Source organism: Tubulanus polymorphus, chromosome 7, assembly GCF_964204645.1.
Source record: "Tubulanus polymorphus chromosome 7, tnTubPoly1.2, whole genome shotgun sequence".
NCBI lineage: Eukaryota > Metazoa > Nemertea > Palaeonemertea > Tubulaniformes > Tubulanidae > Tubulanus > Tubulanus polymorphus.
The window spans coordinates 14,378,288-14,450,376 of record NC_134031.1 but is presented as its reverse complement, the minus strand read 5'-3'; the positions used below and the strand labels follow the sequence as shown (position 1 = coordinate 14,450,376).

General features: G+C 39.9%; 2 protein-coding genes across 2 annotated transcripts; one reads left to right on the top strand and one right to left on the bottom strand.

Annotated features, from left to right (window-relative positions):
* Positions 1 to 11,951: 11,951 nt before the first annotated feature.
* On the top strand, positions 11,952 to 22,045 carry LOC141909180 (uncharacterized). The gene is made up of 10 exons (XM_074799565.1): positions 11,952 to 12,175; positions 14,403 to 14,501; positions 14,613 to 14,683; positions 14,879 to 14,942; positions 15,369 to 15,499; positions 15,980 to 16,065; positions 17,690 to 17,927; positions 18,144 to 19,692; positions 20,476 to 20,567; positions 21,308 to 22,045. The coding sequence occupies exons 1-10, from the start codon at positions 11,952 to 11,954 to the stop codon at positions 21,448 to 21,450; spliced, it is 2,697 nt and encodes an 898-aa protein (XP_074655666.1). The 3' UTR covers positions 21,451 to 22,045.
* Positions 22,046 to 31,123: 9,078 nt separating this feature from the next.
* LOC141909179 (G-protein coupled receptor dmsr-1-like) lies at positions 31,124 to 32,362 on the bottom strand. Its single transcript, XM_074799564.1, has one exon. The coding sequence runs from the start codon at positions 32,360 to 32,362 to the stop codon at positions 31,124 to 31,126; it is 1,239 nt and encodes a 412-aa protein (XP_074655665.1).
* Positions 32,363 to 72,089: the final 39,727 nt, after the last annotated feature.

Below are 72,089 nucleotides of genomic sequence, written 5' to 3'. Positions count from 1 at the left end.
GAGAGGGAGAGGGAGAGGGAGAGGGAGAGGGAGAGGGAGAGGGAGAGGGAGAGGGAGAGGGAGAGGGAGAGGGAGAGGGAGAGGGAGAGGGAGAGGGAGAGGGAGAGGGAGAGGGAGAGGGAGAGGGAGAGGGAGAGGGAGAGGGAGAGGGAGAGGGAGAGGGAGAGGGAGAGGGAGAGGGAGAGGGAGAGGGAGAGGGAGAGGGAGAGGGAGAGGGAGAGGGAGAGGGAGAGGGAGAGGGAGAGGGAGAGGGAGAGGGAGAGGGAGAGGGAGAGGGAGAGGGAGAGGGAGAGGGAGAGGGAGAGGGAGAGGGAGAGGGAGAGGGAGAGGGAGAGGGAGAGGGAGAGGGAGAGGGAGAGGGAGAGGGAGAGGGAGAGGGAGAGGGAGAGGGAGAGGGAGAGGGAGAGGGAGAGGGAGAGGGAGAGGCCGATGACCCAGAGTATACCATTATCGCTAGCCAGGTTTTCAAAAGAAATGCTAAAAATACTCTAGAAATTGCCAAAGACCTCGTAAAATCGTTATACGCGGAACATGAAGACGTGCCAGTAGTAACTGAGGCAATAAGATTAACCTCCCGCGTACGAAATAGACCTGGTCTTGTCAAAATTGCGTTCGCATCGATCGCAGGAAAAGTAGATGTGTTAAGGCGTAAAAGAAAACTATCGGAAACAGAAAAATATAAATATGTGATGCTCCGATCAAGTAAATCACACACAGAGAGAATCGTCGAATTAAATGCGAAAATCTATTTGCGAAATATTCCGAAAGGACAGAACTATCGCGTCGCGGCTAATGGACGAATCATCCCAAAAGATGATGTAGCTAGACAACACGAACTACAGACAAATGAACACACTGCTGCCCGTGAGCCGAACGACAATGTCAACGAGACACAGGGACAAACGGCCCAAGTCGGATATAGCATAGTATAGTGCCTTGGCGTAGAGTTAATACGTTGTGCGGTAAATGTATCAGCGCATTAATACATTGGCGCATGAATACATTGATAATTGGGTATTAATGCGCGGCAAAGGAACAGTTCATGTACAGGTTGACCGACGACTAGTGACAGTTGACTACTGTTGGTTGTTTGTTGGTTGGCCCATTGGAGAAATGATAGAGTGCATATCTCACCCGCTGGTTGACGGTCGACGGATGACACGATGCAATGTTGTCGCCAATTTATGTACAAGGATCGTGGTGACAAAAATGAGAGACGATAGAGTGCATAGACCTATATCATCCGCTGGTTGACGGTCGACAGACGACACGTCGCAATGTTGTCGCCAATGTATGTACAAGGATCGTGGGTTGACTGGTTGACGGGTGACCACAAAACACAAACAAACAAGAGAAGTAAATAAACAACGTATTGATGTATTAGGTTTTATTTACGAAATGATTACACAATAAAATTTAGTTATCATCGTCATCGTTGTTATCAGTTTCGGCCTCAGTTTGCGCTGCCTGAGTCAGTATGTCTCTCAGAAGCTCTATGTGAGGATGTTCAGCTATGCATAAGTCCATTAGTTGGTCAGACACCCCGGTGGTATCCCAGAATTTCGCGTTATAAGTGTCCTTATTTATTCCGGCACTTTTAATCTGCGCCGCATCAGGTGCCGATGTCTCCGGTGCCGGTTTATAGAAAATGTGTCGAGTAGCGTTGCGTATTTTGCGGTTGGTATACTCTCCGAATCCCGCACTCTCTTGTGCTTGTAGTTCAACTGAAATTGAAATAACGCCGAAATAACGATACTGTGGTCAACAATAATGTGGATAGCTTAGATTAATTGCGATTGTTGTAAAATGTAAAAAAAAACATGTAATTAATTTGAAGTGAGCATAGCGTACCTATAATTTGTTGAGCTAGACTTAGAGAGCCTTTTGTATGTCGCTGTATTTGGCGGCTGTCGACTAAAGGGCCTGGTAAGTGGCATATTGTCCTTAGAATGCGATCTTTAAAAGACTTAATGTTATATTTGTGTGTGGGTAGACACGTCGAGACGTTGACACATTGAATGTTGGCCGGATTCTTAATGGCTGGCGGTGTCACAAGGTTTATCATGTGTTCGGTCACGTGGTGTGTTTGGTGTATGAGGTTAATAGATCGTTAATAGTTAATTTGTTCGTTGGTAGATACGTCGACACGTTGATACATGGAATGTTAATGGCTGGCGATGTGAATGTGTCGACATGACAACTTTCTTTGGGATACACATAAACCGAACAACGCAGTAAGCATACGCGAAGGAACTATACTATGCCATACCCAACTTGAGCCGGACAAACATCTCGAAAATCAACTGCCCCGACAGACGAAGACTTACCCACAACCACGCGGCAAGCTGAGACGACTCGCGTAATAAGCCCTGCTAAACCGATTAGTGAAACCAATGAAAGTGCCGATTATAACTTGAACTAACTGCATAGGATCCCGAGGAGCCAAAAACTTTAAGTGACAAGTCGTTCTCAATTCTGAACTTAAATGTCTGCGGTTTGCAGTCGAGGGTTAGTGTACCAGAATTCAGTGGGTTTTTAAAACAGCATGAATTGATTACACTAAATGAAACTAAAATTGATGATACTGATGAAATATGGGTCAACAGTTAATGACTTAGGTTATGATGTTTATTGTAATAATAGACACAAGCTAGCGATAAGTAAATCAGGAGGCATAATCATTGCTGTTAAAAAGAATTAGCACATTTTGTGATAAGATCTTTCCACTTGAGTAACCTCGTATTATGGGTAGAGTTTGACAAGGTTTAATGGGGCACCGATAAGAACTTTGCCAAACTTTTCGATGACTTAAATAATGAATTGTCTATGGTGGCTGATAAGGGCCAAATGCATTAATTTTTACAAGACCTCGATTATAGAAAAACGCAAAACAAAACCTATAGAGCAAAAACGAAAACTTCGTTTTTGCTACCGCGCAAAAACGAACGGGGTAGCAAAAACGAACTTTCGTTTTTGCTACCCCGCACGAACGAATTTCATGGCGCAAGAACGAAAAATCATAGACCAAAAACGAATATTTTCGTTTTTGCGCTATAATATTTCGTTTTTGCGCGGTAGCAAAAACGAAAACTTCGTTTTTGCTCTATAGGTTTCGTTTTGCATTTTTCTATAATCGAGGTCGTGTAAAAATTAATGCATTTGGCCCTTATCAGCCACCATAATTGTCACAGGTCCTAAATGCTGATAATTTATTTCTCATAACTGGGGACTTAAATCTGTATACAAAACCTTACCTGATTTTATAAACCACGACGAATTTTTAATTGAGGAACTAGGCATGGGTGCTATTTTTGATGATGAAACCGCCGCTTTAGTGGAGCTTGATAGACTAGGAATCTGGAATAGAAGCAATACGGATCTCGGAATAAATGACTACGGGTATAGATTGATCGAGTTATGTAAACTATGCAATTTGTTTATCTTAAATGGCCGAGTCGGTAGCGATAAAAACATTGGAAGGTGTACCTGTTTTAAAGGGGAATCAAAGCACCTTAGTTGATTATTTCATTGGATCAGCCAATATTTTTAGAACTGTTCTCGGCTCTAAAGTAGAAGATTTTGACAAATTCTTTTCCGATGTTCATGCGCCAACTAGTTGCCGGTTCAAAAAGGGTGAATTAATAGGTACTATACCTAAGCAGTCTAGCTTGTTAAACCCGCAAAAAATTGAAAAGATTAATCGGAAAAATGAAAAAGTTTATATTTTTAAAAACGAACTTATACAAAACAATAGTCTCCGGTTAAACGAACTTAATACGAGCCTCAAAAAAACAACAATTGGTGCTAGCGACGCAAGTAATATTTTATCTGACATCATTGTCGGCACTGCAGCCTCCGTCATGGATGTGAAAAAGAAAAAAAGCCACACCAACTTGAAACGAAATAGTAAAAAAAACCTTTAGCCCAGAGTTTATAAAATGTAGGATAAATTACCGTACCATGAAATGTAGGTATAAAAGTGCGAGAACCTGCCATAATAAGGTAGAAATAAATAGGGCCCGTAGATGATATAAGAATCAGAACTGACAATAAGAAGAAAGTACGAAATACTAACAACATACTCCGACAAATAAAGCGTCAAGAACCAAAAAACTATTGGAACTTTTTTAAAAATGATAAACCATCCGCATGTAGTGCCTTATTTGAATATCTCTTTAGTTTCTATGTTGATCTTAACAAAAATCCTGTAGACGGGGAAAATTTGCTTGATGCTTTGTTTAACGTTAGTGATAATACTGAAGACGGTGACGACTTACTTAATAGCCACTTTACAGAAGACGAAGTCATTAATGGCATAAAAAGGTTGAAAAATAACAAAGCGCCAGGAATAGACCAAATTGCAAATGAAATTCTTAAGGCATCTCATGCTTTCATATCGCCTACATTGGTCCTATTATTTAACAACATTCTAGATACTGTGGATATACCAGACGCTTGGAGTATTGGCACTATCACCCCCATTTATAAACAGAAAGGTGACGTTACAAACCCTGACAACTATAGATGGATTACCCTTCTTAGCTGCCTATGAAGGTTATTTACTAGCCTAATTAATGACCGCCTTACGGCCTACTTAGAAATGAACTTAGAAATGAATCTTTTGCTGAAGAACCAAGCCGGTTTCAGAAAGGGGCACTCGGTGCTTGATCATATGTTTTCATTGAAGTCAATTTGATATATTCCTGGCTAGTAATAAAAGGCTCTACTGTGTCTTTATCGACTATTGTAAAGCTTTCGACACGATCTGGAGAAAAGCGTTATGGCACAAAATCATAGGCACTGGTGTAACAGGGAAGATCCTTCGGGTAATTACTAATATCTATCAAAATGCCAAGTCGTGTGTTCGTGTAGATGGAATACTGTCAGATTATTTTCTGAGTTTTAAAGGATTGCGGCAAGGTGAAAACCTTTCCCAATCCTTTTCTCAATCTATTTGAACGATATGGAATCATTCCTATATCGGAAAATCGATGTGATGGTATTAATTTCTTTCATGACCAAGAAAACTTAGATTTCTGGTTTAAACTTTTTGTGTTATTTTATGCCGATGATGCTGTGCTTCTAGCAGAAAGCCCGGAGAGTTTACAATATGAAATGGACGTGCCAATTGACTACTGCCAACTTTGGGGACTAGAAATCAATTTGGAAAAAACTTAAGTAATTATCTTTCAGAAAAGAAAGCGTCGTAACCCCCCAGAGTTTTACGATAACAAAATAGAACTGGTGGATTGTTTTAAATACTTAGGTATATTTTTCCGTTACAATGGAAGTTTATCTTCATGTATAGATTCAATAGAAACCCATACAAGAGCAGCCATGTTTTTCGTATTGAAAAAGGTTCAGGAATATTCACTAGGAATAGATCTTGCAAAGCAACTCTTTGACAGTATGGTGGTTCCCGTCTTAACTTTTGGCTGTGAAATCTGGGGTTTTCTAAATTTGAACCGGCTAGAGCAGGGCCGTCGGAACAGGGGTGGCAGGGGCGGCCAAAGCCACCCCACTTTTTTTTCAAAAGCACGCTGTACCGCGTAGCAGCTCGTCGCTCTCTGTACTAAGTAGTTGGCTCACGACTTCTCATCCTTCTGTGAATGAGACCGTGAAATGGCCCCAAAACGCATCTCCGGCGGTTGAATTTTCAAAATTTTTCTAGGGGAGGGCCCCCAGACCACCCTTCAGAAATAAGCCTCGCCACTGAAAAATTCCTTCCGACGGCTCTGTAGAGAGAGTCCAACTAACCTTTTTCAAGTACCTGTTAAAATTAAAAAGATCAACACCAAGTTTTTTTGTTTATAGTGAACTAGGACGATTCCCTCTTTCAATTACCATTAAGAGCAGAATGCTTTATTTCTGGAGAAACCTGTTGAATACTAACAAATTATCATCGTATGTGTATAAAACCCTGTACCGTCACTTTTTAACTGACAGAAACACTAGTAAATGGCTTGACTTCATAAGAAATGTTCTAGAAACCAATGGGTTGGGCGAAATATGGTATACACAGAATACCCCAAATTTAAATAATTTTGCCTCCACCATACAGCAACGCTTAACAGATCAGTTTATCCAACTTTGGCACGAATCCCTAAACAACTCTAACACAGCTATATATTATAAAAATTTCAAAAGTAAATGGGGCTTTGAAGAATACCTCACCACATTACCATCGGACCTAAGAATAATTTTCTGCCGCTTCCGTTGCTCAAACTACAAATTACCCATAGAAACCGGAAGATACAATCGAACCCCCAAGGAGGAAAGAATTTGTAGTCTCTGTGACACTGAAGATGCTGGGGACGAATTTCATCACGTCATTTAATGCCCTTTTTTCCGAAACATCCGCACTAAATGTTTAAAACCATTTTTCAGAACTAGACCAAGCGTTTACAAATTTACCCAACTAATGAAAACTAAAGGGAAACAGCTTAATCAACTCACCAAATTTATCAAAACTGCTTCTAAATTTCTCTAGACCATTTTTGTATATGTTGTTGTATGTTTTTGATTTTGAATCTGTATGTGTATGTGCGTCTTTTTAAGTTAATTACCTGTTAATTGTGAACCGCATTAATTATTGAAATTGTTATAGATTTTGATTTTGTTTTTGTGCTCTAAGCAATTGTATTTTTTCGAGCAATAAAACATATTCTATTCTGTTCTACAGTATACGACTTTATAGTGCGTGTGTTGAATTACACCACTGCGTTATTAGGGCAGTGTTCATATAGCAGTTGACCGATGACAGTCGACACCTTAAGTAATCCACTGAAGAACTGAAGTATGCCATTTGTGTTCATAGTTTTATTTTTTTTTCTCATAAATCCATTGCGTATTATGAAGTTGCGGACGATTCGGATGATATTGGCATTTCGAAACACAAAAAGGCACCCATGTCTATATACCATCGACTATCAGGTTTCTGATTGCCGATTGCCGATTGTCGACCCGAGAAATGGTCGAGTATCAGGTTTCTGATTGCCGATTGTCGACCCGAAAAATGGTCGACAATCAGGTTCCTGATTGCCGATTGTCGACCCGGAAAATGGTCGACAATCAGGTTTCTGATTGCCGATTGCCGATTGTCGACCCGAGAAATGGTCGAGTATCAGGTTTCTGATTGCCGAATGTCGATTGTCGACCCGAGAAATGGTCGACATTCAAGTTTCTGATTGCCGATTGCCGATTGTCGACTTCTGGAAATTACTTCACGTGCCTCCTACTATCGATCTGCGCGTATTAATTCTTTTCTCAGTGAAATTGTTGGACCCACAGATCTACTTTTACTTTTACCTGTTCTGGAGTTGAGCCGTTAGGGTTAGGATCACAGATAGTCCTTATTCATTCCGGCAATTTTATGTTGCGTCGCATCAGGCGCCAATGTCCCCGGTGCTGGTTCATAAGAAAATGCTTTTTCTTCAGTTTCAACTGCTTGTCACGGGGTTTATTTGTTTATTGTATGGGTTAATAGATCGTCGATAGTTAATTTGCGTGTGGGTAGACACGTCGACACGTTGACAGACACACGTAATACTGGCCGGAATGTTAATGGCTGGCGGTGTCACGGCAGTTTATCATGTGTTTGGTCAGGTGATGTGTTTAGTGTATGAGGACAATAGATCGTTAATAGTTAATTTGTGGGTGGGTAGACACGTCGACACGTTGACACATGGAATGTTATTGGCTGGCGATGTGAATGTGTCGACGTGTCAACTTTCTTTAGGATACTGTGCAATACCCTACTTGAGCCAATATTTCATTCCCGGGAAATATTTGTTTTTCACCGTATCAACTCCTGCGCTCCGTAATTTCTGTCTGTATATCAAGTGGGTTTTAGTAACCGTATATTCTATACACGTCCGAGTGGTTGGGCTATATTCTACGACTGTATCACGGTCGTGGTGCGTAGTGGTACAAACGGAAAGAAAAGAAAAAAGAAACAACGACCAGTTCGGCTCAAAACCGATAGCTGAACAAGTCGGTAAATCCAGGGACGTTAAAAGTTTCGTTAAATCAATGGAAATTTTTCCAGCCATAGCATATTTTTTCAATATAGAAATCAGTTTATTTTTTTTCTGCTGCGGATTAAGAAAAAGTAGTGTATGAAATAAAAACCGTCTTCGGTTTATAAAAGGATGAGGGAAATTGATGCTGGGATAATACACATCTCGTCGAAATTAAAAATCAAACCAGTTTATTCGAAATTTCTTGAAACGCACGTAGTTGTGGGGGAATATATACCATTTCAGTTTAAAAAGTGCCCTTCTCTCAATCCTTGATATGTCGTAGACGTTTGACATTTGACAAATATAAGAAAAAAAGAAGAATTCAGGAAATTTGCTTTTGCAAACGTTTTTTTTTCATTATTCCAACGTTGATTTCAATCCGTTTATCTTTTTCTATATTATTTTCCAGGCTACGTGAATACGTTTAGGGGTTGGTCCATTTTTCATCGACCATTTGGCCGACCATTGTAATTTCAAACCAGACGACGGTAACAGATCTGATTGTTAGTCGAGTCTGTAACGGATTCGATTGTTGGTCGTGTTCGTGACTCAGTCAATATCCTGTTTACCTTGATTTCTACTTAGACGAAACGTTTGAAAATCTCAAGCGCAATTCTCCATCGCAAAAACAATTCAAAAACATTAGCTTTTTTATATATTGTCGACCATGACGCGAACGCTGGACAAGAAATTCTTTTTTTGTTGACAGATCGAAAGTGTCATGTCAAAAAATCTTTTGCCGAAGCCTGAATACACACTTGACCGCCGTGGAAAGAACACACGGATATTGGATAACAACTCTGTTCTCGGAAATCGATAGATACCACTACGGTCCAAGATGTGACGTCAAGACAGAGACTCAGAGCTCAATAAAAATAACAAAGTCGACCGGATTATGTCTAGAGAAAAAGATGACATTTTTCAAAACCGACGAAGGATGATAATAGTTGACATATCAATTTCTATGGTTGATAGAATCCTGAGAAAAAGGGGCATCAACTTTAAAAGGGCCAGTATCCATCGGCAGCGAGTGACGCAGATAAAGCGTAGTCTGAGAGTCCTTCCCCAAATAATTTTGGAATTTCATGTTATTTCAAAGCATTTTCCAAGCACTTTGGCCACATAGAAGAGGTATGTCAACGAGGCATATTCCAAATAAAAACTGATCTCAACCTGCCTTTTTATTTGAATTTGTGTAACCCTTATTGGTATATCATGTCATCAGATTTGCGGTGAGACGTACGCATTTCCTTTACATTCAATTTGCTTGTGCTTAAAGATTTTTGGCAAAATATGCACTTTTTGATTAAACTTATAACGTAACAATAATGTATTTTTAGAATAGTGCCCTTTTGAGCAAAGGAGAGTGCCTCATTTTGCCTATTTTAATTAGAAGAATCTATTTTCATTCACATTTTGGTTTAGGCCTAGTACAGAAAGGCAATCATCTTTTATGGCTCACAAATTGTGTGCCATTTTATCTATTTTAAACAAGATTTTTCGAGGGTACTTGCACATGCTGCATGTGCGACAGTCTGGATCCGCGCCTTGCACCAGGTCGTTTTGTCACTGTTAATATTCAAACCAGATAGATATTAATAATGAGTATTTCATCCGTCGATGCTTCGTTCGCCATCTAGCGGTGGGCGTGACTGTGTAGTTTCCATATCATAATATTCTAAGTTTATTTTACCAGCCATCAAAATATAACTCATCAATAGCAGCTAACGGAATAATAAAAAGGTCATCACAAAATTATCAAAGAACTATCAAAACATCAATCAATGAAGTATCAAATTGTGAAATTCTCGAATTCTATGCACGAAAGCAATTTTTACCAAAATTGATATGTCGTGCAGCAGGTCGTGTCAGAAAGAAAAGACAAACGACATGACAATCGACTAGACAAATTAAGAAATCTACAATAATTCGTCCCCGGAGAATTTGGCACATGCGATTTCATATTAGTTTTGACATAAACTAATCCAACTAATGGTGTTTATGATAGAGTTGTTAGGCACTAGTGCACTAGCGAGCATGAATGACCCACTACGGGTTGCATTACTATATTTTTGTTTACTGGTAGTAATTCATTAGTAGGTTTGAGGCGACTTGATACAGCTGAATTGTGTAATCGGCCGACAGGTGTCGCTGGAGAGTGCCTTTTGATTTGAAATACTAGACAGTTTACGATATTATAGTTTATGGAAATAAGTTTGCCAATCACGTAAGCATAAGGTGTGGCCAATAGCCTGGTTATCTGTCAATAGGACAAATGCAGCAGCAATGACCAGAGACAGATATAATCTGAATTACTGAATTAACTGTAGTTGGACTTCGAGGTAAGTTATAAACAGCTTCTTGATATTTTGACATTTCTTTGTTTTGCGATCTGTTCATTCGTTTACCAAACAAGAGGTTTTAACACAGAAATATTCATACAGTTCCCATTGAAACACGCTTTACGAGGAACCAAAACTTAGTAAAAGTTGATTTACTAACTACTCAGACAGGATCAAACAAATTGATGGATAATTGACATAACGACCATATTATAGATATACATTTTGCTGCAGTATTACTCATCGGGTCATCTGTTAACTCAACCAAACGTAGAGTAACGTGATCCTGGGCCAGTTGCTCAAACACTGATGATCAATGAAATATCATATTTCATATATCTTGAGATTAAATTGTGAAGATAGTATTTTGCACACCAGTTGATTTAATCCTCGCGAATACCGGAGACCAGTTGCATGATTTGTGGGGAACTCTAAGCTTTAACATATGTTAATTTTTAACACAAATGCCCACGTGTATTACGCTTTTATACAAATGCTGCTGCTGCACTAGAACACAGTGTAACACAATGATACATCGACATAAATAGGAAGTAAATACACATTAAGCGATCCGGTGATTGTGTGTAGAGCGTAGAGAGCGGCTAATTGAGAGATGGCTAATTTCACGATTAATTGTGTTTTGTATGTGAATTTGATATTCGATATAAAAAGTTAATGGATTGTCAAAAAAACAAACGTGACTCACTCGACAATATAAACACTACACGCACCTAAAGGGAAAATACTTTTATTTCATTGGTATTTTGAATTTTTTATAACGTTTCATTTGAGGCGGGCATGATATTGCTTTGCTTTTAAGTAAATGATGGAATACCGACTAAAATTCTGCCTATGCTGGGATTCGAACCTAAAACACTGAATTGACGACATACCAACTCTTTTCCATATCCAAATAAAAACAGATAATTAGTCGGTTCGAATCCCAGAAACAACAAGATTTATGTTTGGTATTTAACCCGAGCAAGTATATACTTGGTAAATGATATTTTTCGGAGTAAAATGTATTTGCACTTAAAGATAACTTATATTCAAATATGAAAAATGGTCGTCTGATCGACTCATAAACCGGATATTACAGATCTCGTTAAATAAATTAAACGACCCATAAAACTGTACGTAATAATTTTCGATTAAATGCATGGATGATGTTATCGTAAATTGTTTAATAACTGAGTTACCGAAGTCATCTGGGGGCGATTGCATTTAAAAATGTGCTTCGTTTGTTTATTCGCAAAAAGTAACTTAACAGTTTTAACAGTAGCAATGAACAGTTTCATTCAGTCGTTTGTAGCGAGTACTGTGAATGTCGCCGTCTCATTTCATTCATTACAATAAGAGACATTTGTCTCAAAATATGAAATCAACAAGCACAGAGAATCAAAAATAATCCTTAGAAATGCAATCTAAACTGATTGCGATAGAAAAATGAAAGAACTTCGTGTATTTATTTTTAATTTTCTTTGGGAGGACTTTTTCAATAATGCACTTCAGCACGAGTTTTTAAATAGATTACATTTTCATAAAGAAGTCTATGTCGATCTCTGCGTTGACGATTGAAGAAACCATGATGGACATCTACAAAGCACCTAACCCGCAAATCGAGACCAAAGAATCGAATAACATCGATAGTGAACCCAAACCGCTGATGAACCCCCGAACGGAAAAAAATGAAGAACCCAGCCGTGAACATGAATTGCCCAGTGTATTGATGCTGATAAGAAATTATATGGAATCCACCACAATGCATGGAATCAGTTATATCGTTGATTCTACTCCTTTTCTGATCCGCCGGTAAGTCATTTGTCATCCATGTAGGTAATTAGTAATCAATCATAAGGCATTTTCTGACTACAATACATTATATCAAACCGAGACAAAATGCATCTATTTACAAGGTGAATAAATTACCTTAAATACATAGATCGTAGCCTAAAATGTTTGAGTGTTTCTTTAATATGAAGATTAGCTTTATTCCTTAGTGAAAAGGATTTTATTCTATATTAGATTTGTATGGTTGATTTTGTGTGTTGGGATTATAGGATCGTTCTGTTTCATAGTCATCATTCGATACAAGTGAGTTCATAGTTTATTCCTATTTTTTAAGATGTGTAAATGATAGCATTTGCAAAACTGCAACTATACTCGTAGCGAAAGCTGCTCATCTAACTTATGGGGCTTCCGTACTCGTAGTGAAAGCTACTTCACGAGGTTACTGTACGCTGAGGAGCTTTCGCTACTGAAGTCTATCTATTTTAGTAGCGAAAGCTCCACATTTAACTTATAATTCTACTGTACCCGTAGCGAAAGCTTCTCCTTATGAGGCTACTACACTCGTAGCGAAAGCTACTCCTTATGAGGCTACTATACTCGTAGCGAAAGCTACTCCTTATGCGGCTACTGTACTCGTAGCGAAAGCTATTTCTCATGAGGCTACTGAACTCGATGCGAAAGCTATTTCTCATGAGGCTACTGAACTCGATGCGAAAGCTACTCCTTATGAGGCTACTGTACTCGTAGCGACAGCTACTCATTGAACGTATAAGTCTACGGTACTCGATGCGAAAGCTACTCCTTGAAAGCTACTCATTTAACTAATGAGGCTACCGCGCTCGAAGCGAAAGCTACGTACTCATTGAACGTATGAGTCTACTGTACTCGCAGTGAAAGCTATTCCTCGCGAGGCTACCGTACTCGTAGTAAACGCTACTCATTTATGAGGCTGCTTTATTCGTAGCGAAAGCTACTCATTTAATTAAAGGCTACTATACTCGTGGCAAAAGCTACTCATTCAACGACTACTGTATTTAGGCCTGGTGAAAGTTCATATCTTTTATAAATCAAATTAACGTACGAAGTACTAATTGTGTTCATGTTTACTGATTCATATCACAAACTTATAAAACGAAACATGATTCTCTTCATAGTTGCATAGACGTTAGGATATATCTGAATGGATATATGTTATCAGTTAAATCAGTATATTCAAATATCCTCCGATAACATAACATTGTTTCATCAAATGAAATTGCAAGTATTTTTTGACGCCTTGTAAAACGTTACCATTATGAAACCTAAGCAACGTTAAGCATTCAGCATTTTACAAACGACAACCGTAAATCGATTGCGCAAAACGTCACAGGTCTATGTGTACACATAAACGCTATTTGGCAAAACATTATTGATAAATATGTAGAATGTCTTCCTGTGATTATATAATGAGCCCTATTTGAACGTCGAAATGTTATATTGCATTGAATACTCATGAATTTATTGTAATAGAAATGGATGTATGATTATATCAGAAGCGGCAAGCATAAATAGAAATGATGAGTAAATCGGATTATTCGGTTGAATGGCGGATGTATACACGGTACGGAAATCTGATATAAAAGTCAGACCCTGACATGGAATGCTGGTCGAATGACGAAAGCTATATACGATCTGTGTAGGGCCGGCGTGAATTTTATCGACAGTTACAAGCGGTCAATATAAAAACGTGTAAACATATAATTCCAATATTAAACTACAGTTTTAGAAAATATGTTCGATATCAGGGCCGGATATGCCGGTTTCATGAGAACGATCCCGATTTGCAATTTATAATAGCATAGCTGTCGTATACGGCTCCACGACTTCTGATGGCATGTGTTTCAGGTGACAATTCAGTTCAATTCGTTATTGATCCTTATTTTAAACATTACATATAAGATTCCGAAATTCAATAAAGTTACAAATTTCAAAATAAGAAAATAAAACATAAAAACACATGCGTAATTCATACAGAATAACATAAACAAGAAATGACGTCCACTTCTACCCAGACTCAAGAGGATCGAGTCAGAAGCCCCGGGACGACTTAATTAGCCCGGTCGACCTGCTACCCAATCACCAAATCTCACAATTCCCCAAATTTCTTAAAACTTCGATTTCAAATTTGCAATTCCACATTAGCTTATCCCAAAATTCTACAAAATTAAAGGCGTCAAATGATTTATCAAAATTGATTTTCTTGTTATAGCTATTTTGCATCTCACCCAATCGCGGTATCGGTTACTGTCAATAGAAACGACTCGGTACGATTTCCATTGGTTACAATCTGTAATCCAAACATGTGCCAGTGAGTATAAGCATTTTTGGGGATCCAGAAATTAATTCATTATAAGCAAAAAAATAAACAATTTTTGATTTATATAGTTTGTTTCATGGTGAGATATTCGACTATTTGCAGGATCACAAATTCTTATAAAGAAAAGTGGATCGATTTTTTTAGTAACGTTGACAGAGGTCCAGAAATTTCAGGTAATCAAAACAGCTGTCAATAAATTGTTATCGTTACTGGGTGAATTTAGGGTTCACCGCGATTCGAATTGTGTTGTACTAGTCCCATTTAACAGTGTTTTTGGTTCGAATCCTGGTGATTTTCAGAATCTTATGACAGGTCGCTTTTACTCCCTTATAAATCGAGCCTTTCATTTCATTTTTTTTTCACACAAGGCATGTCAAATTTGAGTAAGGTCTACGAAGGATGTCGGCAGGACATAAACGACCTCATATCAGGGTAAGTGACGAAGTTGGAAACATAGAGGACGTAGAGAAAATTCATAAACTTGAATTCTGTTGTACGAAATACTAGTTTGACTTTACATTCTTTCAATATTGAGTGACAAGTTCAGTTTTTCTTTCAATATTTCTAAATGCCTAGTTATAACATAATGGTTAAGGATTTGATATACCACATGACGAGGTTTAGTTTTCACAATATTCATAAAAGACCTTTGATATTATTTAATTATAACATTGTTAATAATTCCATTTCTAATATATCAAATGATGAAACCTAGTTTTCGCGATGGATTAAATTCCTTTGCAATGAGTTTCATCCTAAAATTCCCCCAAAAATAATTCACATTTGATATGCCAAATGGCGAGGTTTAGTATACGCGATGTTTTAAAGGTCTATGGTACTTTTCTTTCTAATACACAGTTGTAAATGGAAAGGCGAACTGTGCGATGTCGATGACTTTTACCCAATTGTAACTTCTGCTTATGGCGTCTGTTATACGTTTAAACCGTTTGTGAATTCGCATAACGGCAGCCTGGACATGACACAACCCGGTAATAATTTCACAGTCACTGAAATATATATATACGTACAATTTGAGACTTTTTTTTACGACGAGACCCCTGTAAGACATCAAATAGTGGGAATGCAAAACTATTGAAATCTTAATTTTGAATAGATTTCATTTAAGAAATTCTGACTCATCTCTTTATTATTATGAAAAAGGTACCTACTTTTACAAACATAAACATAGTACACGATTTACTAATGACTTACACAAGATTGAAATCTGATGGTGAAGTGTTAATGTGAAAAAAACTGCATGCTAAAATTGAATGTTTCTATTAACAGTTGTGGTCTTGCTATAATTTGAGATACCCGGTATTGGCATCAACCATAATGAGACTCTAATATTTATCATTTTCTGTCAGGATCCAGTTCCGCAAATGTTTCAGTTATAAGAACTGTAGAACTGTTTCGAGTTTATATGAACAGAAATGGGAAAACATGATTTCCTTTTTAATTCGTTTTAGGTTTATATTCCGGTTTGAGAATAGTGGCGAACGTCGAATCCTACGAATATATAAGCGGGAATTATGAAGGTGCAAGTGGACTCATTGTACGTAAATTTACCTGAGATTGTTTTTGTGAATAAATTTATTTGATACATTCTATTTGATTCTAAGTTGGATTGCTCCAGAACTTACATACGTTCAAAGGGTAAATTCAAAATGTCAGTCCTAGGTAAAAGTATTCATTTCAACCACTTGGCCCAATAGTCTATATCAACTTTGAGTACTTTGCCCAATCATGCAAAATATATCTATAACTGAGCTTCCAGAACTACGTTATATAATGATATTCTATTAGTTATGCCGTCACGTATCACTTCATAGCATCAGTTAATAGCTAATCAGTCTAGACCGTAATAGGTTTAACGATATGCCAGTTTCATTAAGTCCATAGGGAGAGTGAAAATGTGGTAAATCAAAAATCATATTTGTTGAATTGAACAAGCTCTCAGCTCCGGTTTCATAGCAAACACTATTATTTGATCTGAAGGGGTATGCTAGAAATCTAATCTAATCTAATAATTATGAATAATGCATTTTACTTGTGACCATTAGTATTGAGATTTAATTAGACCGCAGTGTTTGCAACCGTAATTATGATAACAAATTACGGCAAAAAGATGCATTTTCATTTTTTTGCCATCAGTATTTAGTTGATTAGACCACACCAAGTGCTTGTAACAGTAATTATAGTTACAAATATCGGCTAAAATATGCATTTTTATTGTTGCCATTAGTATTTAGTGAATTAGACCACACCCAGTGTTTGCAACGGTAATTATGATTGCAAGATATCGGCTAAAAGACGTATTTCCATTGTTACCATAAGTACCGGGGTATTTAGTTGATTAGACCACACCCAGTGTTAGTAACGGTAGTTACAATTTTAAATAACGACTATAAAGACGTATTTCCATGGTAACCATAAGTATTTAGTCGATTAAAATCACATAAAGTGTTTGTAACGGTAATTATAATATAAGATTACGGCTAAAAGACGTGTTTTCATTGATACCATAAGTATTTAGTTAATTAGACCACTCCCAGTGTTTGTAACGATAATTATGATTTCAGATAATGGCGCATGAGCAAGGTGAGCTCCCCCTACCGGAATATGGGACACATGTGACTCCAGGAACCGAGACTTCTCTTGCTGTAGAACTTATCGAGGTAGAATTACTGTCAAATAATCATTTTTTTTGCAGAGAAAATACAATTTGATTGACTAGCCTATATTCTAGCTTGTAACAAGCCCGAACTACTCGCAAAATAGATACTTTATTGATATGAACAGTGCGCTACTAGTATTCGAAGACTGTATTGAGGACGTATTCTTTGGTACATGACTAAAAACTTCTTGACGTTACCCCTAAAATCTGAATAGTCGTTCCTTCAAAATGCGGATAAGTTTTCATTCTTAATACTGCAAAAATCGATATACACATTAAATACTTACACATAGTGCTTTAGAATGAAGTGCTTTTGAATGGGATTCGAACCTACGAATTGGTGGTAGCTTAAATATGCAAATTATTGAAGACTTGACGTTCATGGGTTCGAATCCCGTTTGATAAACACATTTTCTAATGAACGAAGTTGTGTATTGACAGGATCGCGTATCCTTTGAATACGTTAATGAGGATTTCGCGTACGTATCAATTCTTCTTTCAGAATATAAACCTGCCTCCGCCGCATTGGAACTGCTCGGAGCGCCCTCTGGCGTTATTTAAACACTACACCCACGGGAAATGCATGGAAGAATGTTTTATCAATTACATCGTGAAGAGATTCAACTGCGTCCCGCGACCGTTGATAAATAACGAATACACAAGACCCGAATCCGAGTGGCCTGAATTTAACCGGCCAGACTGCGACGGATACAAAGTTCTCGCCATTAAAAAAGCCAAAGGTAAAAATCATGAAATTCGCTAACTCAAAAATATATCTGGCGTCTAGAATTAGTATTTTGAAAATTCCAGTTTTAAAGAGGTTTAACGTTTGACTCTTGAGTCGAAAATTAATTTCAAACTTTTCTCAGAATCAATTCTTACTCACAACTATTGAACCGGGCCCAGAATTAAATCTTAATACACAACTCGGGAACTGGATCCTGCTTTTTTTCCAGGTGAATTTTACAAAGTGGTCAGAAATTCTGCCTGCAAATGCCCGGATAGCTGCAAAAAACATACCTACGACATAACTACGTCACAATCCAGTATTGGAGACAGTGTGTTCGATTTATTTAATAAAAAAGGTACCGCAAAATTGGGCAGGCAATACCTACCCAAATACAAGGAGGCAACTTTAATGAAAACAATGCTCACTGACCAAAGGCTAGGTATCGAAGCTCGCAGGTTGCAAGATTTGCGTAGAAAAATGAACAGTCTATCCTACGACCTTGTCCGAATCAAACAAAACTTATTCGACAAGGAACTGAAGACGGCCATTCTCGGGTTGACCGGCGGTGATCAGGGTCGGGTTCAGTTCGGCCGGTGCGTCGATGAGGTTTTACGAATCACAGAAAACGAATTTGCCCAAAATTTGACTTTAATTTCACATCATGCCAAGGTCATAGCCGATATCATGTCGAGGCTGGTGGCCACTTACGAAAACTACACACCCGAACGAGGGGACGGCCATATTGAATATCTAACTTCCGGTTTGAACGATTTGTTTGACGAAATCTCCAAAGCGATTGAGGCAGGAGATTCGTATTACACGACTGAGATATTCGGTGACGTCATGTCTAATGCGGAACCGCAGAGAACGCAACGTCATCAATTTCGGCGCTCGCTTAACGAAACGGCATTGTTCGTTAACTCTTTGAACTTTACCGACAGTAGCAGGCGAATTTTGGACACAAGTAAACTCAGGCAGCTGGATTTTGAATTTCGCACAAAAGCGGTTCCGATGGCTAAATCGGGTTATGGGTACTTTATAGACCATTGGGAATACGTGAAATCAACGCACAGCAATCTAACGGCTAAATTGAGCGCATCTGAAACCATCTTCAGAAAGGGTCCGGTAAGCTGGAACGTGCCCGGCGTCCGTAATAACGAGCTCTCCCGACTAGACCCTTTCATTATTGAGTTGAAGGAAAAATGGATGCAATTACAAGACGAATTTTTCGACGATGTATCCATGACGACCGACGTACGCGTTAAAATATTCAAAGCAATCGGACAAGACGTGAGTCGCGTGAAGAGTTTCCTAGCAACCGTCAAAAACGATTATAAGCGTCTGGAGCAAATAACGGAGACGATCCTCAACGATGTAGCTGCCATCTATCGGCTGGCCATCGCAACAGTATTCCCACCGTTCAACGGGACAACAAAGAGCGCCACCTATCTTCAACATGACGTTGGCAAGTACGGTATCTACCAGAAATATAGATTGCTTTGGACGACGCCGATGAACTGGACTGGAATGACCTCGGACAGGGCGTACATGCGAGACTTATTCGACGATTATCTGGTCGTACAATTCAGCGAGAAATACCTGTCGTCCAGGGAGCAGAGGGTCGACTATGAGCAGAGCGTCTTCGATTTGATCTATCAACAATTAGAGGGTTATCGCAGTGACACGTTACTACATTTATACGATCTTCGAGATACGATTCAAAAATTCCTTCTTGAAATCGACTTAGATAGATATGACAGACATATGTTTATAAGGTAGAGAATAAGATTCAAGGCCCAATATTGGACACAGTGAAGGCCATCGCCTATTTCTATAGCCAAATACTTACGACTCAGTCTCATCTTGATGGTTACAATATAAGACAAGTCGAAGCTTATTTTGATTGTTTAACCAATCTAACAACTTAGGTCTAAGCTCCTTTAGGTTCTATAATCAATCTAACTACAGTGTTAAGCCGCGGACACACTGGGCGATTTCGTCGGCCGACGAGATCGGCCGACGAAATCGCCGCCGATTTTATGACCGATTTGATCGCCGACAGGCCCGGACACACTGGGCGATTTCGTCGGCGACGAAATCGGCGAACAGCGCCGCTTATTTTGAAACGACCAGCTGCTAGCGCCACCTTTAATAAATCAAAGAGCGGTGATTGGCTGGTTAATACGGCGCTCGAGGCGACTGATCGCCGTACCCGGACACACTGGGCGATTCTGTCGCCGGCGACGAAATCGCCGGCGACAGAATCCAACATGTTGGATTCGGGCGATTTCGTCGGCCGACTAAATCGCCGAAGGCGATTGCCCGGACACACTGGGCGATTTTACCGGCGATTTCGTCGGGCGACGAAATCGGGCGACCAAATCGCCCAGTGTGTCCGGGCCTATAGGCCTTGTTCATTCTGGAATAAGAAATCTGATGACACCATTATTAGGTCTATCAGGACATACACGGGTCATCAATATTCATGGATATCAAAAATCATAGTCCTATTTCGTTGGTTGTCAATTAATTTTCCATCGTTTGTTTCTTTTCCGTAGGAATAACATGATTTTATTGAACATGTATTTCAAAGAGTTGAGTTACAGGAAAATCGAACAATACCCAGATTATGGAATGTTTTCATTCCTCGGTAAGTAGAACTAAACGCAACCATTCAGTAAATGTGGCCACTAGTAAAACACCCTATGATATCATCGATTCGATTTTCAGTTTGTTATCCGATTTTTTAATGAATCAAAAAAGTTAAACGAATCAACCCGTCATTCAAATGATGTACTCGTCCGTAATGATCTGAAAACTAAATATTAGACGCTAACGATACCCCAGCACTAACTTTTAGATTAACAACTGTGTATCGTTAAACAGTGTAAAGGCCACGCAAAAAACCGTCGTTCGTTTCTCATCAGTTTCATTTTCCGCGCGCGTCAAAACACTACGTCAGTAAAAAATAAGAAATAGAAAAGCGCATCCAGCGTGCAGAAATCTTGTTTGTTTGTTTTTGTAAAACACTCCCGCACACACATCCGATGAACAACCTGATCACACTTTAATGTTTTTCTTCATGGTCGCTACCCAATTGTTACCGTAGCGGGTGTGTATTTCGGTAACGAAGCGCTTTCCATCCCGATTCAAGGTCGTTAACGCCTAAATTTCCCCATTTAAAAAATGGAAAAATCGTCACCCTCGTCACTTTTGGAATTTTGAATTAGGCTTTTATTTCTATTTCTTTTTTTAAATGGTGGTAAAAATAGAAAACCTGCCGCCCTAGTCACTTTTCCAAAAGGGCTGATGAAAACCTCGGTATTTCTTAGCGTGGCCTAAGATCGCCAAAGCAGTCCATCGCTTAATTTTACTGTAACTGTTTTACAGGTGAAGTCGGTGGTTACATGGGTTTATTACTCGGCGCTAGTATCTTCACGCTGTTTGAAATTGTTGACTTGATTCTGCATAACGTGGCTAAATCAATCTACTTCCGGCACTGTCGCCGGGAAAACAGGAACGACCGAAGATGAAAGTTTAAACATTTACGAAATTCATTTTTTTTTTCAACATTTGATTTTCTTCATATTTTATTCTAAGGAAGAAACGGGTGATGATCTTTAAAAAGCACTAGTTTTGTAAACGTTTTCACATTCTGTGATTTAAATAAAATTTGTTCATGCACTAAAACAACATGAAGGACATATATATTCTATAACTCTAAAAATATGATAAAATTGCTAACAATATTGAATGAGATTTTTTCCTATTTTTTCCTATTCCAACAGTAATCATATATCAATATGTATTTACCCAATAACAAATACGATATAAAAGCAATAAAGATATATCTGAAACAGATTATATTAATTCAACCAATTGTGCAGGTCGGAAATTAATGAATTAATGAATTGAGGAAAAACAAATATTTACCCAGGCATTCGTTCATTGAGATTCACGTCATTTAACGAATAAAAAATGGCGGATAAATGTTTTGAAAATATTAACAATATCTTATACTTTTGAATAAATAAATTGGTTATTAACATCTAACATGAAACGCTTGTTTTCGATTGGTCGATCCGATAGTTTAACTTGAGCCATTCAGATCGATCGATTGGCGTAGAATCAATCATACATGGACCAATCAGTGTATAGTTTACATAGAAATCAAATTATACACCAATCAGATGGGGTTTTACATATATGACTCGAATTTGTATGCAGATGTAATGCATACGTGAAAATTGTCCAACCAGAGGTGTGTTACATTCAAAGGCTCGGTAGATAGGCCGATCAGAGTGGGTTTCGAATGTAGGACTCGGTAAATAGGCCATTTTAAAGTGGGTTTTACATATGGGACTCGATAGATAGGCCAATCAGAGTGGGATTTACATATGGGTTTCGGTATATAGGCCAATGAGAGTGGGTTTTAATTATAGGACTCGATAAATAGGCCAATCAGAATGGGTTCTACATATGGGACCCGGTAAATAGGCCAATCAGAATGGGATTTATATATGGGACTCGGTATATAGGCCAATCAGAGTAGGTTTTACATGTGGATGTGATTCGGTAAATAGGCCAATCAGAGCGGGTTTTACATATGGGACTCGGTATATAGGCCAATCAGAGTGAGTTCTAAATATGGGACTCGGTAAATAGGCCAATCAGAGTAGGTTGATCAATTGATTAATCACAATGAATGTTGAGATTCTGCTCGCGCACCTGCACGACTAAAAACGACAACTTTGATTTTGTCTGCTTCCGGTTTCTCACACGAAACAGCAACTACAGCAGAAAGATGCTTGCACAATGGTCGTTACTAAAGCAGCGACGAATATGAATACGTAGATGACGGTCATCACGTATAAAGCGCCTCCACTGAGTATAGTCAGAACAACAGCGACCATGGCGGTTAAAGCCATCGCTATACAACTGGCCACAGCTGAAATTATAGCAAATACCATACATGGGGTCGTGAGGTTGTTGCGCTTGATGATCTGAGTACCTAAAATACCAGTAATAATCAGCAATATTCCGCACCATATACCAGAGTAGTACATGTTACTCTTATATTGAGTCAGATATACAATCTGCATTATCATAGCTACGATACCGAATGTGAAATTAATCAGTCCTAACACACGATGCGCTTTACCGCGTGGTAGTTTCATATGCGGTCGCGTCATGGCGGGCTGTACCATATAGACAGCTCCAGGATAGGGCTGTCCTGTAGTTCCTGGGCCTCCGGGATAGAGCTGCATCCCTGCTGCTCCTGGACCTCCGGGATAGGGCTGCATCCCTGCTGCTCCTGGGCCTCCGGGATTCGGCTGCATCCCTGCTGCTCCTGGGCCTCCGGGATATGGCTGCATCCCTGCTGCTCCTGGACCTCCAGGATAGGGCTGCATCCCTACTGCACCAGGGCCTTCATAATCTCCAGGATAACCAGGCGTTTGTTGTTGCCAGTGTTGAGGTTGTTGAGGATAAGGTACTTGTTGGTCTGTAGGAGTTTGCCACTGTTTGTCTGGGTGTGGCGCCGGTGTCGGTTGCAGCTCCATCGGAAATCTAGATATCAAACAGATAGATTTACAAGAGTTATAAATAATTGAATATATCAAATCGAAGCGAGTTTCAATATACCGGTACGGGAGACTCGCGATTGAGTATAGAATATAATCTAGAATATACGTAACTGAAACAGTTTGACATATTGTGGTCCTAGTTACTTATTAATCGAGTTTGACTTATAAGTGAAAATACGTCGATTTCCGATGTTTTATTATCTCAATTGGCTGTGATTTGAGTTGAGTTAAATCATGGTTTGAAATCTATACTAAAACCAGAAGTGGCCCCTATTAGTCTTTTAGTTTCTATTAGTCTCTGTTAGTAATTTTTGAGTTCATAGATTATCTACAAATTAGAGTAATATGATTTATTGATGATTTTGCTATAATTTACACATAGAAGACAGCATTAAAAATGTTAATGTTAAGTATTAATTACTTTGACGAATAAATATTATATAACTATCATTAAAAATGTTCCTTTTAAACATTTAACATTTCTATGATTTGAAATGTATTTTTGCTGCCCAATTTCAAACCACACTGAAACGCTGCGGTCTATACTATTATTGTTAGTATTATCATGAGAAATAAATTGAAATTAAAACGAGACAACATGAGACTTCATTACTACTTACATAGTCACTGAAATAATAAATTCATATATTTCACTACTATAGTCGTAAACGCTATACCTGTTACTGGTCAGTATTCAATTCCCTGTGCACAGTATGCGCGCACACAGCACAAACACACGTATAGTCAGCATAGAATAACCGCAATGTTTGTCAATCATAATCCGTTAATGACGACAGGGTGTTTTCCCGCACTTGACCATATGTGGACATTAGCATTGAGGCCACACAGGGCAAATTCGCCATTTCACTCGTCAGCTTAGTTCAATTGTTCACGCTTAGTTCTTACTTCTTGCGACGTTTAACATGTAGTGTTATAAGTTTCGTCACTCGGCAGGTGTGACTGTTGCCCGGCAGGTGTGACTGATGCCCGGCTGGTGTGACTGGTGCCCGGCAAGTGTGACTGGTGCCCGGCAGGCGTGACTGGTGTTTGTTCTTGGAGTAATCATTTGAATATATATTTGAATTGAATATATTTATTTTGCACTGTAGTTACAAATATATACCTACAGAATTAATTAACATATATAATATATTTTCAGTAATAAATTTCAGAAATTACAGTGCTGGGATGCACAAGAAGCCTTAAAGGGTGTACTCAAAAGAGGGGATGAACCCATGATATGAAAATGGGGAATTACAAATGGAATGTGGTGAAATGAGATGAGAAAAGGTTTGTTAGTGACATAACAAATGATAGTAAATGGGACCATCTCATATATCAACAGCTGTGACATTTTAAATTGTGTCTGATGGTAGTCGTAGTGGGCCGAATGTTTCTACACTATCCATATAAGGCCACTCAATGTTGATTCCTAGTTTCTGATAAGTTCCGAAAACCGAGCGCGTAAACGTAAAAAATAAATTGCGCTCTTCCGAGAAATAGCATCTTGTCTCTCTTTTTTTTCTGCACGCATCGCGCAACGACGTTTATCAGTCGTCTTTTGAAAATTTCTTGCTGATGTACTCGTTAAGTGTTATCACTGATGGAACTCAAGGTCGTACAGCCTCCGTGAATGGCCGTAATGGTTTGTCGAAAGCTTTCTTTGTAAAATTTGGATGAAAATAAAATTCGCTGGCCTCGTCATATTTTGAAAAAAATTAGGATTAGAAATTAGGAATCAACATCGAGTGGCCTTGAAATATAGTTGCAGTGAAGCTACTATACACTAGAGGGAGGAGGGGAGGGAGGGAGGGAGGGAGGGAGGGGAGGGAGGGAGGGAGGGAGGGGAGGGAGGGGAGGGAGGGAGGGAAGGAAGGGAGAGATTTATAACAGATGGGGGTTATCGCAGAGATGGAGAATCAAAATCTTACATACTCACAGACAAATAAGTGATTTGCTCCTAAGCATATACGAAATATCAAAGCTGTTATAAGCAATATTTGATTACAACGTACTAAAAGTGTTTCAAACTGTATCCCAGTATCACAGAGTTATGATTAGACTGCTACTCAATGGTGAATTCCGAATATATATTCCGCTAGATGGCGTGCGTATCAATAATACATCTTTATCAAAATTTAATTCATTTCCGCCACATACATGAAATAAAGCAACTCGTTTTTCCTGAAAAAAAAAACCAAACTAACATTCAAGGGCGGACATAGGGTCTGATACAGGGAGGGGTGCACTGTCAAAACAGGGCATATTTTTAAAAGTGCACCCGAAAAAGACAGAAAACATGACTCATTTTTGGAAATACAGAGAACAAGCTTATGAATTTCAACTTTTTAGGTATCAATTCATCGTTTTTCATTTTTCGTTAAATTTCAGGACAACTTGACATTTTAGAAGCGGGTGTGCACCCCTGGACCCTCCCATGGATCCGCACCTGACACTGATCCTTAGGTAGCAGCCTCTATGAGCCTTCCACCTCATCTGATGCCAGTCCTCTATATCAACCACTCTCTTACCTCTGAAGCAACCAGCCCTCTCGCTTTCTACCGACCAGTCCTCTCCCTTTCTACAGACCAGTCCTCTCTATCCACCGTAACTGCAAACAGTTATCTCACTTATACAGAAAGATGTGTTTTGAAGTCAATTTTTGAAAGCTTTAGTCTGAAGCAGGCGCGGAGAGGAGAATCCGGAGGGAAGAATCGACGTCTGGAAAACTAATCAATTTCAACAACTGTTTCGAAGAAACTCGATCGACGTCTTTTAAGTTCAACATTGAAATCTCTTTAAAGATCAAGTGTAGCCCAAAATAGATTTTTTTTCAACGATGGATTATGTTACATGAATACATAATTATCATTGTTGAGAAAGTTTAAGTGTAATGAGTGATGGATTACTGAAATATAAGTGATTGAAAAGTGTCGATTTGAAGTTTTTTTTCACATCGCGTAGTTCGTCTGACACCCATGTACATGGCGCCGATGATGACATAATAGGGGCTACATGATGAATTCAAGCAAGCGCAAATTTCTAGTTTTATGTTGATATACAAACAAATAGTCAGTGCGCGTCCAGAAATTTCGCTCACCCGATATTCATTTTTCAAACGCACATATTCATTTAAGTTCAGTGTTACTTATTACTGGTATATGGGTTAGTTCTCTATTGAATGAGATCATAATTATAATGTTGATGAATAGGCTTCACTTGATCCTTAAGCAAAAATATTAAACCGTACGCGACTGAGATGATATACAACTATATTTACAAATACACGTCGTCTAGAATTTTTGCACTATCGAAAACAGATTTTTCGATGTTATGACTTTAATCTTCTTCTCTTATGGAGTCTGGGTGGGCACGTGTGTATCCGCATCAAATTCAAAAAGATCACTGACAGATGATTTTGTCCTGTCTTCGTGAATTGTGTTTGACTCGCATGCAACCGAAAGTATCAGTATCAGTATCAACTTCAAATCAGCAAAACATGTAACGACAATTTTTTTGATAAAAATATCATGCGAATTTTATTATATTGAATTTTTTTTGTAGAATAATCATGACGTCATCATAATCAAACTCGTATAGAAATCTTAATAAAATTAATTCGTTAATCAATGGATTAATTGATTTAATGTATTTACAAACTATAATACGATAACAGGTTGATTGGTAATTATGGATTAATAATAATAATAATAATAATGATAATAATGATAATAATAATAATAATGATAATAACAATAATAATAATAATAATAATAATAATAATGATAATAATAATAATAATAATAATAATAATAATAATAATAACAATAACTATGACACATGTACTACCCGAACCTGTTCCGAACAACTTTTTATACAACCGATACTTCCGGTTCCGGTTGCACTAAGTATCGACAAACATCTATCTCGACCTATGGTTTAGAATGGCGACAATAGATGCGTGTGTTGATTAAATCGATGCTTTATTTTGGCCACCGTAATGTTAATGATTTCATCTATTTCTAACGATTACAAATAGTATTAGAAATCAACAAATTATTATATTAGATATATTCTTGGCTAGATACACCCCCCGTAATCCTTATCTATCCTTTGAAGAATTTTGAAAACAGAAATAGTTTCAATAACATGTATATACTTCATCTATTGAATAACTTAACGATCCAACAAGAACAATTGAACACCAGAGCCGAGGTTTTAGTTGAACAGTCGTAACTAAAGACCTAACGTTGTCTCAAATCCTAGGCCTGGTCTTAATCTGATAGATCGGCTACGGATTGGCAACGGCTTTAGACTGGTCTGAAATCTAGCCATGACTGTGGAACTGGCGCCGGTACACGAACAAGACCGTGTCAGTTCTGTAGCTACAAAAACCACGACTGTAAGACTGTCGCCCGATCGTACCGCTGAAACCTGGAGCCAGTTGTACAGTCGTGCCCGTATAAAACCATTTGAGTTCTAAAGACTCAAGTCTTGTGATTTTAGTTTCGCTATACTCTCTAAACAAATGAAAGCAATTATTCTGATATAAATCGCGCCTGTTGCGGACAGTGAACAGCTTCACGAAGTTAATAGCATCGTTTATCGATATGTTTACAGAATATTCAGTTTAACGAACAAAACACTGACCAAGTGTATCGCACCAGATACATATAATATAATATACGCGGGAACAATGTCTCGAAGATTCCGTCGATCAGTTCATGTTTCATTTCCTTTGGGACAAAAAACATCGTTTCAATAATGTTATTTTGATTTTATAAAACAATTCATCGATAGGAAAGACGACGTTAATCGCCTTTTCATTCATTCTGACTCCAACAAGTTATTTCATATTAGACGAACCATTATTTAAATTCAGTTGATCGCGGAGAGAGAAAGTTGACCAGTCCAATGTATTGGAGACGTTCAGTTAATCACTCCAGTGAAAGGGTCAGTTGACCAGTCTAATATGCGGGTCTGTTGACTAGTCTAGTGTAAGGGTCAGTTGACTGGTATGGTGAAAGGGTCAGTTGACCAGTCTAGTGTAAGGGTCAGTTGACTGGTCTGGTGTAAGGGTCAGTTGACTGGTCTGGTGTAAGGGTCAGTTGACCAGTCTAGTGTTTAAGGGTCAGTTGACCAGTCTAGTGTTTAAGGGTCAGTTGACTAGTATATTATAAGGATCAGTTGACTGGTCTAGTGTAGCGGTCAGTTGACCAGTCTAGTGTAAGGGTCTGTTGACTGGTCTGGTGTAAGGGTCAGTTGACCAGTCTAGTGTTTAAGGGTCAGTTGACCAGTCTAGTGTTTAAGGGTCAGTTGACTAGTATACTATAAGGATTAGTTGACTGGTCTAGTGTAGCGGTCAGTTGACCAGTCTAGTGTAAGGGTCTGTTGACTAGTCTAGTGTAAGGATTAGTTGACCGGTCTAGGGGTCAGTTAACCGGTCTGGAGCAAGGGTCAGTTAACCGGTCTGGTGTAAGGGTCAGATGACTGGTCTAGTGTAATGGTCAATTGATCCTTTCTTTCATTCAAAACCAAGCGCTTACAAAAATCAACCGCAATCATTCAAATCAATCCAATCCAATCACTCGAAAAAACCGCGTACACCAATCAGCGCTATCTATCGATCAAAACATGAACTAAACACTCGACAAACATCGATCAATCAATTCAATTCAATTTATTCACCCAATCTATAAAAAATCAATAATTCAATCAATAATCAATCTAAGTATCAATCTCATTAAATGAAATCAATTTCTATTGGACACATTTTCCATAAACTGCGCGCATTCTCACGACAGATACTCAATCATTTTAACACAAACTCTCACTCTCTCTCAACACTACAACTTTCCACACCCTCACATTCCACATTACACACTTAAGCCAATATTCCACACTTTCCACACTAAACAGCTAACAAAACCACAAATAGCAATTTTAACCCCATCGGCAACCCGCCAGATGGCCTGACGAGCACACGGTCATAGTCATCTAAATTGATTTGTCTATCAGCTTTTAAACTGAAATTTCAGGCTTCCGAATACATAAATTATCAAAGTATATTTCAGTTTTGTACTTAATGATTGGAAAAGTTCTCGTTAATCATTGATTTACGTATGAGAAACGTCCATTCGATTTTAACTGAAATTTAGAATTTAAACCTGAAGACACGGGAACTCAGGGTGAACCCGGAGAAATCCTCGATTACCACAGTAGCGTTTGCGATTCCTGTCAGCGAAAACTAACAGAATAAATGTTCATAGACCTAGCAGTATTTCAGTTGACGAATCAGTGAAAACGTCGACAGCAAGATAGGACTTAATACTCATGGTAATCGAAGATCCGTTAGGGGCGCTGGGCTCTCTCATCATCTATCCATTCTAAATCCTACAAAACATCATTTTCTTACAAAACATACGCTCTGAGGTGCTCCTTGAAATTGAAAAAGAGTTCTTACATTTCTCAACCCGCAATCATCCGTCAAAAACTGCAAAAACACACACACTCGCAGACAGAATTAAACAACTGAAAAGCAAACGAGTGACATTGAAAATCGATACTCGTTGCCGCGGAGACACAATTTAATTGCAACAACCTCGATGGCTGGCGAAATGTGCGTAAATATGGTAAGATGATATGTGGCGTTTAATTTGTGTGTTCTCAAACTGTAAGACTTCTTTGTTATTAACTGTTTCTCTCTGGCTAGTCGGGACACTTTGTGTGTCAACAACAGCCCCTGGCAAATTATTTGGTCAGATTAATACACCGTACTAGGAATCGCTTTACTGCATATTTATATGTGGACATATTTTCCTAATTGTTAACCCATGCGCATGCGTGAACACACTTGCAAACACCACTCAATCAATAACCATCATATCTCGTTAAAGTGCTCGACTCGCAAAACAAAAACAAAAAAAAAACTAAAAAATGCTCAAGCACTCTTTCAATACATTCTACATGCACCCGTAGCATTCAGTGTTACATTACATACTCCAGTTCAAAACTGCTATTTTGGATTTTGATGAGAGGATGCTAAATGGTTGGCGCTGAGCAGCTGCCAATTTTTCAAAGTCACGCGTAATCTCACCGCAATCTCACGTGTGATCCAACATGGCCGTTACGTAAATGTATGAACTGATCAACTGACCATTCCTAACATGATCCAACATAGCCGCCTGTTAATGAACTGACCAACTGACCACTTCTCACGTGATCCCACATGGACGCTCGTTAATGTATGAACTGACCAATTGACCACTTAAGGTTATTTGACCGGACAAATTAAATAAAGTTTATGTACAGTATTCATTTCAATATAGATACCGCGACATTTCAGTTATATCAATATTCCTTATTTTTATGGCTAAGAAGCACATGATTCGTGCTGATATAGATAACGACTCTAGGTTCCCACACCTGACTAGTATATACATGTATCAATCACTGATCTGATACCTCGTTTCACGAGACACAATACAGATTTCATGGAGGTTTCATGCAAAACACATTTTAGAAACCCCGATTGGTCAACTATCCGTCACGCGACCATCAATCACAAAGCGGCATTTATCCATCACGGTTCCGGTTGTACGCCGGTAGCGCCACCTGGTAGTCAAACATCCGAGGTACGCGTTACCATCGTTGTCGCAGTGTTAGCAACCGAGTTATTATTCGGCACAAGCGTAAAGCGCCCCCTGCCATTCTCGCTGTGACGTACTTGTACCGGTTTGAGGAAAACGGCGCAGAACGTGTCCCTAAACTGCTTACTCATGGTGCAATATAGAATGAAATTGATACCGTTATTAAACAGGGCTAATATATCTAACAGATCACCGAGAGGACTCGAAATGTCTTCGTAAAATGTCGGTAACAGGCCGCTTAGTAAGTTAAGCAAACCCTGCGGAAGCTCGCATATAAGGAATAGGACTACGACAGCTAGTAACATTCTAGTGGTCCGGTTCGTCCTCCGGTCCGAACGATCGTCGTCGCCCTCACGTTGAATCAGTTTTGATTGGTTGCGTAGTTTTATGCGACGTTTTTCCGCTTCCTGCATGCACCGGACCAGTAAGATACTCAACACAGTCAACATAGCGCACGGTAACAGTTTAACCAAGATGGCCGTCACCCAGAACGTAACGCTGAAAATGATAATTTCCGTTTCAGTTTTTTTGGCGAGTATAACCGTGTGAATTTCACCGGTTCGATTTGTCACGTTCGAAGCCGGAAAGCATTCGACTTTATGACTGATATAGTTTGGTATGAGAACGATAGCGGTGGCTAGAACAGTCAGAAATACGGCCAATTTAGCTCGCTGCATGCTGCATACAGTGGCGCCACGCGGCGGGTATTTTATAAATATGTAACGAAACAACGCCAAGGTCACTGTCAGCCATATCGAAATGCTGTGCATGACGACGCTCCAAAAAACGTAAAACAGTAGAAAGTACGCGGCGCCTTGAGTGTCTCGGGTCGGAGAAGCATCGGGACCGTAGATACAGTAGTAATAGAGGGCAAACGGGAAATACGCAGCCATTGTTAAACCATCGGAGACGGCTAGGGCGGTCAGGATGAAATTTGTAGCCGATTGCATGTTCCGCTGAGTGAGAATGATCACGTTGAATCCGTTAGCGATTATCCCGAACACGCAGACGATAGCGGCTATGAAACCGTGGTAATGACGATACCAGTTAGAAAAAGTGTTCAATTCCGCCGCGCCCCAGTAGTGCGTAGACGGTGGTGAATCGGTCACGGCGTCCGGTTCGTAGTCTCCGCTGAAGTTATACTGGCCGTAGAGATCGTGTAGCGCCGGATCTAAAGCGCCCACTGTCAAATCGGTCAGATTGGACGTCATGGCGGTGCGCTTACGAATTTCTGTTCAAATGTACTGTATTCAAAATATATATACAAATACGGAAATACCGCTACGTCGTTTCGTCTGTTGAACGATTCATTGAGGGATAATTTAGTACGATCCCATATTCAACGTAAGATAGATAGATAATGTAATCCTATTGCTGACGCGAGTTTGTGTAGCTGTATGACAACGACAGTCAATTGCGGCGCCACCTTACTGTAATAACAATTATTTACACTTTTTATACCTTACGGTAATTACCATGTATACGGCGTATAAATGGAACTATCCGTGCACCGCAACGGTTTTTCTAGATCGGACTATTTTGGTCTCATAGAACGGACTATTCCGGTTTCCTAGTTCGGACTATTCCGGTTTCCTAGTTCGCGCTTCGAAGCATCACATTTACCGGGTATAATATCCTCTTACAATTCTAATAACTGCAGTGAAATTTTCGATATCTAAAATTCCTTTAATTACCACTGCTGTGAAGGCAGTGACGAGGCGTACAGTACAATAAAAAGAAACTGTCGACACAGAATTTACGCGTAGAAAATTCCGTTATGATAGATTTTCACTAAAACGCTCGAACTTTGTTTCCTGGTATTGAAGGTGCGCCTTTACTGACTGATCGCATGTGTGCCTTTACTAACTGATAACACCAAGTGAGCGTTTACTAACTGATCAGGCGTTTGCGTTAATCTTCGATCATCAGTGGTGTGCATTAACCAGCAGATTAAACGGTGTGCGCGTTTATCTAGTCAACAGCGATGGTAGGTCATTCTCAACCAATCTCAGTGGTGTGCCTTCAATCTGTGTGCGCGCTCGTCTGAGCGGGACAGTTCTGATACTCAAATGAATCGTGATGCTGCTGCGTTTGTCTGCCAGTCCACGAGTGGTTAGTCTAGAATATCGACGAAACTTCACCGCGTTCACAAGTCCCTTCCTGAAAATATTCAGTTAATTTTTTTGCATTAGAAAATTGACTGTCTATACTGAACTGTCTGTATCTCAAATTGAAGGAAAACCCGCAATTATGAAAGTGAAATAATGCGAGTTGTGACGTTTCCAGAATTTCCTTAGAATGGCTCAGAGAATGGGATACCGGCACTCACCAGATGGCGCAACAAAACACTGGGTAATTATTCGTAGTGAAAATCAGTCAATTTTCGAAGACATCTGAACTCGATTCTTAGGCTGCCAAATCCGAAAATTGTCACCAGGAACATTAAGGCAGTTAATCTTATATGTAGGAATCTTATGAAATTGTAGATATATATGATTATGAAATGTGTGACTTATACCAGGGTGACAATGGTATAGATTTCACTGAAAATTTATTTACCATGGGAAAAGTTTATTTGAATTGCCACTGTAGCGTTGCCGGTATTGTGACAAACTGTTCAGTTAGTTAGTTTCCTTAAGGCGTTTTTCTAAACAATCGTGGGTTTTTCTTCAAAGGCTAAAAAGTTATCAATATTATACATTTATCGTTTAAGTCGTCGGGTTTCAGGAGATCTAAAGCAGCCATCTTGGATTTAATGTGAAACTTTGACGAAATAGTTCGTACTTGACATTTCGCCATCTGAATATGATCAAAATCTCACCCAACCCGAGATGGCCGCCACCGCTTTGGGGTCGGTTCCTGTATCCAAAGTCTCGCGTGATTTCATCACAATCTTGCGTGATTCAAGATGGCAGCTTTTGTATGAAAATTATGTATTCAATAACGATTTGGGAGTTTGGCGTATGGTTCTATAAACCCTCCGGAATTCAACAAGCCAGTCGTTAAAAACTTCGGAAACAGCTCTTAATAAAGGTTGTGGAAGTCTATTGTCGTGATTTCGTCATCGGCTGCGTCAGTTGGGACTGCGGCTGCTATTGCTGCTGTATCGAAAATTGATACTCAACCAGAGTCGCTTCGTTCTCTATTCAGGTTTTTAGAGATTTATCCATTAAGTTTATAAAGCAGACATCATCATTTGATCGATTATTAAGAGGTTTTAATGCCCATCCTTTCTACTTAAGTCTGAACTATTAACGGCGCTGATCGCATATACAAACTGCGCTATAATATCTATATAGCGTGAACTACTGAAACGATCAGGCGTTTTCTAATAGAATGCGTAATCATATAATTAATGAATGATTAATGACTAAAGTTCTTTCCTTATTCAAACATAGTAGCAATGTAACAAAATGGAAAAATAGATAAGTAGTAAAAAAGCAAAAATTAACACTGTTGTTACTATTTACATAAATGGCATGGGGGCCAAGAAACATAGATATAAGGTTAATTGTTTAAGGGAGGTAGTTCCGAATATTATCGTAGATTGATAAATTTAATGCTAACATACAATACTGTAGAAACTATTTATGAAAGAAAGCACTCTGTGTTGTGGGATGATATATAACACCCCACACTATATAAGCACTCTGATTCCATTTTGTGGGATGATATATAACATCCCACACTACATAAGCACTCTGAGTCCATGTTGTGGGATGATATCTAACATCCCACACAATATAAGCACTCTGAGTCCGTGTTGTGGGTTTCCGCACGAGAATTGATAGAATAAAATCCGAAAAAGAATAAAATCCGTTCGTTGAAATGGTTTCTTCAACGGTTCGACGATATCCTAATTGTCATCCTCAGTAAGTTAAGTATTCCTGAATGACTGCAAGTATGCTTTATCATCCATTCTTGGCGTAGGATTTTACATTATTAACCGCGGAAAACTGCTAGAGAGATTCTCATAACGAAAAACAGATTCCGATTTCTTCATTATTGTAGAATTCTCTAAATATTATCTCCACAACACGGATAATAGTGTTTTATCAATGTCGAAACTGCTACTAGCTCAAGGAAACATTCAGGGCTTTGTTTTCCATTCTTAGTGTGGCATTTTACATCTTTAATCGTACCAAAAGATAAACCGAAGATGATCAAAGATCTAGTCGAAACGTGGAATGAATTATTAGCTCAAAATAAAATTTTTTGTGTTTTCCATCAATACTAGCGTGGGATAAACCTTTCGACTTTCAATCCTAAAAAAATTCATCATCGTGGAAGTTCAGAAATTCCCGAAACACCCCCATACTGCGTTCATACGGTCGGTGACAACGATCCGAATATTCTCGGTGAATCGGAGTAAACTTTATAACTGTCGAACGGAATGGACTGAGAATTATGTCGTTAATAACAAAATCCTCAATAATAGTTCACGTGTCACGGTGTATACGGTGTACGTCGCGGCAGTGCGCGGCATCAGGCTTCTGAGATATCGATCTCACAGTTTCAGACTGTGACAATATTTGATAGAACTACAAATCCATTAAATAAACTATTGAGGCGTTTATCTCTAGTCTATACTCGACTTGCACGATTTATCGGGTAACCCCGTGTGAATTACAACTAACCTCCCCTTCTCTTCATCACTCTCTTCCATTCTCTCTACTCTCTCTTCTCTATCTCGGCTATCTCCACTTTCGTGTCGCACCCATTAACTCCATAATTGTCAATTGTCAATGTCGTTTTTCTCTCTCTCCTCTCCATATTTTCTCCATCTTCCCTGCCACTCCCCTATCTTCTCTCCCACTCCCCTCTCTTCTCTCCCTCTCGTCTCTCTTCTCGCCCTCTCACCCCTGTTCTATTCTTCTCCCCTCGCCTCTCTACTCTCCCTCTCACCTCTCTTCTTCCATTCACCTCTCTTTTCTCCCTCTCACCCTCCCACCCTCTTCTCCCCCTCTCCCCTCTCCCTCCCCCTCTCCCTTTCAACCCCTCGCTCCTCTCCCTTTCCACTCCCCCTCTCTCATAGCCCCTCTCCTCCTTCTCTGTCCTCTTCCTCTCTCCTTTCTCCCTCCCTCTCCCTATTTCTGTCAAACTCACCTAAAATTACTACAATTATCAACTCACTTATCTCGTACATATCTCGTTGGTAAACCGATCGGTTTATAGCTTGATATTATTATCACAATTTTGATAAATGGTGAATGATCTCAATATACGTTACTGGACCAACGATAAGATATAGTTCTCGAAACATCTGTCATACTTGGCAAAGTACATAGTATACAATATCACACTTCAATTGGTTCCCATCAATTTCACATTGTAACGAGATACGAACTTTTAACAACGTTCAATTAACTTACTTCAGTTATTTTCTCCTATTTGGTACATATTCCAACGAACAATCTTTTGCAGACTATACGTATTTGAAAAAAAGCAAAATTGCTGTACAAGATTTTTTAGAGGCCGCGAGTACTTATACGGGTTTATAAGAAATAACGCTAATGACAGTATTAGAAATAAGAAAAAGTTCATAGTTAGGCTAGTTCCCAAAATGCTTTGTTAGAGAATAGTTTTGAGGTTAACGGGCCCACTCACAAAGTTCCGTTCGTGCCACCTTTTTAGAACGTACAGAAAATTATAATGATTTTCAAAGGTAAAGTCACCAAATTCAATCTGTTCATGGCACCTTCTTAATCTTACAGAACGGGCACGCTGGTGATACGGGCTTGATACCGGCCGCGCAAAACTTAACAGTTTTGTAATTAGTCAGGAAATTTTTTGGTATTGTTTAAGCAGTATTCACCAGGTACTTACCGCCGAATATTTCACAAAAATAATATTCCCCGATCGTCCTTTTTTTCCGTCAGCAAATTCAACGTGATTAAAATCCAAGTAACCGCTTCCAGAGATTTCTCTATTGAATCCGTATCGATTTTGATGTTGCACCAAAATACCAGTAGACACTTCTATAACCAAGTTTCGATAAAATTTGATCACAATTTTTTTCCATAATCTGCTCAATATCCCAACATCACATCACCAATATTCAGAAAAAAGTGAATAAACCAGATGTTTGAAATCACGTTTGTTCGGGTTCGAATCCCGAAATTACTCGAACTCTGACGGCGGCGGATGAATACGAACAGACAACTTTACGGTTAGCGAGCCGTAAACCGAATGACGTATTCGAATGATTTGCTGCGCTGCGAACTCAGTACGCAACGCGCCAGTATCGCAACCAACGTTAATGATATTAACATCGATATGATATTTAAACGTCAGAATGCGCAGTAGCGTATAGATCATTAGCAACCCGACGGATATTAACGTTACGTCAACAATGCCAACAATGTAAATTTAGGACGTCATTCCCGTCGTGGCAATTATATTTGATAATCAATTTTCAGACAGTGAACGAAACATCGGGTGGGATTTAGAAAGTTCCCGTTTTGAAGACACAAAAATTTCGCCGAATATTATGCTATAGTTTTGTGATGCTGGTTAAGCTCTGAGTTAGGCTCTCGAGAGAGTTTCCAACTACCTGAAGACTGTCAGTGTCAGCTCTGAGAAACATTTACATATTCTGATTGGTCTCTCAGAGGCTGCGCCTCTTATTATATTAATGGGGTGGCCGCAGTGCACTGTGGCAATCAAGGACTTATGGCAAAAGAGGATCCGTCAGGTCCGCCTGCAGATATAGTTGGTCGTCCGCATTTGGTTTCTTCTATTCAAATAAATCTAAATGAACCTTTCCCTTAGATATGAACCTTTCCCTTAGATAAATCAATTATTAATGAAAACCATACCGATAATCTGAGTAGAAGAATAAAAGTATTGTATATTTGGTGGGTTCTGTGATGATATGTCCAAAAATTCTGTTCAAATATCATTGAAAATAATTATTTTTTGACATTGGACGACCTACTGCTCGTCACGTAATCTGGTGGGAAAGGTGGTTTTGCGGGTTCCCCATTGCCATGGGATAGAATCACATTTAGTTGGTGTTAATGAAGGATTCATAGGGAGGCGGGAGAAACAGGGGTAGTGAGAGGGATAGATCTATATGAAAAGAGGGAGAAATGGAGAGAAGAGAGGGAGAAGTGGGGGGGGGGGGCGAAGAGAGAACAGAGGGAGATGGGAGTTAGGGCAAATTGAGAGACAGGGGTAGTGAGAGGGATAGATGTATATGAAGAGTGGCAGATATGAGAGAGGGAGAAATGAGAAGAGAGGGAGAGAGGAAAAAGAAAGGGAGAAGTGAGTTAGGGCTGCTGGAGAGACAAGAGTGAGAGGCTGAAAGAGAGAGGGATGAAGTTGAGAGAGGCAGGAGAGAGGCAGGAGGGAGGGAGGAAAAAAGGTAGGAAGCCTTGCTTCAAGTAAGGATTTACAACTGTTAATTGAACCGTAGAAACCGGCTGTGGCTGTGACGCCGCGCTCGAAATTGACGGGTTCGATAATGAATTCTCGAGTAAGTCCACAATTGGGACCGCATGGCGCGATAGTTTTCGCGTCGCTTAATGAATTCGAGATGTCGAATGCTGCTACCTTTGTCGACATGTTCTAAATGGATCTAGCTGTGTTCTAGTTGTGTTCTGTGGTAATCATCATGTATGTCATTCACGTAGAATTCGAGCGCCCGTTTTTCTGTCTTTAATTGGTAGTTGTGTAAGTTGTGAGGCGCAGATTTTTAAGACGTTATTTTAATTCGCTCGATATTGATGATTTATGCCGTCATCTTTTTTTTTCGAAGGTGAAGGTCGCCGAGAGAATTCGACACATAAATTTCTTCGCCGAGAGTTAGAAGTCTGAACCTCACCCCAACAACAAGAGATGGATCCGTTTCCGTGTGTTAACGATTTTACTGCCCTATAAACAAAGGACACCTCAAAAACAGATATGCTTAATTATAATCGGTTATGTTTCACTTCCTTGGCCCGACCCCTTCTCTCGCTCTTTATCTCTTTCTCTTTCGCTCTCTCTCGCCATGCCATTAATCAACCCTCTATCGTTACCATTATCCTATCAACAACCCTGGACAAACACCAAGCCGATCGCTCGCTCGCGTAGGATGGATGATGAAGTATGTTCTCGAGTTCTAGATAACGTCCTCCTACTCTCGGCGGGCAGGCGGGGCAGCTGCGGCACGCGAGACGATCATAGATCATTTTATTTTTACCGGTGAGCCCCGTGACACTAAAACCGGAGATTCAAAGCCAATCCATGGAAGTCTGATAAAATATTGATCATATTGTAATTAATGGAGGGCAGGCAATCAGCGCGCGCGGAGGGGCAACCCTTCTCCCATTCCGTCTACGGGTATAAATCTCTCATACCGGATGTCACCTCGAAACATCCTGTCCGTTGATAGGTGCAAAACTATAACCGAAATTGCGTCGTCGTCCCCAAGGTCATTGCTTCCCTCAAAGCCCTTTTCAGAAAAGATGCCTCCTTAAACACCCATGTGACGTCAAACTAATCACCTTCATATATTAAGGGCCTCCATAAAATTCCTGACATAACTAACTGGTTCAACTAGTAAATTGAAATTTGATGACGTCATTGCGGGATTTTTGGAAACGGCTGTCTTTCTTATTGGCAATTTCAACATTTTCCCATTTTTAGAAATTTGAGGTTCATTTACCCATTGATTCCATTTCGGTTATTTCAATGTTTTGTTGCCTGATAAAGCTGCTGGAACCTCATGTTGACGGTTAAAGCTCTTTTTTCCGACTGTGCAGATAAGAAAACGAATTCATCGCCAAACGGCTCAATTCCTAATCAAACTGAAGAAAGTGCAGACTTCTCATGTATATAAAACGCTTTTCTCGGATTTCTAAGTATTGTCATTCTGATAACTATAAACGGCCGTGCGTCTTTGTGTATATATACATGACGATATCCGTCTGGTTATGACGTCCTTTTCCTTGTTTTAATACTCACTCATACACCGCGATGGCGGTAAGAGGGTGGTGTTTTATTCATCAGATTTAAAATCTGGGCTGAAATTAACACGACGACAACCGAACCACAAACAAAATCTCATCTGCTATTCACATCAGGTTGCGCGGGAGAGAGAATAGTTTAAAAAAAACGGTGTTAAAATTACCATTTCAAATGTTGTTGCTGTGTGTGTGTGTGTGAAGAGAAGAGAAGGGGAATCTCTCCCGGTAGAACAGCCATAGCCGACACAATCTCAATTGGATTGTGGTGTCGACACTAATTTACTAATGATTTATCAATTTGTTCGCGCGATGCAAACCGCAAATTCTATTCACCGAAAACTAGAACCAGATACAAGCATTGGATGTTTCGTCTGAACGCGAAGTTTAGTTGGGGAAATGAATATAAAAAAGAACAATATTGTAGTAGTGAATTGCCAGAGTTACTTTAACGATGCGGTCATCGTCACATTACATGTAGGCCTATTAGATACATATAAACATTGATTTTCATTCTGTTTGTGTTGGAACAATTTCATATCTATAAATTCAATTGCTTATAATAAAACTCCGCAGTAATGAATCATTCCATTGGCCAACCATCCTCCGACGGCACGGATTCGATCCTGATGGCATCGCTACACTCAGCCACGGCACGAACCCCTGTCACACTAAAAATTTAGACCGGGTGCGCAGGTACAACTCGTCTAGTGTGGCAGGGTTTCGTACCGTGGCAATCTCGATGCCGATCGGGTTCGAATTCCTGCCGGGGGAGGATGTTGACCAACACCCAACTGAAAATATCCAGATTTTAATTCGTTAGTTTAGTTGATACTGCCAAATAAGGTCAAAATCTAATATCCTCCTCAGCCCGGATGAAAAATTGGTATAAATAAGCCCGTATTTTGAAAAGTCAAAACAGAGCTTGGGAGAGAGCTTGGCATAGTTTAGGAAGAATCTCGTGAATAATTCTGAATGTTAGATCAGAGTTCAGAACGAGCTCTCTGGTGGAAATTGTTAGTTATGGAATTTTAAGCTACAGTTGAAAGAAAGATGAAAAGATGCTGAATCATTAAACGATTATACGTATTCTAAATAATGACGTGTCCTTGGATTCCTTTGAAGTTGGATCATTGATTCTAGAAGTATATAGAAAATGTAGCGATGTTATACAGACACTTGGTTCAGTGTTTTTAAGACATTCTGTGATAATATCGAAAATGTTCTTTTTTGGTCAGAATTACCGCAGATTTTTTACTCAGTTTAGGAAAAATACAAAAGTCTACTCGATAGATAACGGAAGCATCCTGTATGGGGACATAATTGATTAGTTTATTTTTTTGCTGATTGAAAAATCATAAGATTAAATAAAAATTGGTTTTTTATTCCGTGAAAAAGTCGGAATTAATTCGCCACCGGTCGAAAAAAGATGAAATTAAATAAGAAATGATTTAATTCCGTGAAAAACATTGGAATTAAATCAGCGCCGGTCGAAAAAAACACTACGTTTAATAAAAAATCGAATTTTTATTTAATTGTATGACTTTTCAATCAGCAAAAAATGAGAAAAATTAATTATGTCCCCATGACGCTTCCGTAATAAATGCAAAACATTTCCTAAGAGAATGCTCATACGCTCACACCATTCCCCCTTCGAATCACCACGAAATACGCTCGATCTTTAAAATACTTTTGTTAAAATTCACCTACGGGATGGTCTTCAATAACACTACCGGTTAGTTTTCCAAATTTTTTTGACAACTATGCCACATTTTCTGGTCACCCTGTGTATATCCTGTTGTCTCTAAATACTGGAGTAGTCATGCGCAACGACCCTCAGGGACCCGTTTTAACGTGTGTTTTTTCAGTTCGAAATGTATAATCTAAATTTCCTGACATCCTACGGGGAAATCAAAACTCTAAAAACTACTTTGGCCAAAATTGTGGCGCGCGCTTTTTTAACTATAAATCGCCAGAGGATCCGGACTCAGAGACAGGTTTAGCTATTCAATTTCGCCTGGAAGCCACCGCGGTCTGGTTTCATTACGAGGAGCGAGCTTCGAATTTTCATATAGAGTTCAGCATAAAACAATTCAATTGGGGCCAAAATCATGATCACATAAACTAGAATATTCTGTAGTATTTTACGGGAAAAAAATTTGTGTCGTTTTTTTTTCTCGTTGCAAATAAAAATTGACAACTGAATCTGAAACAAGTTTCATCATTTCCAAACAACTGTTCAATTTGGTATGAGAACCCAGTTCCAACGGTCGAGATATTGGAAATAGACTTATAATATAGAAGTCAAATACAACAGTGGACTGCCCAACCCTGTTCAAAAGTTCAGGACTCAGCTCTTAGATATAGATCTGTTTTATTCTAAGAATTTAATGTGTTTATATTTTATATTTCTTATTCGAATTTCAACCAACGACAGTGGAAAGGTGGAACTGTGGAACTAGAACCAAAATGTGTCCAATCTTAATTGACTGCCTGCCAAATGAGAATCAGCTAGTCACTTGCCGGGGCATTAAGGAGGTGTACTGTGGTTAAATGAGGCGGACATTGATTCAGTCGTCGGGAGATATATTCACTGCGGATGATTACTGAATCACAATCACCAGAGTCTCCTTTTTCTTGTCGATTAGTTTTTAGTTCATTAGGCGCCGGCATCGCTTTTTTAGGAAGCCGCACTATTTTCAACAAGCGACAGCCTTCCCGACGTCGAAATGGACCCGACAATCAAAATCACTATTCGCATGTGCATTCTATCGCACCGTCGTTTAATTGATGTTTTGTGTAGTTTAGAATCGTCTGATCAGAATACACGGTCGGTCTTCAGGAACTAATAACGCGCCATTAAACTATCGATCAATAATCCGTATATTCATTAGCGGTTCGCAGGGAAATAGAGAGAGAGACAGAAACTTTGGTGACAAAAGTTCCACAAAAGTCATCAATAAAATTTGATTATCGTGAAAACCGTTAAAAAGCGTTATTCATATATTATAAGAATTCGTTGTCCAAGTTCTTAAGAAAGTTCTTAGTTCTCGGTTTCTCCATTAGGGGTGCTAATCGCTCAATTGCGCTTTGAAATACTGTTCAACGCAGTTCCGAATAAAATCCACATTATATCTAGTTACACTATACACCATATTCCTATAGACTATAGCGCCTTGCAACAAAGAGCTTGAAATCACCTCCGGCAGGGATTCGAACCCGATGAAGTCGCTAAACATTCTTCATAAAACTCTTAAAGATTGCACCGAGGTTTGGTGAAATATTTAGTTTATAATATCTATTGCTATAGCTCTGATGTTTGGTGCTAATTTTAGCGGTTTTTCGCAGGAAGAAAAAGAATTATATATTTACACAAACAGTTTGTTGCTCATTAATCAACACGCATGGCGAACAGGAATGTGAAAACGTTTCTTTCTAAAAAGCTGACTGATACCACACCACAACAAACTCCGCTCTATCCATTGTTCAGCATACCGCCGCTTCTGCTGTCGTCTTTTTTCTTATGCACTGCTTCGGAGTCGACCTTTTTACGGTAGCCCATCCCGACAGATTGTTACGGTAGCCCATCCTAAACGGATTGCTTTTTTACGGTAGCCCATTCAGATTGTTTTTGCACTTTTCGTGGAATTTGTATAAATTTTTGTAACCGCGTCGGATTTTGCGAGCTTTGCGTTCTTTGGACAGATGAAATTATAAAACTCAGCGCCGAAGAAAAAACTTCCCACGAAATGTCAGCAGTTTCTGCTGAAATGGATTGTGGTCGTCCGGAATTCCTCAGTAAATCCTTATACGTATTAAACCGCCATAGCATCCGATCTTTCGAGCAGCTTCTTAGAGATATCCTTCATAAAACTAAATACGTACTCATGTCCAGATTATCGGTCAAAAACATCACTCCCAGGTCCAGGGGTCAGTAACTGGTAGGATCAACGTTTAAACTTAAGACAAGCATTTTAGTTCCTACACAGTTTGTAGCCCATAATCTAACCACTTAAGACCAGTCTTAAGATTTGAGGCCACTTTTTGATTGAAGTCACGTCTCGATGACCTCGAAAAAAACCAACCAGTAAATACCAAGGGGTAACACAGTAATCCTGAGAGTAATCCGTTGGGTAATCATTAATATTGGATTAAATCACTCCAGATACTGATCAAGAGCCCCACAAGAAATATAATTTGTGATCACAATATGTGCTTCTTACTAATGATATACCCGGAAAACTGAAGTCCCCAATGAAATTTACTTCCTCTGGATGTGGCTGAGCTTGTATTCCTGGGCACGCATGTCTGTTTACTCATACATGCACTTAACGATGCAGTATATCTCATCTCGTTACATGGTTTTATATCAAATGAGAATATCTGACCAGTGCATAGAATGCATCTCGGTTCCTTCGGTTGGAATTTCACTTTAAGTTAGAACATTGAAAATGAAATTCTTTTTTACAAATAAGCGAACGTGGAATCGAAGCCCCGGACCAACGTTGGAAGCGTGCTTCAATGGAAAATGGATACCAAATTCAAACCTAACCGTTTCGCAGTTGAACTTGCTCGTGAAACGGGTTGGCTTCCTCCTAGAACTAATAGATAAACTCTCTACATTTCAAACGTTTTCCCATCATTGAAACTCATTAGACTAATTGACTAAAACAACTGCAAAATGATATATCATACATGAAGAGTTTGCCTCTACATTAGTTTAGGCAACAGTTTGTGAAATAGGCACAAAAGATAACCTCTCCATATCGAATACATCGTGTTTTCGCACTCTCCATTTCTGGACAATAATCTTGAAGGCAGCTTACAACTGAAATAAGGTTGATAGAAGTATTTTCTAGCCCGATAAGGTCACGAACATCATTTTGAAAACAACTGACTTTTCATCGATCGGGAGTGTCGGAGTAACGCTGATGGTCTCTGATTCGTCGACTGCGTAAAAGCATTTGACACAATAATTCGCGGTATTAAATTGCTGATAAAACTAACGGACACTTTTCAAATGACTTGTCAAACATTACAACGACGACGTTTCGGCGTTGAAAAAGATCGAATCGATTTTCTGTTTTCCGTAGCTACGGAAAAACGATCGTGATTGTTGTTTATGAGAGGTCGCGACCACGTGACACACGCACGTGACGTCGACCCACGTGATAAGAATTGACGCTTGGAGTGAAAAATGAAAATTTGCCATCACTGATAAATCAATTCACGAGATTGCATGATATTGCGTATAGATTTTATCAGCGTTTCAGTAAATCAGTTTTTCTAAATCGGGTCGATGACCCCGGTTCAAATCAATAGACAATTTTACTCGGAGTCGGAGCCGAAGTCAGATCCGCATTTTAGTGTCTGTCAGAAATTGATTGCGTCCTATGATTGAAATGACGCTGAATGTATCGTGCATTCATCATACTACTGTAAATAAAAAACTTCAATTTTCAAATGCCTGTAAGGTTTTTAACTTACACTGTTTTACGCGTAACGTTTGCCATTTTGGATTACTGTTTATTCTGACTTGGCAGTTAAAAGACTAGACTCTGCGACCAACAATCTCAAGGTCGACTTTAAGTCCACGACGCGATGCAATTCAAAGATAAAACTCTTTCGAGATGGAATTTTAGATTATATTTTATGATGAATAGGTCCCTGGGGTTTTCCGAGGGCGAAGACTCGAGATTTCTGGTCACACAACAAGACAATTAATGTTTCGCAGTGGATCCAACGGGGATCTAACCCTAAGACGGTTTATCAGACGGGCTATCTGTTTGATATAGCGCCTGATCGGGACAACAATTTGTGCGGCGCCTTAATTAACACTGAAAGGTCACGTTGCGATCAGATATTGATTGAATCCTCATTCGGCCTGTCCCACGAGAAACAGGCTAGCGTTCCCGACACCAGGAGGCGCTGGCCAGAAAATGAATCAACACTGCTTTCACAAGGCGGCGCTGGTAATTTCCGGTTACTTGTGAATAGGTTTTGATTATGAAGATAAATCGATAGCAATTATTCATATTTTTGACATATTTAGTGACGGTTTTTAACAGGCTGCACTATTTTTTAATGCCCCCTCTCCCTCTCTCACTCCCTACGTCCCTCCCTCTTTCCTTGTCCCTCCCTCACTCTCCTCGTCCCTCCTTCTCTCACTCCCCTCGTCCTCCCTCTCTCTCACTCCTCACTCTTTCTCCCCTCACCCTCCTCTTCCTCCCCCGCTCTACCCTCCATTTCTCAATCAATCAATACAAATTTGCTGGATTGTTTTTTTTAACGTCAGAAGATGAGACTTCAATGACGCCTAATAGTCGTTAGTTGCAGACCGACGATCACAGGCTGCATGACGGCCACTTATAGTTTATATGATGCCACTAACTAAACCACCCACACAGTAATAAATGAGTCTCTGGTCTCATCAACTCACTTCGATATCTAACGGTCGATTTTCCAAATTACTCATTGATTGTGCAAAGAATTGAAAGAGGAGATCGAACGCACACTGGCACCACCTAGCGGACTCTGGATTGCCACAGTAGGTGTTGTCAGTTCCAGCCGAATGCCCACTAGTGCCTCCTAGTGGATCCTCATTTATCACATTAGGTCCGTCAGTTCCGGTTGGATGCACACTAGCACCACGCAGCGGACAGTCGATTGCCACAGAAGGTGTTGTCTTTTCCGGCTGAATGCATTCTAGCGCCACCTAGCGGACACTCGATTGCCACAGGTGTTATCAGTTCCGACTGAAGGAACACTAGCGCCACCAAGTGGACCCTCGACTGCCACGCGGTAATGAGCCTCGATATTAATACGCTCAGCTCGTCCCGGTGTGTACAATGGAGACGGGATGGAAGTTGTATGATGGTGATTTATAACTGAAACGACCGAGTCGAATTTGCGCAATCTATCAGTGTTTTGAATCCGGTTTTTGTTGTCACGAAACGGCGAGTCCAAGCTAGGCGCACGTGAACGGAATGCTAATAGCGTGTGAAGCCCATTGATCATTGCGAGGATATCTTTTCATTATCTATTCCCGGCGTGATGGCGGCGGCGCGCGCTCATGTGGACTGCGGTGTCGGGTTTGTTTTCGTTTCGCGGTGCAATCACATTTTTGTATACTCGCCGAAATTGAAATTCATTACGTCACATTACCACGCAGACTTGCTCCCAGTCTCTAGTTTGTGAACTTGTTTAATCTTGGTTCAAAGAACAGAAATTAAAATGGAGAAATACAAAAACAAAAAACGGTGCTCATTTTTACGAATAAATCTCACCCTTCCCAATTTACATGATTAGGAACGACTCGTTTTGTGATAATCTTCAATAAACCGATCTTTTACAGCGACTGAAGTTATGACCTACCAACCAGTCATTAATCTACAAGGTGTTATTTTCTGCTACTTATAAGCCGAAATGTAGATAAATAGACGAGTGGATAAGTGAATGAGTTGACGAGTGAATGAGTGGACGAGTGGATGAGCGGACGAGTGAATGAGTGGACGAGTGAATGAGTGGACGAGTGAATGAGTAGACGAGTGGATGAGTGGACGAATGAATGAGTGGACGAGTGAGTGAGTCGACGAGTGAATGAATGGACGAGTGAATGAGTGGACGAGTGAATGAGTAGACGAGTGGATGGGTGGACGAGTGAGTGAGTCGACGAGTGAATGAGTGAATGAGTGGACGAGTAAATGAGTGGACAAGTGGATGAGTGGACGAGTGAGTGGACGAGTGAATGAGTGGACGAGTGAATGAGTGGACGAGTAATGAGCGGACATGTGGATAAGTGGACGAGTGAGTGAGTCGACGAGTGAACGAGTGGACGACCGTATGAGTCGAGGAGTAAATGAGCGGACAAGTGGACGAGTGAATGAGTGGATGAGTGGACGAGTGAGTGAATGAGCGGACAAGTGGATGAGTGGAAGAGTGAGTGAGTGGACGAGTGAGTCGACGAGTGAATGAGTGGACGACCGTATGAGTGGACGAGTGAATAAGCGGACATGTGGATGAGTGGACGAGTGAGTGAGTCGACGAGTGAATGAGTGGACGACCGTATGAGTCGACGAGTAAATGAGCGGACGACCGTATGAGTGGACGGGTAAATGAGCGGACAAGTGGATGAGTTGACGAGTGAATGAGTGGATGAGTGAGTGAGTGGACGAGTGAATGAGTGGACGAGTGAATGAGTGGACGAGTGAATGAGTGGACGAGTGAGTGAGTGGACGAGTGAATGAGTGGATGAGTGAGTGAATGAGTGCATGAGTGGATGAGTGGACGAGTGAGTGGACGAGTGAATGAGTGGATAAGTGAATGAGTGGACGAATGAATGAGTGGACGAGTGATTGAGTGGATGAATGGACGAGTAGATGAGTATGCGAGTGAATGAGTGGATGAGTAAGTGATCGTGTGACAAGTGAATGAGTCAATGAATGAGTGGACGAGTGAACGAGTGGACGAGTGAACGAGTGGACGAGTGAACGAGTGGACGAGTGAACGAGTGGACGAGTGGACGGGTGGACGAGTGGATGGGTCGACGAGTGTATTGTGTAATAACGATCATGTTCTTAGCTCGTCTTTACTTGTGAGAAAAACTTCAGTATAGAAATGACTCAGTAAGTAATATTATATTCTGATGAAGAGACGGCGCATCGTGTCTTTCACAATTACTGGAGCTACTAGAAAAAATACCGCTCCTTATTCATAATCTTTTCTCTGTTATCAGTAATACACGCTCCGAAAAATGGCTGTGGATTCAGTTTCGCAGCAGTAAATATCAGAGTTGATTCGTCTCAAGTTGTCTAATTTTTGTTCTTATATGACTGATTCAACTTTTAAGATAAGTCCTAAGTGCATATAGGTTTGATTAGCAATCTAGAAAATCAATTACCGGCCAGTCCCAGCTAATCATGCGTTCAAAAACAAACTAGGAAATTAAGAACCAGTCCTGATTTAAGACAATGACTTTGACCACGACTGGTGCAACTTACTCTTGGAACTAATTGTTGCACGGTCCAGGTCCTAATGTGGTTTCAAAAACTCGTCTTAAGTTGCTAGATTGGCTAAACTAATTTGATCTCAGACTTGCAATATTTTCAGAAGTGGTTGACGGAATCATATTCAGTATTTGTTAGTGTGAAGGTTACGTCATTCTCAGGTGTAACCTTCTGATCGATTGTTTCCTGTACATGTGAGCGTCACGTGGTCTGTAGGAAACCCCTCGACAGGGCGGAGGTTCACACACACACACACACACACACACACTGCATGTCTCTTGTGTAAACTCGAGCCTGGTCAAGTGCCGCAATATCCGGCCCCGCGTTGCCCTCACTCTGACAGCGAAGTATATCAGCGTTTACTGTAAGACCGGTTGCCTAAAATCACAACATATTTACCCGGCCCGTCAGAAATTTCCTGCCGTGATTACACGTTGACATTATTAGCATACTTGAGAAGTGACACGTTCCCGTGAGAGATGAGTTGTCGCGATTCTAGATGCTTTACAAGGCACCGGAGACCCTTCACGGCAGTAGGCAGGTGATTTTAACAGAAATTCAGTACAACCTGTTGAAATTATTCGTCTAATCAAAGCACGTTCAATGATTTAGATTTGTCTAGATTTAGGGCTGAACATGCACCAATTACATTCAATGGAAACTCGGTACAGCGAACTTAGCAGTTTCCAGAAATATGTTCATCATAACTGATATTTCGTTATATCCAGTATGAAATTAATTGCTGTGTAACTTCGAGACGAAATGATTTGTTGTTATATCCGATGAATCGTTCCACCGAGTTCGTCATAACGAGGTGCCACTGTATGTGTATTTGTATGTGGTAGATAATAGAGTCGTTCTGTGCATATTGAGAATAATTCCAAATCTCTCTCCACCTCCTCCATCTGGTTTCTCTCTATTCTTATTTGATCTTTTATCCGTGAAATTCGTGAAATTGAATAAGAGTTTTAGAAGTTACCGTCTCGAGCTCAATCAGGATAAAATAATGTCTTTACAACCCTGCTTTTAGTTAGCGAGAAAGACGTCTTTGATCTATTGAAATGTCTGATTGGCTAATTCGGGACGACTTGTAACCTCACTAGCAATCACATTAGCGATGTGTTCTCGGTCACATCGGGGCTCTTTCCTGCTTCCACCAGGCTCTCCCCTCCCCCTCTCCCTCTTCCATCTCTCTCCTCATATGTCCCCCTTCCATCTCACCTCTTGGTGTCACATGATGGCCCTGTAATGACCTTGTGGAACACACCAATTAGACGGAGCTTAAGGTAAGCCTCTTTCGAAGAGGAAGTTGTTCTATATAGAACACTTCGTTCTCAGGACGTGACCAAATAGAAGACAGAGGCTAGAGTCCATCAGATCGCCCGCCGTGGAAGCAAGGTTTTCAGAGGTTTGCAAACGCTTTGGAGTCGGCGGTGAAATAATAACTTCAGGCAACAGTGTTATTCGATGACACGAACAGACGCTAGATGGCCGCTACGGCGGAAGTAGGTTAAAACACGTAGTTCAAGGACAATGTGGAGATCACCGAGATGAAAGCCGTAAAAGTGTTTTCTCTTTTGGCGTGGTTTCAAATATTAAACACCACTGATAGTGGTTAAAAGTGACTCTCTTATCGTTCAAGGATCTCAATCTTAGCCTCCACAGTATGAGAAACCTGTGAATTTCCCGTTTACTGAGCGCACAAACAAGATACCATAATCGCACTGAATCGTTGAAGTCATTGAGGACGAAAAGGTCTTCACTAGTAACTTATCATAATCGGACTTAGTTAGTTACCTAATCGTTGGTGGTAAGCTTTTTATAATCGGATGGGCTTATACCAACGTTAGGGATGACAAGGACCAAAACACGGTTGAAAAAAGTAACACTTCAAAAATATACTTTCTATTCACTTCAGTCCACAATTAATGGCTTAATTCACAAACTAACACAGGTACCTTTCGAAATAATCCAATTTTATTTATGTTTCGAGTGGTTAATCAACATTTTTTTGAGAAATTAATTAATTTCTCCACCAATTTCGCCATTAGCCGCCATTTCTCTGTATTGCACATGTGGCATGATAAGACAAGGGGACCTACAAGGATTTATATAAAACTTTCAAGACGAAACGACAATTTTTATTTTTGATGGTTTTCCAACTTATATTTCAAATCTTCATGTTTTTCACAATAAATAATGAAATAATAAATTCTGGTAAAAGAAAAATGTGAATAAGTGTTGATTTCTTAATTTTTTTCAATTTCGTCGTTTCGCTTCGTTAGTTTGTGCTGTTGTCCTGGCCTCAGTCCACAGGTGCCAGCACCTCCAGTAATTTTCAAAATGGCAGCTGTTGACCCGACGGAAATTTACTCTCACTTCACGGCCGATTTGCACATGGATTAAGATCGTCAGGTGAGGTGTTATAGGTATCAGACAAACTACGAATCTGTTGTGCGTCGATTACAACAAAAATTAGACGGATATCTTAAGAGACAATGAAATGCCAGGCAAATTACTCGTCAGTCAAATTGGCTGACGAAGATTTCATACAAAAATGACCTTCCCATTCCTGACTGTGGTTTGTGAAAATATCCGATTGTGAAACTAAACCTCAGACAGGTTACTGACTAAATCGGACTGAACCATGGAAGTCATTGCAAAATGAGATGGTCGTCAACAAAGTTACAACTCATCATAATTCTACTAATCGCCGACGTCATTAAGGATTTAGAAGGTCGTCATCATAACTTATCGTAATTTTATTGAATCATCGAAACCCTGGCTGATGAGAAGGTCGTCATTATTTTGCTTTCGAAAATGCTGCCACTAGTCAAGCGAACTGGCAGTGGGGCTAGCGAAATTACAGTGGGGCTAGCGAACTCGCAGTGGGGCTAGCAAAATCAAAGTGGGGCTAGCGAACTTGAACAGGGTTAGCGAACTTGCAGTGGGGCTATCGTAATTAACTCGATGTATTTCACGAGAATTTATCCTGAAAAAGAAGTCTCATGATTTCTCTCTCATGATTTGCACGGATTACAGCGAGCAAGGTGCAGTTTATAGTGAGCCTTCAATTAATCACAATCATTGGTGAGTTTCGTAGCACACGGCACACCACACAGTACATCAGTGTTTCATCCTCGTGGATCGTTCTACCAACTGAACACTCGTTATAAATCTCTTAGTCTGAAACGGCGTGAGTCAAGTACCGGTATGTTATACCACACGCTAGCCGCTCATCGCGTGAGGATATTTCCCGTAGAGTTTTACAAGTTTATATCCATCTCACATTTGAAAACGTCATAAAACATGATATATCACATTGTATATCATAGTCAATAGCAGATGATACTGGATGTAACAATGCACAAAGTAACTGATGATGGGGCAAATGTTTTACAACATTATCTCACGCCGTAAAAAAGCCGTTAAAACAATGTTTATATACATTGATACCTAGTGTGTGTTATTCTAGTGGCTGTGTACTACGTCATCAAAATTGGCGTTTCAAAATAACTATTAAAATCGTGAATTTTTGCGTTTGTAATTAGGTCTTAGTGTAAAAATGGCCGTTTAAGCGCATGGAAAAATTCAAATTTTATGCGTTCGCAATAAATAACACATGAATTGCTTGATATTGTCGATAATATATGAAATAATGTGAAACAATCATAATATGAAGGATCAATAATGTTTTTTTTTAAATTTGAATATATCGGTAATTGAATCAAATTGACCGGTAACCAGTCCAGACCCGATATAATGATGACGTAGTGTACATCTTCGCAATCAAAATTATCAAAATGTATGAGAAATGAAATAAGAGTTATATATGAGATGTATATGATTATAAAATAAACGCCAAAATTCACAATTGTAATGGTTATTTTGAAACGCTAATTCTAATGACGTACAGCGCAGATCGACAGTGTTAATTTTCAAGACGTAAATAAACTTCCAAGTTATTTGATCTATATATAGTATACATAACGTACTCTTTTAGTTTCGAAAATTGCTCGACAAACATTGTGTACACAGTTTCTTAACTCAACACTTTTCATGACAAACTCTGAGCATGTACGTGTACGTCCATGTTCTGACAAGACCTAAATCATCATCTGACCTCGCAATGTATTTTCAGTTTAGAAGAGTTTTACGTCCCAACTGCAAGTAACAGTGCGTTACCCCTAGTGGGTTTTAAGAGACGGCCAGGGCCTTTTATAGGTTGTTATGACTCAAAACCTGACTACGTTAGCAGAGCCTAGTCCACGTATATATGTGTATCGACAACCAACGCCAGAGGTGTTTGAATAAGGGACCTCTTGGCTCCCAGTCCGCCACTCAACCAACTGCGCGAACTGCACAGCCTTTACGGTCTTCAACTCAAACTGTCAACTTTAACTCGAGCCAATTTTGACCGAATTATATTTGAGTCAATTTTTTTGATGAAAGTCCATTTATTCTCTGAGGATTTACACATCACTAATGGTTACAGGAGAATTTTTTTTCTGTTTGCCGTAAACAAGACCATCCTGATTACGAATCAGGAGTTAGAGGGTTTTTTCAACCTCTAATGGAAGTACATGAATCTGCGACAGGATACGTCGTAGTATTTTTTATATACTGGATGCAATTTCATTCCATCTTAATCAAATTACTTCCAAACCAAAACTAGCCGCCAGAATCCCCCCGCTATTTCGGCAATTAGTTTACTTTTGAATACATAAATCTGGAGTTATTACAGCGTTCATAAACATGCGCAAAAATCACCGATCCCAAGGATTCAGCGCCTCGTAAAAAGAAATACTCAGTATTAGACTTATGAAAAAAAGGAAATTACGCGCAAATCCTCTGTCTGAAGATCCGCGGAGCGAGCTTCTGGTAATAATTTTCTTAAAAACATTCCAATACGACTCTAAAAATTCTTTTTCAATGTTCTTTTGCAACTTAACTTTTCTTCTTTGTATGGTCGAAATCCTGTGCGGATTAACTTTCATTTTGCGGTGAAAACTAGTACAGCGAACTTCACGGGACCAGAAAATATCTTCTTTTTCAACGATAGTTCGTTCATATCAAGTATGAAATTAATGAAATTGTTTAGTTGCGACGAAATTCTATATTTGCTATATCCGATGAATCATTTGGTCCGAATTCGTTAGAATGAGGTGCCACTGTATTAAAGTTATGAAAAAGGACGTCATCCACCAATCCTGATTTTATCAAGAACTGCGGGTTGTGGGTTATACACTCCGCGTTACAATCTGATTTAGATTTTCTATTTGAAAAGTAATCGTTTCCTTGTCTACTAAAACTTTCCGAATCCTATTGTGTAAAGATCCGCGAAAAATTATGTTTCTCCAGTTTTCAAGTCATTTTTTAGCTCTGCTGGTAGGGAATGCAGGATGTATTTCTTCGATAATCTTAGCTTAAGGGGTAGTGTGAAATGATACTAATTTGGTTAGGGTAAGGGTCAGGAAGGAGGGATACACGGACACTAAGTGGTTTAGGGGAAGGTGAAGTTAGTTAAGGCACGTGGTTCACCACATGTCCTGATGATCTCGGTCATTATTGTCAACTCACACTTATTACTAAAATTGCGTCTAATCAACTCATGTTTCGCGTGATTTCTTCATTTAAACAAAAGGTCAACGGCTTCTATAACTAGCAGTAGCCGGTGCTAGTCACGCAGTGGCCGATGCTCCTCAGGATCCAGTTGGAAACATCTGGCACTAACCTAACTCTGCAAAATGCAATGTGACCTTTCTCCACGAAGTAGATCAATGTAGAGCTTACATGAAAATTATTATCGATCTGAAGAAACTTCGGGAAAGTATTGATTTTCCTTTAATGTACGTACGTCTATATTCAATATTGTTATTCCAACCGGACCGGAAGTCGGCATAACAAGCAGAAGATACATTATATATAACTTCCGGTTTAATCCTGATGTCCGCGTTGGTCATCTTCGAGGATTCCACTTAGTGTACATACACTTCCACTTTTATTGATCCTCTATTCCACCATTCCGGTCACCGGAAAGTGGTCATTATTCTTGAGGCGTGAATATTAGATTTGTATCATGTGTGACCTTTATATCAATCTGCCTAATCCGTTTGACGTCTACCCACTCTCCCCGCGTCGCTCCCCTCTCCCTCTCTTTCTCCATCCTTCCTTCCAAATGTCTCTCTTGCTTCCCCCCTCTCTCTCTCTCCCTCCCTCCCTCCCCGCGTCCCCTCTCCGTCCCTTTCTCCCTCTCCCTCTCTCGTCATCTCTTTCTCCCTCCACCTTTCCATCCTCTCTCTACATATCCTAGTTCGACATCCTTTTCGTTCACCCCGTTATTTAAATTGCAAACTTGTTAAAACTTTATTATGGGTAACTAAGATTCTAGATGCCAACCTGGTCTTATTTGTGGTAATCTCAATTAATTATTCACAAAATAATGAATAAAAAGTAAACACGAGAACAACGGTATCAACAGAAAACTATGGAAATATGTATTCGAGGTTTATTCCGAGTTAGTTACCTTGGTTTTCTGGGTTGAAAATGTGAAAATGATTTTACCGGAGTGTTTTGCTCCGACTATGAATAAACCTCGAAAATGGCATCCGCATATTTTGATTCCGAGGAAAACCTGCGATTAAAATCAGCATTATGGAAAAATGAAGAAATCTAGAAATGAAAAATGAATAACTTACCAGAATTTTGTGGATTCCGTTTCGAATATAAACGTATAGATTCCGGCGGGATTCTACAAGACGATGGTTCAATAATTCATCGGCTGAATTTACACGGTTTCACTAAACAGAACGTCGGTCAGAACGGGAGTGCAATGTATCGGTGCGCAAGAGGTGTTGCGGCAACATCCTGTAACTGAGATACAAGAGGAGATACTGTTAAAACGGCCCGTTCAAACTTACACAATGATTTAAACAGTTATCGCGCGTTATAGAAATATCACTGACGCTCAGTTCGCCGTGGTCGATCTCCAAGGATCGCGCACTGCGTTCTGGTTATGATTCCACAATTTTAAGTTAATAAACCTAAGCCAAAATTGGAAGGAGGTCATTTTACTATTCAGCTCTTAATTTTTGGAATGAACTACCTCGTAGCATAAGAGAGTCTCTTCATCTGTCTCAGCCTTCAAATTCACATTGAAAACTTTTCTTTTTACAAACACCTATGGTGATCAATTCTTTAACTTGTACCTTTATGATAATGTAGTTTTAGAATGTTAAGTGCGGTGGTTAAGATTCTATAACCGAGCTATATAAGAAGATATATCATTTTTATTATCGAGCTTTACAATATCGGACTCTGATTTTGGCAGTATCCCACGCGGTATCCCCCTCAGGGCACTTGGTTTTTTGTTGGCATACTTAAAACTTCAATCAGAACTTCAAATTACACAAAACGCAGAGAAAATCTTTGAATTATTATTTTTTGTTTTGAAATGTTATTTTCTCTGCGTTCTGGGAAATAACAATTTTCAGCAATTCGTGGCATCTTTACGGTAAACATTTTATGGCAAACTTTTTTTATCAAGTTTACAGTACTTGATTCGGTCGTAAAGTTTGTGTTTGTGAGTACAGGTTTAAATCTGAAGTCAAACTGACACATTACATCGGCGATGAACTAATTATCATTATTATCATCATCATTATCATTATTAGGTTATTGTATGAAAAAATAGATTTTCTGTACACATTAGTACATACTGAAGTGGGAATCCTATTAAACCCAATGACTGAACAGGATCGGCAAAACATTTTTAAAAACCTTTGATAAAAATTCCGTTATAATAAATATTCAATATAACAACTGTAGAAAAAAACATGTAAACAGTTCCACAGTTGTTAACTAATTTAAAATAAACGAACGTTAACTCAGAGTAAACCTTAACTGACAACTGTGGAACTGGGTCCTGGGGTTAACTCAACTGAAAATGAATTAGGTTAACCCCCGGGTTAATACCAGTCTAAAAAACCGGGCCCAGGGGCCAGTTGCACAGTCGTGACTTAAGTCAAAAAGTGGTCTTAAATCTTAAAACTGGTTGTTAGATTGGCTATATAACTAGACTGGTCTTAAGTCTAAGCTATGAGTAAGCCAAGACCCCTTTTGGACTTAAGTCACGACTGTGCAACTATTCGAAATTCGAGGTCACGCTATAAGTGCATATAGTGGCTTCATCAGGCAAATGAGTCAAAAGTAAGCAAGGAACTTAGGATATATGTTTATGTTTTTTTGAAATGTTTTTTATTCTCTGTGCGTTCTCTGAAAGGAGTAAGTAACATCTACCACGATGTTTAGCGTCAGGTTTAACAAGTGTTTAAACACCTGGGAGCATGCGTTCCCTGTCAGTGTTTACTGCCGGTCTTAGACAATCTGGAAAATTCTAAACCGAACGAAAAAAATGCGATTCAACCGTTAAACGCGAAAACCGAGCTCACATTTCAACCACGAATTTGCAAACATATCAGACCTGTGGACCAGAGGAAAAGAGGTTGTGGTTCCTTAAAACATTTCAGACAGAATATTTTTCAGCGTAAAATGCTCGCGTACAGAACTGAGCCCACAGAACCGTCATTACCATAACGTGGAGACCTTTTAGTCAAGCTGAAAACCGGCCCAATAGTGACACAACAACTGCATAGAAAACTCTTACAATAAAGGTACACAGTTTTCGGTTTATTTAAAATGTATTAGGCATTAAGCAAGGGTGGATTTTTTTAAGGGGGAACTATATATGCCATACTTTGCACCGTATCCGCCGAGAGCTGAAGGATCCTTGACATTGCTTGATGAATGTTCTTAAGAGGACTGGATTTTTGAAATTCGAAGCTTCAGAGGGGCATTTTCCGGAGCTTTTAAGGCAAAATATTTCTGAAATTTCCGGAATGCATAATTTTGAAAAAATGTGGAACCTGGATTCAAAAAGGGGGCCGTCTGCAGCCCCTCTGGTGACGCCCATGTTAAATGAAATAACTTAACGAATGTTAAGAGTATATAGATTACGTATCCTTAATGGCGAAACAATTATCTGTTTTAGGTAGTTTTCTTATGTTGGTTGCCTCTTTTGTTTCTTTCATTTTTCTAGATGTAAACGGATAATAAAAAATCAATTTCTATCTGAGACTTATCGCTAATTCATCAAAAGAGAATACATTTCCTTTGGCGGGGAATAAATGAGTAACTTTGCTAGATGGGCATCGCTTATTCATGAATGTGTAAACAGTATTTCCTTAAGCAGAAACTGAGTGAATAGGTTTCGTAAAAGGACACCAAATACGACGAACAATAGAAAATAGTTGCAAACAAAATAACTATTAGACTAGTAGGCTCCTGGGCAGTGATGAGATGAAAGTCTGATTAGAAGATCAAAGTTAATGGATGAAACGACTCTACATCGTGGCTTGTCATTCGGTGTCCTTCGCATAGAAGATTCAATTTTGTCTCCTCATCGCTCGACACAAAAAGGATTCCGCATTATATATTGATAATCTCGATAATGGCCGAGACATCAAACGACGACTGCTGCCGTAGACGGACGAGTTTTTGATCGGATGGATGAGCGCTGATATACCTGTACCAGCAGAGCAAATACTCGGCTTACAACTTATTAACTTAACAACCGAACCTAACTTAACTACGAATCTTCTTACTTAACAAAGTCAACAAACACCTAACGGCTTTGGCTTTCTTCGCTAAGTTTCCCTCGAATATTTGAGACCGCGATCAAATAGGCCTATTCATGTGCACACAACTCTTTAAACTCACGCTTTCTTTCCCCCTTTTTTGATTCCTAGGATAAGAGTACCCATTCACGTTAAGCGTATCAACCCGTGCAATCATATCCTTTCCTTGTTCTGAATAATAGCTTCTGTTACATATAAATCATTGATAGAATATGATTATTATTTTCCTAAAAGGTAGTAAGGCTTGAAGTAAAAAAATGATACCTTGTTTCACCTAATCGGTGGAGTCATTTTTGAATCTGCAATAAAATTCTAAAAATCAGTTCATTTCTACAACTGCCGGGTCGGTTATTGTTAGCTCGGTCATGAAAATGAAGTGTACAGGCGTTCGACCGGGTCAAATTAAAAAAAAAAAGAAACCAGATATCAATTTTGTTTAGCCTAAGGCACGAGAAATATTTCTTATGATTTCTAAGAACTTTTAGAATAATTTACAATCGTCGGATTTAATGTCTTTACTTCTAAAATCCGTTAACGTACAAATCGAATGTCGTCAAAAATCTGCTGACTAAAATGGACTTATTAACTCCCCCGTGCGCGGTGGACCTCAAAGCTCTCCGGATTCCGCAGATACAGGCCGAGAGATATCATCCTCTGAAGACTCAGCAGATATAGCTGGCAGGCGTTAAAAGACAGGTGTTTGGGGAAGAATGTAATGAGAACAGACACAGGGTATAATAACTATCTCTTTCTATCTCGACCGATGTGTTTACATACAGCTATATAGCCGTAATGTGATGAGCTCGAGATCGAATAGATTCCAATGTTTACAAACAATTATCTATAAACCATAACAACAACACAGTCCTCCCTCCTTCCCCCTCCCCTCCCCTCCGCTCATCAGCGCGCTGAAGACGTAAATCAGAAACCGTGAACAGAAATTTACATGCGACTATCAGTCTCTAATTAAGCCCTTGAATCAAAAACTGGCGAAAATTCTTGGCGATGGTTTGTTAGTGAGCATACTAGTCACCACAGTCACTACACCGGACTGGTCACCACAGTCACTACACCTGACTGGTCACCTCTCGCTTCACTTGACTGATCACCAGTCACTACACCTGTATGGTCACCAGTCCAATGCAGTCACTACACCTGACTGGTCACCACAGTCACTACACCTGACTGGTCACCTCTCGCTACACCTAACTAATCACCAGTCACTACACCTGTATGGTCACCAGTCCAATGCAGTCACTACACCTGACTGGTCACCAGTCGCAACACCTGACTGATCACCAGTCGCTACACCTGACGGTCACAAGTCGCTACACTTGATTGGTTATCAGTCACAACACCTGACTGGCCACCAGTCACTTCACCTGACTGGTCACTAGTTACTTCACCTGACTGGTCACCAGTTACTACACCGGTCACCAGTCACCACCGCACCAAACCTGACTGATCACCAGTCACTTCACCTGACTGGTCACCAGTTACTACACCGGTCACCAGTCACTACACCGGACTGGTCACCACAGTCACTACACCTGACTGGTCACCTCTCACTACACCTGACTGATCACCAGTCACTACACCTGTATGGTCACCAGTCCAATGCAGTCACTACACCTGACTGGTCACCAGTCGCAACACCTGACTGATCACCAGTCGCTACACCTGACGGTCACAAGTCGCTACACTTGATTGGTTATCAGTCACAACACCTGACTGGCCACCAGTCACTTCACCTGACTGGTCACCAGTTACTACACCGGTCACCAGTCACTTCACCTGACTGGTCACCAGTTAATACACCGGTCACCAGTCACCACAGTCACCAAACCTGACTGGTTCACTAGTCACTTCACCTGACTGGTCACCAGTCACCACGCTTGACTGTTCACCAGTCACCATACCCGACTGGTCACTAGTCACTTCACCTGGTCACAACAAAAACCAAACAAACTCCGGTAGTAACTTTTGGTTTATGGCCTACTAGCAGTGTGCCCAGTCGGCATGCTGAAAGTTCTGCAAGGGTTAAGGTTAAGAACGAGCTAGGGTTAGGGTAACGCCCGAACTGGTGCTGGTGTTACTGTAATGGACCCCGGGGTATGACCGTTTTGAACTGACATTAGAAATTTTTTTACGGACTTCACGATGAATTCATATTTAGATTTTTCCAAATTGCCCATAGCGCAAACTCAGCAACCGTCACTTAGGATGAATGCATCGTGTCTGTGACCTTGAAAAAAATCGCGCGGAGAAGATTAACGGTGTGACCGAACTAAAAACGATCACGAACTGGGAGGGAATTATCATTACACATCGTAACAGTGTCGATTTTAATCCGCACTAAGCCGATTATAGTGGTAGAACGATAATCCCATAGTTACGCACACGAATATTACAGGATTTAAATATATTTTCCTCGACGCGGAGTCTCGGCTTCAGAAACAACATGCCCGATACGAGGCTTTCATTTTCACAGCTTTCAAATCTGTGCATATTATCCTGTACCCGATAACCCCTAGAATGTAGAAGTTGGTTTTCATTGTATTTCTTCACGTACTTGTGAGGAAAGATCGTTCAATTGGAAAACTGAATTTAAAACTATTCGAAAACGCTCTACACATTTCTAGGGTAAAATATGTGTTACCAGGCCATGTGTTTCAAAGGAAAGTTTATTGATTTTGTCCTACCCTCCCTCTCTCCTTTCTGTTTTTTCGCGGCGTTTGCTTTTGTTTTCCGAGGAATGCACTTCATATTTCACTTTCATGAACCCAGTAATATCTGATCTAACTCTCTCAGTGCAGTGCGGAGTATTATAGATAGGATCCCAAGGGTAAAATACAAATAATAAAATATATTATATATATATATATATATATATATATATATATATATATATATATATATATATATATATATATATATATATATATATATATATATATATATATATATATATATATAGGGTTCGGCAAGGCGGCGTCCTGTGTCCGGTACAGTTCTATTTCAACTTTTCTAAGCCGGGATTATCTGCGGGGGTTCGACTCACTGTGTAGTCCGGTTCAATTCCGTATCAATTCAACACCTCCATTGATGCTATCAGGTACGAAAGTGAAGGTTATTCCTATCTAAAACCAATCAGTCATTTGTTAGTGACAAACCAATGAAATGGTGACCACCACAGAAACACATCTTCTTGAGCGACATAGATATCACCTGTAATATTGATCAGGGATCAGCTTACCAGACACAGGACACATCTTCACAGCTCAAAAACCCAATAGCGACTGAGATCGTGATCACAGAACAAATCTGACACATGAAAGATGGCTTTCTTACTGATATCAAGCGCACGGTGTTGTCATCGAGCTGTTTTCGGCCTGTTAGGGTGTAATCTGCGTCGACTGTGTGGTCGGTGATTTACCGGTAACGGCGCCGAAAACCTTCCTCTGATATTGGACCTATTCTAGCATAAAATTACATCATGCTCAACAGAACCGCGGAATCGGAGAAACATCGCTTGAAACATTGGCTGCTTCTATTCCCTCGATCAGCTGCATCAAATACCACCACCACCACCACCACCACCACCACCACCACCACCACCACCACCACCACCACCACCACCACCACCACCACCACCACCACCACCACCACCACCACCACCACCACCACCACCACCACCACCACCACCACCACCACCACCACCACCACCACCACCACCACCACCACCACCACCACCACCACCACCACCACCACCACCACCACCACCACCACCACCACCACTCCCCTCTCCCTCTCTCTCACCTAGTATCTTTTCTCTCTCACCGAAATCTCTTCCCTTCTTGATCATCTCTCTCCTTTTTTACACTTTCTTTTTTTCCCACTCCCCCTTTCGTTCTCTCATGGTCGTTCGCGCCCCCATCCGTCTCTCTCGTGTCTGATTAAGTTACTTTACTGTAATAAACTCAAGATGTCGCTGTTTACCTAGCGAGCAGAAATATGATATTTTAAAACCCGTCTAACACACGTTGAAGTAGTTGACTTAATAAATGCGCTGCTTTTCGTTGGAGGCCTTCGCCAACCTGTTATAGTGTTACCCGCACGTCTGATATGTGATATTAGATGAAGTCATAAATAAGTTTTAAACATCTCGTCGCAGTTGTAAAACTTGATATAATGTTTTTAACGGCACAGTAAACAATCATAACATATTCATCGAATACACTGGTGGTGGTATTCGTGGCGGTGGTGGTGGTGCTGCTGCTGCTGATGCCGGTGTTGGTGGTGATGCTGCATGTGCTGCTGGTACTGGTGATGTTGGTGCTGCTGCTGCATGTCCTGCTGGTGCTGGTGCTGCTGTTGCTGTTGCTGTTGCTGCTGCTGCTGCTGCTGCTGCTGCTGCTGCTGCTGCTGCTGCTGGCTGTGGTGCTACTGCTGATGTTGATGCTACTGCTGGTACTGAAGGTTTCGTTTCACTTCAAACCAAAGACAGCATTATATTTGTTTTTAATGAGAATTGTTTGTACATCGCAATATTTAGTATCAAAAGCAAGGCCCAGGGACCCACCGATATCAGTATACATCAATACAATCATAAAATGTTAAGTCATTCTGTACCACCCTCTCTTCCCCCAAACATATCCACCGTTCTCGATTTATTTGACTCTGGAAATTATATTATTTCATTGCAAAATGTCAACCGAGAACTCTCCCGTTCCAAAACGTGTTGTTTTTCAATTGTTTTTGATGGCTTTTATTTAGAACCCAATCTAATTGATATTTAGAATGTATACGTATTTACTTTGATTCTAGAACAGCCTTTTCCAACTCGTTTGATCTAGTCATAAGGTACTAAACAAACCTTTCTGGATGAAAAGAGATACCCAACAAAAATTTCACCATCTAAACATAACCGTCGAATTTGAAATAACAATTCTGGTTTGAATCGTATTAGGTACCATTACCAGTTGAAAGCTGCCTGGGGGCTATGTTTACTGACGAATATTTTTCACTGCGGATATTTTACAAAAACCAGAAACACACTGTGCAGAGGGTCTTTCTCTTCTCTCTTTCCCTCTCTCTCGCTCCCTCCTTCTACCGTGTCTCTCCCCTCTCTCTCCCTCCCTCCTCCACCCCCTCTCTCTCCCTGCCCCCTATGACTTCTATCTCCCCCTCTCTCTCGCTCTCTACCTCTCCCCTGCCCCCTCTCCCCTCTCTCTTCCCCTCTCCCTTGCTCTCTCTCCCCTCTCTTCCTCTCTCTTCTCTCTCGGTGCGGAGTTGAATTCATCGTTACAGTTAACAGTATATAACCATTAGTAAAAACAACTGTTGTTGGTACAAAGTTACACAATACATGACCAAACACTTAATTAGTGGAATATGATAATCTAAATGAGCAGTTGCATTTGTTTAACTCTAGCCATATAATCAGTCGACTTTACTTAAATTATTTTCTCTCTCTCTCTCTTCCTCATCCATGGTGGTTAAATGCCAGCAGTTTAAATACCTATTACCCCGGCGAGTTTGTATTCACGCTTAAACGTTCTTAAATTCTCCGGTTTACGGCACGCTTTGATTCGAATACCGACCGCAAATGATGAACATATTTCAGCGATTCTTCGAATAACTTCAGGAATAAACCGTACACAGAAAGATTTATCGTTTAGAGTCGAAAGTATGTTTTAAATCTAGATGACGAATGAGTTATATTTACCGGATCCAATTCCTTAATTTCGAATTAAGATTTGAGTTAGTGAGTTCACTTGTCTTTAACTTAATTGGCCGAGTTGCCCGGAGATGGCTTCTTTTTGTGATCAGTCTCAAGACCAACTTAGTTCTGTCGATATAAGACCAGGTGCCCAGAGATTTTCATACTTTGGACGAAATGCTATTGTTATAACCGATGAATCGTTTGTATCCGAGTTCGTTTTAACGACGTTCCACTGCAGTCAATATCAAAACCTTCAAACCTTCCACCGACCACTCCTGCGCAATCTATAGAATGACCAAATAGGTCGAATTTGGCTTGTTCTGGTACACACCAGTTTGTGGCAGGTACAACAAAAGGTCACGTCGTATGAATGATGATCGGTCTGTGGGCTCAGTTCTCTACGCGAGAACATTTGGCTAGAATGCGTCTAGTTTTTTTTTCTCGTATAGGAAACTTTAAACCGTAGGTAGATTTATGATACTTAGAAAACTGCATTAAATCCAAATATCAAAATAAATTCAGAAATTCTGAAAACCCGTCAAGTGGTGAAGCGAATATAAAAACGATTCGTTCCAATTCGAGCCAATAAAATTAAATTGATGGCGGAATAAAGTAGAATTTACTTCTTCGGATCTAAATTGATAAAGCTCTCGCTGAAACGTGCAATTGACCCCCGGTTATTTATGGTCTGTTGGCTTTTATATGACTTTATGTGCGCGTTAAGGATGAAATTAGTGGCCATTTTAAACATTAAATCCGTGTTCGTTTCTTCTACACGGCGCGAGTGGGAAATATATTACCCTCGGAAGATTGGAGCCATCTCTATGTAATGTAACAAATTGCACCCAAGCGACGCGTTCTTGTTTAGATATATAGATTCAAATTTACCGGCGCAATTTCTAACTCGCACGCAAAAAAACGTCAACATCACTCGAACTTAATGCATCGCTTTGAGAGGGAAGAAATTCTAAAGCAATTTAATTCGGAAAAAAACCCCATTAAAGTCAAATTCGAATTTGACTTATCGCGTTAACATTTCAGTTAACATCGGTCCGCGTACAGAATGGCAGGCAACCTGTACCTGTTTCACTCAGTGTTACTGAAATACCTGCTTGGATTTCAAATTATCGGTGGATTTAGTGACGATAAACCGGGAATTGAAATCTAAAACGGTCGATTTCAATTTGACTCGGTGGAACAGAATGCACGTGAAACACCCCGAGTCCGTGTTCGTAGAGGTTATACAAAATCCCTGCACATTACGAATAAAAGGAGATCAGTGTGAAATGTTTCGATTGAGCTAGGTATAGTTTATTCAACGTTTCGACTTATAATTATCTTCAGGAAGACTGGTTCCTCAAAACACTCTCGGTCTGTATTGTAAAGATAATATAAAATCCCCGCACATCAGGAAAAAATGAGTGTGAAATGTTTCGATTGAGTTTATCCAACCTTTTGACTTTATCTTAAAAGTCATCTTCAGGTGGAATACTGATGTTGTCCTCATTATTAGACAGTCCGTTTTGTAATGATGGCATGAAATCCGACTTAAGAAAAAAACTGATAGTTTCGATTGAGCTAGTAGTTTATTCAACGTTTTGACTTTATTCTAATAGTCATCTAACGGAATACTGAGGTGGTCCTCAAAACAATCTGGGTCTGTGTTGTAAAGATTATACATAAAATCCCTGCACACTGATAATGAAAACAATCTGAAATGTTTCCTTGAACTAATGATTTATTTGACGTTTCGACATTATCCGCTGATATAGTCAGGCAGTATTTCTGAAGATGAATATTAAGATATATAGTCGAAACGTCAAATAAACTAACTAACTCAAGCAAACATTTCAGACACTTTCTTTTCTTTGTATTATCAATATCCAACTCAGTGTGTTTCAACAAAATTTCTAGTTAAAGGAATTATGCCGGCTTCCTCTTAATCTTTGTGTGGGATTTTATACGTATTTGTTTAAACAACGGAATTGAAATATGGGAGCTGTTTTTAAATCAAATCACCTAAAATACTGATCAAGCTAAACAATTCCAACAATTCTACTATTAGTTTTCGGTATTTGTAAATCGTTGCGCGCTGATATCGCATGTGATGGGTTTAGTGCAAAAAATCTCTGTTATTCCACGTTTCACACACAAGTGGTTGTAAACTGCAGTTGTTCTTGAGATCCTTCTGGTTATCGTAAAACTTGTTTATAAGTTTTCGCCTTTTAACCGAATGGGTAGAAAATAATCGTAGACAGCAAAATTACAACTTGAGATCCTAACGTAAAGTTATTAGGTGTTTACAGATCGCGTGTGTGTGCGTGTGTGTGGGAGGGGGATGTTATAGCTAGAAATAAATCACATTCTTTACTCTCAATCACGTAATGAATGGAGGGGGTTTTTGTTTACAGCAATAAGTAAAAAAAAAAAAAAATTCCGGACGTCCCATGACCCAGAACCTAATTCCATAATTAATGGTTTAATTTGACTTTAAAGTTGAATTATTTTAGGCCTAATTTCAAAACGTAGTTTTAACAAAGAAATCGCTTTTAGAGATAAACGGTTCAACTCCGATATAGGTCAAGGTCCAGCTTGGTGGGTTTTCTTTAATGAAGTAAGTCGTTCGGCAATTTAAAATCGTCGGAGTTGTCGACAGGTAAAATTGGTCAGACAATCCTGAGATTGTAAGAGGTAAATTGTAGACATGTTGTCGACGAGTACAATCAGTCGACCATCAGGGTTGTAGACATGTTGTCGACGAGTTCAATCGGTCGACAATCAGGGTTGTAGAAATTGTCTACAAGTAAAATCGGTCGACATTTAGGATTGTAGACATTGTCGACGAGTAAAATCAGTCGATCATTAGAATCAGTCCAATATAGGCGGATTAATTCAAAAATTAAGCATTTTGGCAACTGGGAGATGGTAATTTATTGCTACAAAACCTGACTTGACATTGGATCCAGTTCTATCACGGGTTAGATTTTACTCTGGCAAACAAAACTGGTTACAAATGGAGTAGGCCTATATATTTGTCCAAAGTGTCAAAATTGGAAGAGAAATTGGATGAGATTTTTGGTTCGCGAATCAGCGACGAAACCTTTGAAGAACAAGAGCTTATTTCACAGAGAGATTTAGGGGTCATTGCACAACCCGTCTAAGACCATCTTAGTTCTATATAGCCAATCTAATAATTTAAGACCACATCTTAAGATTTAAGAACACTTATAGGATTAAGTGATGGTAGTACTTGGCCCAGCGGTCTTACAGTATCCCCCAACAGGATTTCCAATTTTTTAGTTTATTACAGTACCATGAGTCATAAAGACTGAACAAACAGAGCTTAGAGTTTTCGTAGCAGAACATTTGTGTTCCACAGCCGCAGCTGCAGTAGCGGCAGCAGTAACCAAGCCGAGATTCGCTCTCGGGGGTTGTGTGAAAAACGATCCCAAACGTGTCATTAATTGCGTTGCTGAAATTCGGAACGCATTAGGAAGTTAAAACGCCAGTCAAAATAAACAGCGAAACCCCGCGTCCGAACACAACTCCGCAAAAACTGAGCGGATTTACTGGGCTATGATAAAACACTCCCTATGGAAGAAGAAATGCGAAATAGCATTTTCCGATGGTCGGGAAAAAATCTGGTAAAGCTTTTAGCAGAATTTCGGTTTCTGTTTAATGTTACAATTCCCTGTAGAGCGAGCGTAGTGCGTCACTTAACTCAGTATTCAAATACTCATCTCCCAGGTGATGGATTATTTGCCATCAGTGGATAGTAATATTAGTACAAGTTTAAAAGTAATCTCTTTTCTATTTGATTTTCGCATGAAAACGACCTTTATATGATTTCCAGTTACATGCAACGAATTGTCTCAAAAATAAATCCATTTTATCAACACTAATAAATATCCATTAAATATGAACAACACCATATTTGGTAGTTATACAGGATAGATGATTTGCGTTGCATCCCAGAGGTTTCTCGTTCCCCATTTTCCATTGTCGTTATATTACCATTGACTTGGTGATAAGTTTTATCTTATGGACTCAATTCGATGCGGTAGAAAAAAGAGACGATTTCAAATTTTCAGGACTTTATGCAAATCGTTGAAGGCTTTTGACCAATAATCAACGACGGCGGCGTCACGCGCACTTGCACTCATTAACCAATCGTTTGACATTATTTTCAAATTCGGTGTGAAAAATAAAGAAAACGGTTATCCCCTATAGGCCTACAAGGCGCAGACTATCCGGAAACAACCGGAAAAAGCCGAACGGAATGATCGTCGCTGCCTGGTGACTGATTGAAACCGACCGAATTGTTGACAACTAACACGGTGGAAATGAATAGTGATATCGTAGCCCGGTATAGAATTGCCGATACGATGTGTCGTCGATTCGTTACGGTATCATTTTTCAACTATTGTCCCCGACAGTGAACGGTACTCGTAGAATCGTCGCGTTCTGCGTCAGTTCATTTCTCTACGTATTGTTACTACTCATAAACGTCGCTATTGATGGATATGAGAAACGCTTAATTAGTTCACGTAATTCCACGAGTCGCTTTTCATTCTATATCCATCCAGTCGCTACACAAACCGCTCGCCACAGTAGCTTTCCTTCGCAACCACTCGCCGCAGTAGCTTTCCCATACAATTATTGATTACATGTAGTTTCCCACCCCCTCAAGTTCTCTAGCAAATGCTTGACAGAACACTATTCGCTTACAATTGATTGCCAGAGTTGGATTCCTAGCCCCCCTCCCAACTCAAGTTGGATCAAGTATAGTACATGGGATTGTAGTTCCTTCGGTGTATGATTATATAGAAACGAAAGTTGTGATTTGGCTTCTCAGACGCAATGTTAAGATATCATACAGCAAGAAGTGCCGTCAATTGGATGTAGGCAAGTTTTTATTGCCGACATCGCCGACATTGGGATCGACGGATCCCAGCCACTTTATATAAGGGTATATCACGCAAACATTCAGCCTCTCGATCCCAGCCACTTTATATAAGGGTAATCTACGCACGCACACAGGGCCCTCGATCCCAGCCACTTTATATAAGGGTAATCCACGCACACACCCAGCCCCTCGATCCCAGCCACGTTATAGGCCTATAAGGGTAATCCACGCACACACCCAGCCCCTCGATCCAAGCCACTTTACCACGCACACACACAGCCCTCGATCCAGCCACTTTATATAAGGGAAATCCACGCACACACCCAGTCCGTCGATCCCAATGTCGGCGATGTCGGCAATGTTAGCAAGTAGGCCTAAAACCAACTTACATTAAAAATCTCATTTCCAATGTCGGCAATGTCAGCGAGGTCGGCAAGTAAAACTAACCGGATCAAGTATAAAATATGGTAATATAGTCCCTCATTGCGGAAGCTTAAGATAAAATGAATGAGTGATTCGGTTCATGATTCTGTATTTGAATAATAACATCGGCAATCCCGACATTCCGACACTCCCGACATACCGACATACCGGCAATCCGACATACCCGACAATTTGACATACCACGATTCCAGCACCTCTGTACAGGGGAATATTAGGAACCAAACGCCCACGATCCCGGTATTTCTCTACAGAGGATTATTAGGAACCGAACGCCCCATGATTCCAGCATCTCTCTTTAGGGGATTATTGGGAACCGAACACGTTATAACTATATATTCTCGAAACAACTGGCCTGGTCAAATAATGACTGGAATGTCTGTATGTAGGTTTGCAGCATTATTGCCGGAGTGCCGGTTTGTCGGATTACCGGTATGTCGGGTATGTCGGAGTGTCGGTATGTCGGGAGTGTCGGTGTGTCAGATTGCGGGTATGTCGGGAGTGCCGGCATGTCGAATTGTCGGTATGTCGGGAGTGCCGGTATGTCGGATCGTCGGTATGTCGGTATGTCGGGAAAGCCGGTATGCCGGAATGTCGGGAGTGCCTGTATGTCGGGAGTGCCGTTATGTCGAATTGTCGGTAGGCCTATGTCGGGAGTGCCGGTATGTCGGGAGTGCCGGTATGTCGGGAATGTTAAGATTGGCAGATCGGTCAGCATTGCGCGTATTGATACGTCAGGTAAAAAGGCCATTGGACTACTTTTCCATATTTTATACTTGAGCCAATTAACCTACTTTAAAAATCTCTTTCCCAATGTCGGCAATATCGGCGATGTCGGCAAGTAAAACTAACCTACTTTTGACATCTCTTTCCCAATGTCAGCAATGTCGGCGATGTCGTAAAACTAACCTATACTATACTTGAGCCCATCTCTTAACCTGAGTTTCACGTGTTGCCAGAACAATAAAAAGTCACTTCTCATCCGACATCTGTGGAACTAAGTATAAATGATGTCTTTTTCAACCTGACTTTAGGGCATACCGGGTGGCCTAGCTCAGTCAGTTTTGGTGGTACATACCTGATAGAAGTCTTATTAGGACCAGAAAGCAATGACAGTTGACCTTAAACATTGATTTTTAATCCATTCTTCACTTTATTGGAGGATATCCAAAAATGTGAAAAGAGAAAAGAGACTCCGTGATTTGAAAGTTGAACAATATGTTTCCATGCCTATATACCAAACGTCAGTTGGTAGGCATGGAAACATATCGTTAAACTTTCAAACCATGGAGACTCTTTTCTCTCATGAACCACTTTCAATGCAGACATTCTTTGACATCCTTCAATAAAGTGAAGAATGGTATAAAAATCAATGTTTTGGTCACATGCCAGTGCTATCTGGTCCTAATAAGACTTTCATCAGGTATATGTACCACCAAAACTGACTGAGCTAGGCCACCCGATGTGCGCTCAAGTCAAGTTGAAATAGACATTAGGCCTAGTTGCAAGGTTCACTGGCCGTAACCCATTTCTTTATTTCTAAACTCGTCATTCATGGAAATTATATATGAAGAAAGAATGCCACTCCATAACACCAGAGGCCGGTTTTATAGATTGGTAAACCCGGGGGAAAATGAGTTGAGTTAGCCCCCGGGTTAAATGTAATACCAATCTATAAAACTTGGCCCAGGTCACATGCCAAGTGAGGAATATCTCAACCAGTTACAGCAATGAATAATAATGATCTATTAAACTCATTCGGCTAAATGAAAACCGGGTTCCGCTGGTTTTCCTGACACATTGTAATCAGCGTTTAATTTCCGTACATTAGACATTGAGGTGTAGATATGGTTATTTCATGGTTATCCGCACAGTATTTCCGTTCATTGGTGACGTATAAATGTCATTGTGTGACGCCTCTCAGACGGATGAAAGACTGAGATACTGTGTACAGATTCCTGACTTAAAAGCTTACTTGTTTACGCCGGTCTGATAACAAAAACATCTAAAGGTCAGTGACTGCATGCCGATAGGCCTCTGGATACTTGCTCTGTTATGCCTACTAGGTAAAAAACATCTTAAGATCAGTGACTGCATGCCTCTGGATTATGTCTCGCGACTACTAGCTACAATTGCAACTTACATATTTGATTAACTTCATCTGTTAAGTTCTGTTTACAACCTTCTATAGGCCTACGTGATGCTTTTTATCAAAATT

Excerpts from the sequence above, each read along its gene's own strand:
- LOC141909180 (XM_074799565.1), top strand. The coding sequence starts at position 11,952 with ATGGACATCTACAAAGCACCTAACCCGCAAATCGAGACCAAAGAATCG. Across the intron at positions 14,943-15,368 it reads ATAAACGACCTCATATCAGG|TTGTAAATGGAAAGGCGAAC; the intron begins GTAAGTGACGAA and ends TCTAATACACAG. Across the intron at positions 15,500-15,979 it reads CCTGGACATGACACAACCCG|GTTTATATTCCGGTTTGAGA; the intron begins GTAATAATTTCA and ends AATTCGTTTTAG.
- LOC141909179 (XM_074799564.1), bottom strand. The coding sequence starts at position 32,362 with ATGACGTCCAATCTGACCGATTTGACAGTGGGCGCTTTAGATCCGGCG.